The 72,089-nt window shown below is 36.7% G+C and overlaps 1 protein-coding gene across 1 annotated transcript; it reads left to right on the top strand.

Moving 5' to 3' along the window:
- Positions 1-41,875: 41,875 nt before the first annotated feature.
- LOC145107950 (putative GTP diphosphokinase RSH2, chloroplastic) lies at positions 41,876-45,564 on the top strand. The gene is made up of 6 exons (XM_079044915.1): positions 41,876-42,767; positions 42,852-43,037; positions 43,199-43,659; positions 43,753-43,911; positions 43,996-44,347; positions 44,982-45,564. Exons 1-6 carry the CDS (start codon positions 42,108-42,110, stop codon positions 45,300-45,302), a joined length of 2,139 nt encoding a protein of 712 aa, XP_078901041.1. The 5' UTR covers positions 41,876-42,107; the 3' UTR covers positions 45,303-45,564.
- Positions 45,565-72,089: the final 26,525 nt, after the last annotated feature.

Here is a 72,089-nt window from a genome sequence, read left to right as displayed (position 1 = left end):
AATGAATCTCAAAAGATCTAGGAGTTTCAAATCCAATTAAAACTTAATAATTTATTTCGTTTTTTCATGGTGGAAATTGGAGAATCGTCATTCACCTACCTTCAAATATTTTATAGCTTGAATTATGGCATCCCTCTTCCAAGTTATAAAATATTGTGTTGGGTCCTAGCCTTAATATTTCATATTGGGTGTTATATTAAGGACTTAAAATCAACTAACTTGAATATCTCCCATTGTAGATGTCTGGTTTAGACAACTGTGATCTTCCCAAATCTCATGGAAATCATACTTCTCTACCTCCACCTCCTCCAATTATTCTCCCTGACCCACAAGCTCGAAGACTTGAAAAATTCAAGGTCACTCAAGCCCTACTAGCAATGAAACATAAAGATGGAAGACATGTGTGCACTCATGTCTTAGGAATGAAGTCACACTTTGACAGGTTGAGAATGTTGGGTGTCGTTGTCCCAAGGAAGTTGGCTATTGACTGGGTTCTTCAGTCACTTCCAGAGTCATATAGTGAGTTCATTAAGAACTACTATGTGATAAATCACGACATGACCCTAATAGATCTATCTTATTTGCTTGTTGCTGCTGAGTTAGAAATGATGTGGCGCAATGGTCAAGCAAATATGGGTGGAATGTCTATTTCTCAAACTTCCATGGACATGGACAATGGTAACATTGGAAGTCCAGAAAAGCCTTTTCTTCCCAATGGAGAGGGATCGGCCTTGGTCAATCCGGTTGACCAAAAGGCAAAGGGAAAGGCTAAGTCTGTGATAATCTCGTGTACCATTCCCAAAGAGTCTATATGTTTTTATTGTCATGAGAAGGGACATTGGAAGCAAAGCTGCCCTGAATACCTAAAAGATCTGAAAGCAAGTAGAAACAAAAGGTTTGACTCTGCTTCAGGTAAGTCCACTATCTAACTCTGTTAAGTTCCTTATTGATGATTCTTAATACAAAATGTGACTCGGTTACATTTTGGTGTTTGGCAGGATCAAGCAAAGGAAAGGACACTTAAAGAAAGAGTATGTTGAATCTGATCGCGAAGATGGATTTCAATCGCATAGTTCGAAGATCGGATTCTTGAGCTGCTACATAAGAGTTATGATAGATTGCTAGAAGATATGTAATAGCATAGTTTTCATTTAAAGTTGCATTGTAAGGAAAAAGTTTTTCCGCATTTATAAATAAATAAAATTTTGTTTTATTTTATTATATCTCCTTGCAATGGCATTTTATGAAAAATTGATGTTTGTATGGTTCTAGAAATAATGGAAATGTGTATTTGATTCTTTCATTAGTGGTAGTGTCTAATAAGGAAAGATTCTCATCACCCAAGGTTTCAATTGGACTGAAACTTGGAATCATGCAGGTTGTATTGCATGATGAATGGGAATTTTCATTTTTGGAAAGTTAAGACTAATTCCCTGACCACATGTATATGTGAGACAGGTGAAAGACTAAAGGATCGGGTACACTGGGTGTGTGCAGGTCAAAGTCCACCACAAAGATCGATATGACTATTCGTCATGATTTACTAAAGTTTAGTAAAAATGGTTGTACCTACAAGTTTAAGTACAATTCTGAAACATTGGAAAAGGACGAATGGGAAGAATCAAATTGGGCAGAAAGATAAAATTTTCTCAAATCTGAAAAGATGGGAGAGTACTTTAGTATCTTGTTTTATGATCATCTTAATGATTAAGAAACCATGTCACAATTCATCCTCTAAGGACATCTTAGTGAATTTTATGGCTAAGAAGAGGATTCATGAATTGTTGGAATGGTTAAAATCAAGAAGATGAAGCATACTTCGTTCCAAAAACAAGTCTTAGAGTCATACTCCAAGATTGTAACTTGAGTGACACATCTTAAATAAGGTTTATAACACTTGTCAAATGTAAGAGTAAAATGTTTTCTACTCTTGTACATTTGAAATTGGTAAGTTGTGATGTTTTGGATAAAACAAAGACCAACTGACATCAATTGTGTGAAGTGTTTATCTTGATAAGAATCCGCACGGACTCTTGAATGTTTGTTTGGTTGTCAAGGAATGGTTCTCGACAAAGAGAAACTTACATGTCAAGAGGACAGTGGGAGTCTTAAAGGTCTTCAAAGTTTTAAGAGCTAATCAAGGATAAAACCTATAGTTTATCGCTAGCACACGACTTGAGGTTTGTAACCTATCGTGTTGACATAATTCTTGTTCCTGTGCCTATTCCGGTAAAGTTGAAAGCAATGGTGGGCCCTTGGGCGACCAAGAGGCAAGAAATCAAGATTGAACAAGTTCAATCCATATGATTTTGAGTTTGTCACTAACCTTGTCTTTTGATTACGGTTTTGACAAATTCATATGGATAGGAACGCATACATCATAAAATCTAAGTGTCATAAGGTTTCTTTCCGATTCATGGAAATGATGGTGAGGAAACGCTTTCACTAAGTAGATTTTAAGTAGATAGCAATTGTGTTGTTTGCATTCTCAAAGTCGTTAGTGGAGCATGTGTGGTTAACTGGCACACTAACATGGACTTATGAGAAATGGCAAACAAGTCTAAACATTTTGATTACGGCATCCCTCTTCATAATTGTTTAGACACATATGTGAGCTATCTAAAGAAAGATGTATGAGTCTGAGAAGCTTAGATAAAGTTTTGTCGAAGCATCTCGTATCAGAAGTCAGAACTTTGGTGATGAAAGTCAATAAAGTATTGATTTCTAGAAGTCGATTTCTGAGTACATGTCAAAGCTAGTGGGAGCATAATTGTTGTGCTAAATAATTATTATGCTAGTGGGAGCATAATCAATTATGATGAGTATTGTTAATTATAGAAAACAATATTTTCACTTGGAAAAAGGTTGTTTTGCTATAATTAAGGGAGAGGAGATTATACTTCATTTCAATCATAAAAAGTTTAGATTGAGATTTCAATCATCTTTAGTCAAGGATATATATATATATATATATATATATATATATATATATATATATATATATATATATATATATATATATATATATATATATATATGAATTTTATGTTGGAATGGTTCAACATAAGGAAATTCTATATATATATTGCGTTCTCAAATTCGATTATGATTACGACATCCCTTTTCATAGTCGGTTTTTGAAAACATGGCAAATAAAAAATAAAAAAAAATATTGTAGCAAAAGACTGATCTAGTATCAGGTCTTTATGTGAGACATCATGAATCGTGTCCCATATGCTTCGGGTATAGGATCGGTCACATGTGCTATAATATTCATCCTTTCTAAATTTTCCAAATGCTCAGAGCATTAAGAAGGGAAAAGTCTAGAATTGGATAAGACTAAAATGATTAAACAATTGTCGAGGACAATCTAAGGTTCACCAAAGATTGGTTGCTCAGGGACAGTTGGAAGTATAGTGTTAAATTTTGGAAGGACCATATGGATATATTCTGAAAAGAGGTAGCTCTTGTTCAGATATGATAATCAAAATGGGAATATGGAAATTTTCATATTGGGAGTTGGATATTAAGAATCTATGAGAAAGTTAGAAACTTTTATGCAAGAAGGATGTTCAAAGCAATGTAGTTTGAATATGAGACTTCGTTTCCATGGAATTTATCTCCTCTGAAATACTCTGTAATGACTGTTGACAAGGTTTTGTGACTTTTGTGCATAGTCATTGCAAGAGGATCAATGCATATAAGTTTGGAATCTAACAGATTACAGTAAATGACAAGAATTTGGTATTCTTTCATTTACGGTAAGGATTTGGGACTGTGAAATGAGCATCATTGGAATCATGTTCAATTGATCTACTTCACAAAGTAAAGATCATAGACAAACATAGTGTGCATACTTGGTGTATGGCATGACTATTGTTTAGAAAACATAGTGTACATGCTTGGTGCATGGGACAACTATTGTTTTAATTCAAGTGTTAAGTTGATAAATCGAAACAGAATAATGTGGAATCAATATGGTGATGAATAAAAGGTGTTTTATTTATATTCATAAGTGTTGAGACCATATTGGATTCAATTATTCTTGTGTTTCACTTTGCATGTTTTGACTTCCATAGTAACTAGGTTATTCTTTCCGAATGATTAAGTTATTCAAACCATCCACAGTCGGTCATATGTTGGAAGTAGATATGAATCAAGACTGTCATGAGTTGGTTGTAGAGGTCTAAGATGTTGGACATGGCTACAACACTCATGAGTGCTCATAAGTTATGAGAATTGGATTCAACCCACGCTCACTTGCATCACTTCATGGAATTTATCTCGAGTGATCGTGAGACGGTAATATCATATAAGTCTTCAAACCTAGAGATATGAGTTGTTACCTATGAGTTGGTTGTACATTGATTGCACGAAAACGCATCAGTAACTTGATGTTATAAAACGTGCCTTTGTGTATAATTCAACAAGTAGTAGAAACAAGTATATGAGTCGAAGTTTATCTGTTCCTTCTAGTCCTTGGAGGATTAGAAGCGACATCTGGGCCCCTCGATGATTTTGTTTTCACCTATGTACTGGGCCCGGTCAGAACTAAATTGATGTGTTCGATTAAGTTCTTTGTCAAACAAATCGGAAATCGGGAAACAAACTGCTGGACAATAAGTAAGACATTGTTCCATGTATTTGTCTGGCTGATATCATGAGAGCAGAGGATTATATGATCACTTATCTAAAATGGCGCTTCATAGTTCAACAGAGTTTTTGAGAGCTACGATTGTCGGTTGGTTCCTGAAGTCATATAGGCAAATATAGTTATTAGACTTATCCAAGTGGGAGACTGTTTGATAAGGTGTCTAAGTCCATAACTTATTTGGTATATACTTGACCCGACCCGGCATGGTCCATTTGGGTTGCACTTCACCCGAACTATTTATATGGATAATTTTATGAGAATAGTATATTTATGATTTATTAATATATTATAAGTTATAATATATTAATATGAAATTGTATTATTTAATTAGTATTGGTCTTAAATTAATTATGAATTAATTTAGTGATCAAATGGTGACTAATTAAACATGGGCTATTATATTTATATAGTGTGGGCTAACACTCATTATGGTAATGGGCTAAGCTTATATGGGAGTCCATGGATGATCCATGGAGCTTTTAACCCATGGATCCTTGGAAAGGAAAAGACATGGGTTATTAGGGTTTACCCTAATCATGTGCACTATATAAACAAGCTTATGATGCATGAAATGACACCCTAGTGTGTGTGAAGAAAGGTGGCCGATTTCTAGAGCATAGATATACTCTCTCATAAGTTTTCCAAGTTTGTGGTGATTTGTGATTTCCATTTGAGGCATTCACATTATTGGTGCTTGGCTCTCAAACTCCTAAGGAATCAATTCACAATCAAAGGTATGTAATTCATCTAGTTCTTTTATGTTTAAAAGTTCCCCATGCCATGCTAGATAAGTTATAAACCTTGGAAAACAAATTTTGCATGTATTTTAGACAAACATAGATCCAAGGTTTATTAGGGTTGCATGTACACTTAGGAAGTGTTAGAATGCTCAAAACCCAACAGGATCAACATAGGAATCTTCATAGAAGATCCTAACGGATGAGAAAATGAAGTCATCGTGTTCATGTTGAAATTCGCCATTAACGTACGGATGAGATCTTTCAGAAAAACTTGAAGAAACTTGAAATTGAATGACTGAATCGATCAGAAACTCAAAAACGATTACTCGATTACACAATTGAAACGTAGAATCAAACCGAAACTGTAGATCAGAGATGATTTTCTGAATCACACAGTGCGGAAACTTTTAAGACAAACTTGCGACTCAAAAACTAGAGATTCAATTGAAAATCAGATCCTTGAAGTAATGATTCCTGCTCTGATACCAATTGTAGTTGAATTAATCGAGTAAGAGAATCGAAATCAGAGTAAAGATGAACACGAGAAGTAAATAAGGTATGGTTTAAGCTCTCATTACTTCCAATGAACACGAGTACAAAACGTAAGCATAAATGGGAAAACTCTACTTACAACTCAATGTTCAGCTCGTATTTATAGGAGGCTGAAAGTACCAAAAATACTAAGGCTAGACATTAAAGTTTCGTAAAACAGATGCCTTAGTAAATACATAAGAAACATACGAAAATGACTATTACACAGATTTCGACATATTACAAGATATTTCGACTCTACACCTTGGCTTCTTTTCGAACTCATACATTTCATTGTAAGCAACACTAGCTTCGATATTTTCATAACTATGCAGCTTTCTTGGATCACCTTTGTTTAAAGTAGGAGGATCATTTTGACGAAGCCTCAAGATACTTTGAATTTGGAATTTTTTCTATATTTAAGCATCAATCTCAGCTTTTCTTTCTTCCTTTGATTTCTCTATAACAACCCTTTTTCCTCTATGTTGATTTGTTGTAGTTTGCTTAGGCTTTGAGGAACTCCCTTCACCTGTTGACCCAATTACAATGCCTTTAGCAATTGGCCTTGTAGTTGTTGTAGTTCCCATCACCGGTTCAGCCTTCGAAATTGTTGGTTTTGGTGTAGGAATATGAGTTGTAAAAACTTTACCAACAACCTTTGGTTCTTCATTCGTTTTCCCAGAAGCACCTTCTCCTTTACCTACAACTTTCCTTTCTCCCCCTTGTACCCCTGTGACAATAGGCGGGGCATTCGTTGGTAAGAAATTAATCAATTGAGACAATGGGGACAACTCCTTTTGAATTGCAGTCTCGAATGAACGAAACCTTTGAGTTAAAAACTCAGGAGTTAAGAGAGGTGAAGACCCAGAATTCAAAATAATCTCTTTTAATTCACGAAGCATAGAATCAAGTTTCCCAAAACTAGTAATATCACCAGTTGCTTTGTCATCAAACTTGGGAATAAGAGATTTATACCACTCTATGACTTTTGTTACAGCCCCTGCAACAATATCTACTTTCGAAAGTAGATAAGAGTAATTGGTATTCAGCTCTTTAATCTCCTTTGCCACATCAACGTTCAATTCCTCAAGCTTGCTATTCACCCATTCTCTAATAGTCTTGACATCCTGAATAAAGAGAACATGTCATTCCTTCGCAACCATCCTTAGCTCCTTGATTTCACTATTGAAAGTGTCAGATTGAGCTTTTACTAGGAGCTCATTTTTTTTATCCATGACATCCAGCTTTTGTTGAAGTCGAAGCTCCTGAGCTTTGAGCATGACATCGACTTCAATGCCAGATACAAAAAGTTTGTTGCCAGCATCTGCTTATGACTGTAATAAGGAGTTAGGCTTTCTGTTGAAAATCTTAAATTGTTTCCCCGACATAAGCATGTGATCTGGAATGTCTTCTTCTTCACGATAAAATTCTAAATCAGAAAATGATCCTCCAAACCCTCCATCAGCAGTGTGATCATCATTCATCGGTTTGGGTGGGTCAGTGGATTGAGACGGAAAAAGAGAAGTGATAGGATGATTCATGACTTGATCAAAAGTTGGTGAATGGGTGGATGTAGAAACAGTGGTGAAAAATGGTGGTAAAGAAGTATTGTAGTGATGGTAGAAGTTTCGGAAATACCTTGAGTGGACACTTGGTTTTCTTTGTTCGAGACTCCTTCACCCATATTGACATGTACATCCGTATCAGATACGTTTGTAGGGATGCCTGAGGTTCGAACCTCCTCACGAAATGACTTGGTTAAGGAAACCTCAAGTGGTATGACCGAAGTCTGCTCAGGAGTTGATAATTTTGTTGAGTCACCAAGAATAGTAGTTGTGTCCACTGTAGAAGTTTTCACATAGCTACTTGAAATTCCTATCTCCTCGAAATTCGATTTGACAGGAGATTTCTTCTTGGATGAAACATCACCCGCTGGTGTTTCAAGAACTTCTTCTTCTTCCATTGAGTCATCCTGAAGTATCAATTTTCTCTTCTTCGTCTTCTTTGAAATATGTTTTGCAACATCCTCAGCCCTTCGCTTCTTAGAGGATGGAGAAACAGGTACAGGGACTTCACGCAGAACAAGACCTTTTTGAGTTACATGAGGCTTTTTAACCATTGATGGTGAAAAGCTAGATGACCGTTCAGGAGAATTTCGTGAACTATGAACTTTCTTTTTGAGATGCTTGAACACACCGGTTTTCGAAGGAACGATTTCCTTTGTAGGCTCAACAGGCTTGTCTGATTTCTTCGAAACTTTGACACCCTCTCCAAACTTTTTCTTTAGGGACTTAGTTACTTGTACCTCTTGAATAGGTTTCGAAGGACTAGTTTCATCAACCTTCTTTGACTTTCATGATTTCTTCGAGGAACCTTCATCAGACCTTGGTAGTAAAACTCCAGTTTCATCATTAGGACTAATAGTCTGCAAATATGCCATCAACATAGGATTCGATGGATCAACCTTTTTGAGCATTCCATCAGGAATTCGAGCAACTGAAGGAAACACAGTAACATCATCTTCATTAGTCTTTGGGTAGTGATACTTTAAGAACAGCCTTTGGTTCATCAGCAGGCACCTCAATACTTTCCTTCTCATATGCATATCGAAGAATCAAACTCCAATACCTCGCACAAGAAACCCCAGCCACTGCATTAGTATTCTCCACACTTTTCAAGAACTCCTTCCACATTTGTGTTGCATAATCCACTGCTAGATCGTAGTATATTCCAGCCACCATAGCATCCACCTCCATTCTTCCTTTACCCAAGCCAACACTTCGACTAGTCAGACATCGAAGATAAAAACCAAAAAGAAAATTCCAGATACAAGGAACGCTTGACTTCTTGAACTCGCTTATCTTAGTAAGAGGGGGTTGATAACCCATCTCATTGAACATATGAAGCACCTGTTCATTAGTGACCTTGTAGAAAGGTGGAGAATTAGGGATTTCGAGAATCTTGGCAAATAGCTTATTGGTCAAACGAACCTTCTTGTCATTCACTATATTGAATGTCACAGTGTCCATTGTCATGATGTATGAGGCAGTGGAACCAGCAATTGAGAGCCAAGATATCGGAACTTCAAAAGAACTAAACATTGCAGTAGACAAAACTAAATGTTTCAACGCGACTATTAGCATCTTGAGTTCTTCTGGGTATACAGAAACATCACCATCAACTTGATAGTTGGTACTTTGAATCTTCATGATGGGTTGTGAAGATACGTCGTCAGTAGTGTTGGATTGAGGAGCAGCCATTACTAGGGGTTTTCTTGAAATCTTGAAGAACGAAGAGAAAAGAGGGCACAGATTTTCTTTGAGAATATTTGGTAAGCGTAAAATTGGAATGAAGACCCAATTGCCCTTTTTATATGTATCCCTAATTTGAATCCCAAACGGTTACCATTAATGAACATGACACATGGCCCTTGTAAATCGCATCATTAGCCGTCAAATATACCATGTCATAAAAGTGATGAGCACAGTTTCCTAGAAACGCGCACAATTACCAAACCGTTATATCAGAAGTCTCTTCGTGAGTACCAAGTAGATAAGGACCAAAAACCTTCGGAATGGAGGTTGGGCTCTTTCGCTTTTGGGTTTGAAAACGAAGTCATATGCCAGACTGTCGAAATCATCAGCCTGAGTTGGTAATACTCAGAACCTCAAGGATTTCGTGAGTGTTGTGTGCCAAGGAAAAAGATAAGAAGCAAAATAAGAAAAATTTGGATCTGTGATGTCAAAAATATAATTTCGAAATAAAAGCAGATAAACCCCGGGCAAAGATTGCTTTGCTAATCATCAAGAGATATGATCAACAGCTTGCGTGGGTTCCCGTGAATTACAATTGAATACTTATTGATAAGTATCGAAAGGATTCTTTTAACATGGCTTCAAAGGTGGCTTAAAATTTCGTTACAAAACACAACTAAACATAAGTGTGATAAGTTGTAAACGAAACTAACTGTTTGACCAGTGTAGTCAGTGACAACTAAGCTTTGAAAAATTTATCAAGTAACGAAGGTTGTGAATGATACTCAGACAAAAATCATATTCTTAAAACCAAAAATAAGTCCTAAATCTTGTTGGGTAACAAATGTCGTGGGTTTCGAACATTTGATCAAGATTACTACAAAGAAAGAACATGATTTTGAGTATCGAAAACAGGTACTGAAACACATGTTTCGTTAATTCTGGAACACAGTTCCCCGTCAATTCCTTAATTTGATTCGACATTTTGGGTTTCACTTTCATCACGGTCTCATGATGTTAGATCATTAACACGGAATTTTGATATGTCTAGATCATGGTTGGTTTTTACCAGAGATCTCTTGGACATATGTCTTTGTGTGTGAATGTGTAAGAATTTTGAGGTGAAAAAGATTGGGTAAAATAAATGAATGTACCTCTGCGAAGATTGGACCAAGCAGTAAACTCTTAACTCATATGAGAAGAGTAAGGTAGCTCATGAATGAATGAGAAGATAGCCTAATTGGGAAGGAATTCTCAGAAGAGAAAACCATTAAGGCTTCGAAGCTCATAGCATTATTGATGCTTTGGTCAACATACTGCAGCATGCTTCTAGGGACATCTAAACTATTACATAGTTTTCGAAAATATACCTTCCCAGGAAAAAGCAAGAACGTACCAAGAAAATTTTCATTCGTTATGATGTGGAGTAAAACCTTTGCTGCATCTACACAACTAGTGTAAAAATATACAAAAAAATATATTTTTGGATTTTTGTTTTTATAAAATGAAAATAACAAAAATAAAAAAACCTTTTTGATATTTTTTAATTTTTCAAAATGGAAAAATAAAACAAAAATATTTTTGGTATTGTGGATTTTTCGACATAACAGTAAAAACAGATAAAAACACAAATATTTTTGTTGTTTTTGATTTTTCGACATAAAAGTAACAAAAGATAAAACATAAATATTTTTGTTGTTTTTGATTTTTCGACATAAAAGTAACGAAAAAAAATTTAGTACCAAACTAACGAAATTTTGTGATTAAGCACATTGTACATGATGTCGAAATGGAAGCGTGTCGAAGCGTTGAATGTTAACAGTAACCTCTAAATGATGAAATGTCTCCTCTGAATGAACATTCAGCACCACTGAATCGACACTTTTGCACCATTTTCCCTTGTCATTCTTTCAAAAGTAATCCTAGAACAGAATTAGCTTCGATCAATCCCAATCCATTTAGTATTCTTACAAACAACTTTTCATCCAATGGCTTTGTAAAAATATCAGCAAGCTGATCAGTTGTTTTTACAAAGTGAACTTTGGTATTTCCATCTTCCACATGATTCTTGATAAAATGATAACGAAGTGCAATATGCTTTGTTTTCGAATGTTGTATTGGATTATGACAAATGCGTATAGCACTTTGTGAATCACAATACAATGGAATCTTCTTAAAGTTTATAGCATAATCTCGTAATTGACTTTGAATCCAAATTATTTGTAAAGTGCAAGCTGCAGCAGCAACAAATTATGTTTCTGTTGTGGAAATCGAAACAAATGTTTGTTTCTTCGACTGCCAGCTTACAAGCTTCCCATCTAAGAATTGACATCCACCACTTGTACTTTTTCGATCAAGACTACAACCTTCCATATCAGCATCAGAAAAAGCATGTATGAAAAAGCCAGTTTTCGAAGGATACCACAATCCTAACGAAATTGTTCCTTTGAGATATCGAAAAATATTCTTCACTGCTGTTAAGTGTGGTTCTCTGGGATCCGATTGACATCTGGCACAATTACAAACAGAAAACATAGTATCAAGTTGACTTGCCGTAAGGTAAAGTAACGAACCTATCATGCTTCTGTATAAAGTAATATCAACAGCAGGTTTATCTAATGAATGATTGAGCCTTGTTCCAACCGCCATTGATACTCGTAACTTTTTGCTATTCGTCATTCCAAATTTTTCAATCGGATTCTTTGTGTATTTTTCTTGATTGATAAAAATTCCTTCTCTGCTTTGATGAATATTTAATCCCAGAAAGTTGTTTATTTTTCCCATCATGCTCATCTCAAATTGGTTGTTCATCAAATTTTCGAATTCACTAGACAAAGCAGGGTCAGTAGAGCCAAAAATAATATCATCGACATAAATTTGAACAAGCATAAGACGATTGCCAACATTTTTTGAAATAAAGTGGGATCAACTGACCCTTGTTTAAATTTTGATTGTTTTAAAAAATTGGTAAGTGTTGCATATCAGGCTCTTGGTGCTTGTTTTAACCCATAAACAGCTTTATCTAACACATAAAAATGATCAGGATATTGAGAATCGATAAAACCTGGTGGTTGTTCGACATAAACTGTTTCTTCGAGAACTCCATTAAGAAATGCACACTTCACATCCATTTCATAAACATCAAAATCCTTGTGTGTTGCATAAGCTAAAAAGATTCGAACAGCCTCGAGTCTTGCGACAGGGGAAAAGGTTTCCACATAGTCGATACCTTCTTGTTGCGAATAACCTTTAACTACAAGCCTAGTCTTATTTCAAATAATATTTCCTTCTTTATCAGTTTTATTTTTGAAAATCCATTTTAATCCAATCAAAGATATATCATCTGGTTTTGGAACTAAACTCCAAACTTTATTTCTTTCAAATTCAACCAACTCAGATTGCATAGAAACAATCCAATTAGGATCGTCCATAGCAATCTTAACTGTTTTTGGTTCAATTTTAGAAATAAAGACATTGAACATGCAAAATTCTTGATGAGTATTAAGTACCTCATTTTTAGCACGAAGTTGAGCTCTTGTAAGAACTCCATCTTGAGGATCACCAAGAACTTGTTCCTTTGGATGATTTCTTGTCCATTTTTCCAATGGTGGATATGTTGGATCAAAATCCAATGGCGTATCTTCGAACATTTCATCATTCTCTGAACCTGCAACAAAAATATTATCATTTAAATCATTATTCGACATATTAAGCTCCCCCTCGACAATTTCATTTTCAGGTTGCTCCCCCTCAACAAAATCATTCATTCTCCTATTCTCCCCCTCGAAAGAATGTTCCCCCTCAACATGAGAATTCTATTGCAAGTTCTCCCCCTCTACTTGATCATTTTGCATACTTTCGCTATGTTCAGGAGAATGAGATGTCGAGTTTAAATCAACATCATCCTGAGTAACTGTCGAATCGTCAGAATGCTTTGATGATTCAGGAAGTTGATTATCCTCAACATTTACTTCAGCATCAGCAGCCCTATCTGGAACACCAAAACTTAGATCATAATCAAAATCAGACGAATTAGCACTTTCAGATTCGTCTTTTGATTCATTAATAATTGGTTTTTGTTTAAAACTCTTTTCAACGTGTTTAATATAATAATCATCGAAAGTTAGATTGAATGTCTCTTCAATTTTTCAAGTTCGTCTATTCAATACTCGATATGCAACCGAATTATGAGAATAACCCAAGAAAATTCCTTTGTCAGCTTTGGACTGAAATTTCGAAAGATTATCCTTGAGATTCATGATAAAACACCTGCAACCAAAAACATGAAAGAATTTGACATTAGGTTTTCGGTTATTGATAATTTCATAAGGAGTAATATTGAATCTCCAATGAATAAACGATCTATTTTGTGTAAAACATGCAGTAGAGACTGCTTCAACCAAAAGATATTGAGGAAGATTCGCATATGTGAGCATCGTTCTTGCTGCTTCACAAAGAGAACGATTTCGCCTTTCAACAACACCATTCTGTTGAGGTGTGTAGGGTGAAGTAAAATTATGAGAAATTCCTTTCTCAGTTAAAAATGAATCAAGAACATTGTTCTTCAATTCTGAACCATTATCACTCTTGATTTTTTGAACTTTCTTCTTCAAACTTATTTCGATTTTCTTTATAAAATCAATCATTACTTGAGCAACTTCAGATTTTAACTTGAGAAAATAAACCCAAGTAAATCGAGAAAAATCATCAACAATAACCAAAATGTACAGTTTCTTGTTGAGAGTTTCAACAGTCGATGGTCCACAAAGATCAATGTGAAGAAATTCCAATGGTTCAACAATATTCGAATCGATGACAATTGGATGTCCTTGTCAATGTTGTTTCCCTTGTTCGCAAGTTGCACATAAAGTATCATTATCAAATTTTAATACATGTAATCCTCAAACAATATCATTTACCACCAGTTTATTAAGATTTCGAAAGGTCTTCAACATAACTTGATAAGTGTTCCGCAACTGGTTGTGGGCACTGGGAATCAAGTGGTGTTTAATGAAGAAGGAAGTATTATTTGAATGTCAACACAAACGAAGTTTTACTTAAATCCTGCATTCTCCAAACTTCGAAAATCACGTAAATTTTCTTTCCTTCCAGTCATGTGATGAGAGCAACCACTATCGATATACCACTTTTCATCATATTGCTCGTCACATAAAACCTGCAATCAGTGAAAGAATTTAGGTACCCAAGGCTATTTGGGTCCTTTATGATTAGTTTGAAACACATTATGAAATGAAGAACCTAAAATCCAATTACGAACTTTAGATTTGACACTATCAATTAAGTCCACTTCATTTGGTAAAGGCTCAGAAATATAACATTTCGAAGGTTTAGGACTTTCACTGACTTTCACCTTTTTCTTCTTAGTTTGTGGCCTTGTTGCCTTATCTTTCGAAACAGGACGCCATGCCTTGACTGAAGATGTCGAATCTTTTGAAGATGAACTTACATTCGACATTTCATTCAAATATTTCTCATAAGCACTTTTGATATGTTGTTGAGAGAATTTTCCTGATTGATAAGATTTCCCTTTTCCTTCAAGCCAGTGATCTATGTTTTGCACATTTGATCGACCCTTGGTATACGAAACTTTGAAATCTTGTTTCGTAGGTGGATTAGGAAAATTTGGTTTTTGAGGTGTGAATTTGACATTTCTTTTTGAATGAAATTGATCAAACTTTTTAATTTCAACCTTTAACTCAAAACGTTGTTGTGTAGGACTTCGATGTTGAAAAAATGATGAGTTGTTCTTTGATTGAAATGATTTTGAACAACCATTATCGGAAAACCTTGTTTGATTAGTAGAAGGAAACTTCTTCAAAGATTGTGAGTTGTAAAACTTCTTTTCATGAGATGTTTGACTAAGATTTCGTGAAAAAAAACTTTGTTTCTTGATTTTTGATTTTCGAAAAATCATTCTGCGAAGTTCTTTCAGACACATTCTTTTTAGGTAGAGCGGGATTTTTCTTATTAACTGAACTTGATGAAGACTTTGTCTTAACCTTTTCAGACACAATCTTTTCAGTTGTTTTCTTTTTCAAATCGTTTTGTTTCTTTCGAGACTCAACAATTTGCCAAAAGACTTTCTTTCTTGCTTGTCTCTTTGAAATTCCATTTTCTTTTGAAAAATTGTCAATTTGATCTTTAAATTCTTGTGAATTTATTTTCACTGTGTGTGACACAACTTCAAATTGTTTTTGAACTTCTTTCGAAATTTTTTATTTTTCTACCCATGTTCACTATGGTTTTTATCTTTGAAACGTGTATGAATTCTTTGTTAGATTATTTTCGACTGTACTTTGATTAGAGAAAAAACTTCCATTCGATGATTTCTTATTATCTTCTTCTACCAATTTGTTAACCTTAGGTTTGATCTGATCGACATTCCCAGTTGTGACAAACACTTGGTTTGGAAAGATAAGATCATTTGTACACTTGTGAACTTTTTCTCTCATCACTTTGTCGAAATTTTCTGTTTCACCATACACCTGATCAACAATAACTCTTGGTATTTCATTTTCTTTCGAAACATCTTTTGTTGTGGTTGTTTCTTTCGAAATTTCGTCATCATCCTTCTCATCATCACTGTTTTCAGTTTGACTATCTTTGACATTTACATGATCGAAATCACAAACTTTCGAAGTTGAGGCTTGATCAGTGTCGGTCTTAACCATTGAATCATTATATTTTTCTATGCCTTTAGTCAAAGATGTGACATTAATGCCAGACAACTGAGAACAATCCATAGATTCTTCTTCCTCAATTTCACTAATTTCGCTAATATTATCAGAATTATCTTCGATATCAGCAAAATTAGATTGGGAATCAGATTTCGAATTCTTAGTTCTTTTCAAAATCTTTATTTGTTCATTCTTGGTTAAGGTTTCATTCACAATGTCAAATAATTCATTAGCATCCAAAAATTCATCTATTTTCACAATTCCATAAGCAAATCTATTATCAGGAACTTTATCAAACTCAGCTATTGTCTTTTCACAATCATAAGATACACAATCAATCTTTTCTCTTTCAAAAGCTAAGAATGGTAATAACTTCCTATGTTGCTCTTTGCTTATATCAGAAGAGTGATGTAAAGCAGTTAACTTTGCATATAGTCTCTTAGCTGAATTACAATATATGTTTCTTTGACCTAATAACATGTGAACATCATTATTCAAATTGTCCCTATCACACATGAGATTAGTTATTTGTAACTCTAGATATTGTACTTTCATTTTCCTCGAATCCAACTGCTTCTGTGTCTCTAGTAATTGAGTACTAGATTTCTTAGCCTCATTACTAGCAGAGATAACCAAATTATCAAAATAAGCAACAGTGTCATCAAAAGCAATTAATTCAGAATCATAAGCATTCAAAGGAATATTAAAAGATTGAAGTATAGAACGTACCTTCGTAGTCATTGGTGATTTGTCTCCACTTTTTGTCAAAAAGCAACGACCAGTAACATTCTCTTCATCTTCTTCCTCAAACTTCACCAACATCACTCCATGCGTAGGATTACGCATCTCTTCATCATCTGAACCTGAGGACCAAATCGGATAAGTCCCATCTTCATCCCCTTCTCCTCTCGCCACCAATGACAGACCTTTCACTTTTTCTCCCACCTCTTCCAGACGTTCGACATAATACACTTCGTCTTTGATCTTATTCTTTTTTTCCTCTTTCTTTCGAAGCATACAATCACTTGCCATGTGATTTGCGTCATGAGAATAGTGACAGTCGACACTAGAATCACCTTTCAGCTTCTTTTCAGTTTTCGAATCTTCAGACTTTGATTCTTTCTTTTCGAACTTCTTCTCCTCATTCACTTTTCCAACAAAATTCACTTTCGCCTCACCAGTCCTTACTTTCGAACCAAATGGCTTTTTATAAAATTTCTTCACTTTGTTGTTGGAGTAAAAAGCAATGGCTTCCTCATTTGAGTTAACAATCAAGCCTTCATTATCAGAACTCTCTTTTTCAGTAGCTTCTTTCTCAGATACTTTCGAGACTAAAACAAGTGGTCCTCCCAAGCTTATCTTCGATTCTTCAACCATTTCAATAACTTCTGGCTCATGAGTTTTCAGCAAATTGTACAGATCATTCAGAGTTGATGTATCGAAACTCTGTTGAGTCTTCACCATTAGACTCACATTTCGCCATTCTTTCCTTACTCCCATAACAAAAGTGAGATTAAACTCCATGGTTGACCTGGTTATTCCATTGCGATTGCATTTGTAGATTAGTTCATTCAAGCGATCGTAATAAAGTTCGATAGATTCACCTTCCTTTTGCTTGAACTCTTTCAATTCCACCAAACAATGCTTCACATAATTGATTTTCATCTTTTCACTCCCTTGAAACTTCTCTTTGAGAGTATTCTAGATCTCTTTTGCAGATTTACAACTACGAACGTAGTTAAAAACAACAGGAGGAAGAGCACCACGAAGCTCTCTCATACATCTTTGAGTTGAAGCAGATGAACCAATAGCTTGAACATTCACTGGAGGAAGAACATCTCCAGAAATACAATCCCAAAGCTCCTCATCGAGTCCATTTAAGTAGTCTTCCATGCGATTAGCCTACTGATCATAATACTCTGGAATGAGCATAGGAATCTTTGTTGAAGATCCTAGCAGATGAGAAAAAGACATTATCATGTTCATATTGATATTCGCCATTGATGTACGGATGAATTCTTAGAAAAACTTCAGAAATTTGAGAATTAATTGATGAATTGATCAGAAAAAGCAAGCAGAACACTCGATTAAACAAACTAGTTGCAGAATCGAATTACAACTGAAGATCAGAGATGATTTTCAGTATCAAAAGTGTGGAAGCTCTTGAATCCAAGACAAGACTCAAAAAACGATTGATACAAGATGAAAATCAGATCATTGCAGTATGATTCCTGCTCTGATACCAAATGTAGTAGCTATTTAATCGAGTAATGAAACGAGATCAGAGTTGAAATGAATTAAGAACACAGAGAGTAAATAGAAACTTGTTTCAGCTCATATTATGCTTTCTCAATACAAAGTGTTTTAGACAGAAGTGTAGAAAAATTTGTATCTAACTATTGTATCCATCCCTATTTATAGGAGAATAGAAATCATACAAAAAAAAACAAAAGGCTAAACATTACAGTTTCGAAACTACTATGCCTTTGTAATAACCTTATATCACTTATTGAATACTACATAACCTTCGACACCTTACAACATACTTCGACTCTTACAGTTTAATGGGTGTCCACTCTCACCCACCGCTTCCTTGACTGGTGGAGGGTCGTTAGTCGAACAGGCAGGATAGTATATTAATTCTCATTAAAAGTATAATGAAAATACCAAGTAACTAAACACTTATAAATTCCCAATCTTAGTTACTTAGGAAAAATGTGAATTTGGTGCTAACCCACGAAATTGCACTTTGCACCTTGTTAAGTCGTTAGTGGAGCGTGTGTGGTTAACCGGCACACTAATCTGGGACTGACAGTGTGTGACAAAGGGTAGCTAGATGTTAATCATAGATCAATGGAGTGTGTGTGGTTAACCAGCACATTGATTAGGTGATCTGTAACATTAAGAGTACCAAGCTAATTTTCATGGTTATCCACACCTTTTTTGTGATCCTCGGCATCCCAGTCACAAACTTGAAGGGCACAATCGAGATTTAAACATGCAATTGAAAAGTTCAATGAATCTCAAAGAATCTAGGAATAACTTATTTAAAACTTAATAATCAATTTCGTTTTTCATGGTGGAAATTGGTAAATCATCATTTACCTACCTTTAAATATTTTACAATTGGATTATGTCATCCCTCTTCCAAATTGTAGAATATTGTGTTGGGTCCTAGCCTTAATATTTCTTGTTGGGTGTTATATTAAGGACTTAAATCAACTAACTTGAATTTCTCCCTTATAGATGTCTAGTTCTGACAACTATGGTCTTCTTCATCCTTTTGGAAAAAGATTTCTTCATAAAGATGATATCTCACAAGACGACCAAGGTGAAAGATTAATCCCTTCTTCGTGCTGTAGTGGAACTTCACTTCCTCCACCTCCTCCAATAATTCTCCCTGACCCACAAGTTCAAAGACTTGAAAAGTTCAAGGTCACTCAAGCCCTATTGGCTAGCAAACACCAAGATGGAAGGTCTGTGTGTGCACATGTCTTGGAGATGAAGTCACACATTGACATGCTGGGAATGTTAGGAGTCGTTGTGTCAAGGAAGTTAGCTGTTGACTTGGTTCTTCAGTCACTTCCTGAGTCGTATAGTTAGTTTGTTAAAGACTACTATATGACAGGACGCGACATGTCCCTTATCGATCTTGCCTATTTGCTTGTTGCTGCTGAATCATCAATGATTTGGCGCACTGGTAAAGCAACTTTGATTGGAAGATCTACTTCCCAAACTTCCATGGACATTGGCAATGGAAACATTGGAAGTCCATAAAATATTTCTCTTTCAAAGGGAAAGGGAAAGGCTAAGTCTGTGATTGTTCTGTGTACCATTCCCAAAGAGTCCATATGTTTCTATTTCCAAGAGAAGGGGCACTGGTTGTGAAGCTGCCATATTTACCTAAAAGATCGTAAAGATGGTAAAGTCAAAAAGTTTGACTCTACTTCAGGTAAAATCCACTGTCTAACTCTATTAAGTTCCTATTTGGAGATTCTTAATACATGATGTAATGTAATTACATTTTGATGTTTTGTAGAATCGAAGAAATGAAAGGACACTTAAAGGAAAAGTAAGCTGATTTTGATCGTGAAGAGATGGATTTCGATCGCATGGTTCGATGATCAGAATTTTGAGTTGCTGCTTAAGAGTTATGATAGATTTCTTAAGAATAGATAACAACATAGTTTTCATATGTATTTGCATTGTAAGGATAAGTTTTCCGCAATTTTATAAATAAGAAATCAATTTTGATTTTATTTTATTTTAAGTTTCCTTACAATGGCATTTGTGAAAATTGTTGCTTATATGTTTCCATTGATAGCAATATTGGAAAATGGATTTCATTCTTTCGTTTGTGGTAGTGTCATAATTTACCAAATAAGGAAAGATTTTCATCACCCAAGTTTCAGTTGGATAGAAACTTGGAATCATGCAACTTGTATTGTGTGATGAATGAGAACTTCATCTTTGAGAAATTAAGACTAATTCCTTGTTCACATGTATATGTGAGTCAAGTGAAGGACTAGGGGATCGGGTACACCTGGTTGTGCTCTGGTCAGGGCCACCACAAAGAGCGATAAGACTATTCGTTATGATTTACTAAAGTTTAGTAAATATGGTTATACTTACAAGATTAAGTGTAATTCTGAACCATTGGAAAAGTTTCAATGTATAGCAAAACGAATAAGAAGAATCAAATTAGGCAGAAAGATAACAGTTTCTCCAATCTGAAAAGAAGGGACAGTACTTGAGTATCTTGTTTTATGATTATATTAGTGATTATGAAACCATATCACAATTGATCCTCTAAATGCACTTGTAAGGCTAAGAAGAGGAATCGTGAATTGTTGAAATGGTTAAATCAAAAGGTGAATCATACTTCGTTCCAAAATCAAGTCTTAGAGCCATACTCCAAGATTGTAACTTGAGTGACATAATCTTAAGAAAGGTTTATAACACTTATAGAATGTAGAGTAAAATGTTTCTTACTCTTGTACATTTGAAATTGGTAAGTTGTGATGTCTTGGATAAGACAAAGACCAACTAAGACCAATTGTGTGAAGTGTTTTGTCTTGATAAGAAACCGCACTAACTCTTGAATATTTGTTTGTCAAGTAATGTTTCTTGTCAAAGAGAATCTTATATGTCAAGAGGTCAGTGGGAGTCTTAAAGATCTTAAAGAGTTTCAAGATCGAATCAAGAGTAAACCAATTGTTTATCACTAGCACACAACTTGAGGTTTATAACCTATCGTGTTGTCATATTCTTGTTTATGTGCCCATTCCAGTTAAAGTTGACTATGCATGTGAGTTCTATGAGTACTCAGTTGTTTATATAACAACTTGGAAGCAATGGTAGGCCCTTGTGCTGCCAGGTGGCAAGAAATTAAGATTGAACAAGTTCAGTCCATATGACTTTGGATTTGTCACTAACCATGTCTTGTGATTATGGTTATGACAAATTCACATGGATAGGAACACATATACCATAAACTCTAAGTGTCATAAGGTTTCTCTCCAATTCATGAAAATGATTGTGAGGAAACGCTTTCACTAAGTAGATTTTCAATAGTTAGCAATTGTGATATTTGCATTCTCGAATTCGATTATGATTACGGCATCCCTCTTCATAGTTCGAGTTGTGAGAAGTGGCAAAAGGTATAAGCATTTCAGACTTATGGCTGTAAGTTCTAAAATTGTTTAGATACACATGTGAGCTATATAAGGAAAGGTGTATGAATTTGAGAAGCCTAGATAAGGACTTATTGAAGCATCTCGTATCAGAAATCTGAACTTTGGTAAGAAAGTCAATAAGTATTGATTTCTAGAAGTCCACCTGATTTCTGGGTACATGTCAAATCTAGTGGGAGCATACGTGTTATGCTAATAAGAATATAATTATCATGCTAGTGGGAGCACAACTATTACATTAAGTGTTGCGAGTTAGCAATGTTAATTATAGAAAACAAAAGTTTCAATTCGCAAAGTTGCAGGGTTTAAAAAGTTGTTTTGCTATAATTAAGGGAGAGGAATTCATACTTCATTTCAAATCTAAAAGCTTAGATTAAGATTTTAATCGAATTTAGTCATGGACATATGTGAATGTTATGTTGAAATGATTCAACATAAGGAAATTCTATATGTGGAAATATTATAGCGAAAGACTGATAAAGTATCACGTCTTTATGTAAGACATTATGTATCGTATCCCATATGCTTCGGGTATGGGATCGATTACATATGCTATTATATTAATCTGTTCTAATTTTCTAAATTCCTAGGGCATTAAGAGGGAAAAGGGACTAGAACGAGATATGACTAAAATGGTTAAGAAATTGTCGAGGACAATATGAGGTTTACCAAAGATTGGTTGCTTATGGACAGTTGGAAGTATATTGTAAATTTTGGAAGGACCATGTTGACATACTCTGAGAAGTGGTAACTCTTGTTCAAAAGTGCTAGTCATATGGAATTATGGAAATGTTCCATAAGTGGAAGTTAATCATAAAATTTGTGTAAGATTAGAAACCTTAATGCAAGAAGGATGTTCAAAGGAATGTACTTTGAATATGAGACTTCGCTTCCATGGAATTGGTCCAGTAACCAATGTCCAAAGGGAATACTTTGTAATATCATTGGCATAGTCTTTGTGACCTTTGTGCATTGACATTACAAAAGGATTATTGCATTTAAGTTTCGAATCTAACAAATTATAGTAAATGGCAAGAATTTGGTATTCTTACACTTACTATAAGGATTTGGATTGAGAAATGAGTATCATTGGAAATGGTTACAATTGATCTATTCCACAAAGTAAGGACCATAGGTAAACATAGTGTGCATGCTTGGAGCATGGGATAACTATTGTTCTAATTCAAGTATTAAGTTGATTAATCGAAACATTATACAATTAATAATGTGTAATCAATATGGTGATTAAATAAAAGGTGTTTTATTTATATTCATAAGTTTTGAGACCATATTGGATTCGATTATTCTTGTGTTTCACTTTGCATGTTTTGACTTCCAGAATAATAAGATTATTCAAACTATCCACAGTCGATCATACTTTGGAAGTAGGTATTGAGGCAAGACTGTCATGAATTCGTTTCTAGATTGTCTAAAGTGTCTTAGACGTAGCACAAGTTTGCTGCACTGTTCATGAGTACTTCTGTAATAAGATTCGAGTATTGGATTAAACCCACGCTCATCTGAATCACTTCATGGATTTTATCACGAGTGATTGTGAGACGATAATATCTTATATTCTTCAAACCAAGACATGTGAGTTGTAGTTTACAAGTCGGTTGCACATTGACATATGTAAATGCACCAGTAACGTGGTGTTATAAAACTTATTGTTGTGTGTGATTTGATGAGTAAGTACAAGCGAGCATTTGAGTCGAATTTTATCCATTTCTTTTACCCAAAGTGGGATAAAAGCAATATCTGTGGGCCCCTCGATGATTTAGTGATGACAAACCTATGCGCTTGGCCAAGCCTGGACTGATTTGATTTGTTCAATTAGTCATTCGTCATAAATCGAAAATCGTGAAACAACATATGGACAGAGAAAATGATTATAATACATGTATCAGTCCATATGATATCTTGTAGAATGGAGGAATATATGATACCTTCTCTAATGGACGCGTCATTGACTAGGTCAGAGTTGGACAGCGAATTTTAAGAGCTACGATTGCTAGTCGGGATTTTGGAGTCGTACTTGCAATAATAGTTATTTGACTTATCCAAGTGGGAGACTGTTGGATTAGGTGTCTAAGCCCATAAATATACTTGGTATGTACTTGACCCGAGAGTAGTATGGTCCATTTGGGTTGCCTTCACCAGAGCAATTTGATAGGATGGCTTTTTGAGAAGAGGTTATTTATGATTTATTAATATATTACAAGTATAAAATATTAATACGAAATCATATTATTTAATTAGTATTGATCAAGAAAATTTGGAATTAATTTTGTGATAAAAAGAGACTAATTAAATTAGCGGGGACTGATTATGTAAATCAGTGATATATATATATATATATATATATATATATATATATATATATATATATATATATATTGTTTAGGCTATTGATCCATGATGGGATTTAGTTTATGTAAGTATCCATGAAGAGTTAGCCCGCATGAAATATGGATCATAACCAAAGTGTATGGATTAGGGTTTATCCATGACTCTTGGATTCCTACACTATATATATGACACCCCTTTGCCCTTAAATTGGTTGAACATGTAATCTTGGAGAAGCACAGCCGAATTTTAGTGCTCCATACTCTCTCTCAAAAGTCCTCCATTTGTTCATGGTGTTTGTGAACCATTTAAGGTGTCACATTTTAGGTGCTATGTTCTTAAAGGCCAAAACTACAAGCTACAACAAGAGGTAATTCTATAACTCATTTCGATGTCGTTTATGTCAATTATATGCTAGTTGTAGGCTTAATGCTTTGGAAACAATATTGCATGTATAATTAGAGAAAACATAGATCCAAAGCATTTAGGGTTGTATGTGCACCATAGGATGTTGTAGTATACAAAACCCAACAGAGTTAAGACCGTTTTAGAAGCTAAATATTGTAGTTCTGAATGTTTGCAGGGTTCCTTAATATTAAAGGTGCAAACTTTATGGTGCTTATGGTCTCATGCATGTATTAAGTCATTTATTAAGCTCTTTTGAGCTCTAGAGCCTCATTAAGCCATGCATGCATGTAATGTTGGCAACTTTATGGGATAAACCATCTTAAGGAAGTCAGATCTGAGTTTGGGTTGAAGTCTTAATCATTTAAGAGCTAGAAAATGGAAGTTGGCCAAATAGGGGAGTACGTTGGGCGTACAAGCATGTACGCTTAGCGTACAATCCCTAAAGTCAGCAAACTACGCGTGCGAGTTGAGTACGCCCCACGTACTCAGCAGGTTGGGCTTCAGACTCTTAGGCTTTCGGTTTGGGCCATGTTTAGGCTTAGATGTGTAGGGCCTTGTTGGATCATCAGGCTTGTAGGCTGATCCTTATTTTGGGTTCGCTTGGAAAAGGCCTACATAGGGATTTGGTCCAAATTTGGAAATTAGGCCATGATTGGGCCTTTGGTGATTAATTTTGAATTGGGCCTTTTGGATGGTAGGTTTGGGCCTTAGTCTTGGAGCAAGCTAGGTAAAGGGTAAAATGGACCTTTACCGTAATTTTGACTGATGATTATGGACTGGAATACAATTAATTGGATGTTATTGGTGTTGATAGCTCGGGGATTTGTCGGACAAGTAGCCAAAGATCTATCAGTGTGATTCAGCAGCTCGAGGGGAGTTTCCTCACCATGTTTAGCGGGTCGAAGGCATCAATGCCAGCCCATGATTTGTATGATAGGATGCTAGATGTCTGCGTGACTCTTACATGTGTTATGTACTCACATGCTTACCGGGCGGGGCCCGATGACCATTCTGTATGTTATGTATCTTTTTGATTATTGCATGTGTTATGTGTTTATATGTTTATATGTTTTATATGTATACTGGGCGGGGCCCGATGACTGACAGATCTGTATACCGAGCGGGGCTTGATAAAGAGCGGGGCCCATTATATGTTTATTTATGTATGTATGGTATGTGATATTTGGGGAACTCACTAAGCATTGTGCTTACGGTTTTCAATTTATTTTTCAGGTACTTATGGTTCCAAATGGAAGAGCTGGGGATGATTGTAGAGCACACACCACTCGATTCCGCATTTTATGATTTACTTTGATATTGATGATCTATCGACACATTTTGATAAATCTAGTTTTATGACAATGATATGGTTTGATGTTTTATTAATCTAAAAATGAAAAATTTTATGGTCTTATTTTTAGGACGTTACACATTCTGTAAAATCTGATGGTACCATTTTCTAACCACAACAATTTCTAAAATCAAATGTACCATCAAAAGCAGAAAGCACATAACGAGTTGGTAATAACATTGTTGTTAACAAATCTTCAAAAGATTCAAAACAAAATTTGAGTGGAAAGTATAAAAGGTTGAAAATGCTTCTGTAACTTCTGTCAACACTGTGATTCCGACCTCTTAGAAAACTGTTGCTCCGAGAAAAGCAATGTCCAAACAACCTTTAGCGGAATATGATTTCTGGATTAATGAAAAGACACTGACATTATTCTTATTTCCCAAAGTTACTCGGAATACACCGTTTGAGACACCAGTTGTTCTAAAGTCACAATCTAAGTCCAAATCCCGTGCCAAAGTCCCTAAACCTAACTTGGAGTCTAAAAACTCCAAAACTCACTGATTTTGCAGGTTCCTTGTGCTTCAGGACAAGATACAATATGGTATATTGATAGTGCTTGTTTCATGCACATGAAAGGGCAGAAAGACTTTCTGCGTGATCTCAAACTTGCTCCAAACGCTAGCTATGTAATATATGGCAACAACTCTAATTCTCGGATACGAGGTTATGGCATCCTCACCAACGGCAACTTCTCTGTCTTAATTGTAGCATATGTAGTTGACCTGAAACACAACCTGATTAGTGTGGCTCAACTCACTGACTCCAATCGAAGTGTTGAGTTTTGAAAAAGGCATAGCTACGTCATGACAGAAGATCGGAAAAAAATTCTAATCAAATCTAATCGCAACAAAAACATGTATCCATTAGACATCAACATGATCATTGGCAAGCCTCAACTCTGTCTTCTCTCAAAGGTTGTTCCTGACGTTAGTTGGTGATGGCATCAAACGCTTGCTCATCTAAACTTCAGATATATGAATGATCTTGTTTCCGATGAAATGGTCCGAGGTTTGCCACTCCTCAAGTTCGAAAATGATCATTTATGTGTTGCATGTGAATGTGGGAAGCAATCCAAGAAAGGTCATCCCGTTATTATTGAAAAGTAAATTTCGGAACCATTAGAACTTCTGCATATCGATCTTTGTGGACCCTCCACCGAGGAAAGTTTGCATCACAAAAAGTACATTATTGTGATTGTTGATGATTACACATGGTTCACCTGGGTCTTCTTCCTTAGGCTAAAATCTGAAACAGCCTCGAAACTTATTGATTTCATCAAAGGAATTGAAGTTCTTGTCAAACTTCCTGTAAGAAGAATGCAAAGTGAAAATGGCTTGGAATTCACCAATGTCACCATTGAGAAATTCCTCTCCGACAAAGGCATCAACCATAATTTCTCTGCTCCCTACACTCCTCAATAAAACGGTGTGGTTGAAAGAAGAAACAGAACTCTTGTTGAAGCAGCTCGATCAATGCTCAACTTTGCTAATCTACCTCTCTATATCTAGGCTGAACATGTGTCCACCACTTGTTTTACTCAAAGCCACAACATAATTAATCGATGACTCAACATGACACCGTATGAATCCATGAATGGTCGCAAGTCGAGTATCTCGTTCCTACATGTTTTCGGTTGTAGGTGCTTTATCAAAAACAACCATGATCAACTCACCAAGTTTCAACCCAAATCCAATAAAGCAATATTCTTGGGATACTCAGCAAAATCCAAAGCCTACAGAGTTCTGAATCGTCAAACTCGTGTACTTTGTAGAAAGATTTGATGTCACTATTGATGACAACTATGTTTGGAATTCTAGCCCAACTCATGTCACAACCTACATCATGGAGTCTGATACTCCATATCCACGGTCTCCAAATTCCCAAATCATCCGTGAAGTTGACTTCGAAAGCTTGTTTGGACCTTTAGAAATTGCTCTTGATTCGAAATCTCGATCAAGACCGTCCTCATCAACTACAACTCCAATCTCTCAAAATGTTTCTGGTCTGACACCTACTTTTCCTCCATTTGATTTCGAACCGTTTCAACCTTCTTAGGTTCACTGGGAGAATGGTCATCCTTCCCTCGAATCAAATGTGGATGGAATTCAAGATGCAACAGATCAATTCGCTGAATTTGATCCTACTCCAAACAACAACGAAGACGATGCTCATTTCTTTGATTTTCCGCTTGAAGAGAATGTAAACCTATCTAGTTTAGAAGTTCAGGGGGAGCGACACAACTCCATTGTTGATGTTGGATCATCCACTTCACAAGAGCTTCCGAGATTAACATCTGGACAAAGGATCATCCTCCAAATCAGGTCATTGGAAATCTCAACATTGGTGTTCAAACTCGGTCTACTACAAACATCCAAAACGAATTTCATTTTTCGGAATTTATCTCAATGGTTGAACCAAAATCCATCAAGGATGCATTAGAACATGCTGACTGGGTTACAGCCATGCAAGAAAAATTAGGAGAATTTGATAGAAATGAAGTGTGGACTCTCGTCCCTCCTCCTCAGGATCACCCTATTGTTGGCACAAGATGGGTCTTCCAAAACAAGCTAGATGATTCCGGATTTATAATCAGAAACAAAGCAAGATTGGTGGCCAAAGAATTCACTCAAATCGAAGGACTTGATTACGACGAGACTTACGCTCCTGTTGCTCGTCTTTAAGCCATCAGAATTTTTCTTGCTTATGCAGCTCACAAAGGCTTTAAGGTCTACCAAATGGATGTTAAAAGTGCTCTTCTCAATGGTGAACTAGATACTGAAGTGCATCTCCAACAGCCGCCCGATTTTGTCAATCTTTCTTAAACGAACTATTGCTACAAACTCCGAAAAGTTGTTTATGGCCTTAAGCAAGCTCCACGCACCTTGTACGAGACTCTCACCGATTTTATCAAGCGTTTCAGCTTTCAAAGAGGAATTCTCGATCCTATCCTATTCCGAAGATCAAATTGAAACAATCTCATGTTAGTCCAAATCTATGTTTACGACATCATTTTTGGATCCACGGATTCAACGATGGTTGCTGATTTTGCAAAGTTAATGGTTAGTCTATTCCAAATGAGCATGAAACATGAATTAAGTTTATTCCTCAGACTCCAAGTAAAGAAAACCAATAGGGGAATATTTATGCACCACTAGAAGTACATTTCCGAGCTTCTAAAAATATACTTGATGGACACTTGTACCTCTGCAAAGGTTCCTATGGGTTTCAGATACAAGATCTTCTCGGACCCATCAGGTGTTGTTGTCAATAAAAAGAAGTACAGGGGAATGATTGGATCGCTACTCTATCTTACAGCAAGTCATCCGGACATCATGTTCTCAACATGCATGTGTGCCAGATTTCAGGTCAATCCGAAGATGTATCAGCTTCTGGCGGTCAAGAAAATATTCTGATACCTCAAGGGAACAAAGAGTCTCGAAATTTGGTATCCGAAAAATGAAAGTTTCCTTCTTTAGGCATACTCCGATCCAAACTATGGAGGTCTTCAACTGGATAGAAAAAGAAACTCAGGAGGTTGTCAATTTTGGGTGGAAGCTTGGTTAGCTGGTCATCTAAGAAACAAAATTGCATTGCTCTCTCAACAGCCGAAGCGGAGTACATTGCTGCTGCTAGTTGCACTTCACAAGTTCATTGGATGAAATCTCAGCTTTTGGACTTTTGTTATCGATTTAAACAAATTCCAATCTATTGTGATTCTCAAAGTGTCATTGCGATTTCTCATAATCCAATTTAGCACTCCATGACGAAGCACATTGATATTCGGTACCATTTCATTAAAGATCATGTTTTAAAAGGAAACATCGAACTTATTTTTGTTCCATCTGACGATGAAATTGATGATGTCTTTACTAAGGCATTAGACGAAACCAAATTTAATGGGTTTCTGAACAAAATGGGTATGATGATGCCTGATCCTCTGTTCTTCCTAGAGGCTTGTACTCTCTGATGGAAACATCAAAAAAGTGAAATGATTCCGAAGTCAAAATCTTTTCATCTCGGAAAAATATAGGATCATTTTACGTTTCTTTTTGTCTAACCTCTTATACTAGTTTTAAGTTGTACAACTTTCCTCATCTCTTGAAGATTATGACCAATATAGTTACATTGGTGTGTGTGTGTATTGATCTCAACTCGGAATTTATCTCAAATGAAGTGTTATGAAGTTCACCTCGGAATTCAAGTCCGAAATGATAATGTGCATTCACTTATTACCCTTGTCCGAGCTCTGCTCCTTCATGTCTCAGAATCTCAATCTGTTTAAAATTGTCCTCTAAGATCTTCATCCATTTTACCTCTGATATCCAGTCTAAGATTGTGCCATCTTGAACTCTATATCATGTACTAATGATGTGTTCATATTCTCTTCAAAATATCTTATGATATCTCATCTCAGAACTTTCTAATTTTGAGAATCTCTATTGCAAAAGAAGTTCAAAGGTTTTCGTTCAAGTATTTTAATTCCAAAAAGTTTTTCTTAATTGAATTAACGGTAATTTTTTTAATGATTATCCTTAACTCCTCAATAAACGTGCTTTTACACACGTCTCAATAAAGTGCACATCATCTCAAACTGGAATGACGGTTTTCTATTCTCGCACGTATGGCCATCTCATCTTTCGCTCTTGTAGTTTTTAAGCATGCAAATTTTGGCAAAACATTAAACGCAACCCATTTTTCCATGGGGTGTCATCATTACTTTTTTTTCAACCGGACCCGAAAATCCAACCTATAAAAGGTTTTCAAACGCCAATTGTTCATTTTTTACACTTTATCCATCTTCTTCTCCAATATTCTCTTTGCAACTGCTCTTCAAGCTCTCATATCTACAACAATGGCTTCCACTCAAAACATCCCTAAAATCTCAAAGCCTGCCACAAAGAAGAAATTATTGAAGGGTTCAGCCTCATCTTCATCCACTAAACCGATCTTACGTGAAACAACCCAACTATTTTCACTTGATCCTATGGAATACTATGAATCCATCTGAGTGATGATCGAGTTCATCTCCCATCACCCCATTGCCATTCCACTGGCCAAAACTCCAAACCCTCAAATCCCATTACGCATCCTTCATACAACCTTAAAGAGAATCAAAATCCAAGATGGTGTTCTGGAGACTAAAATCATAGGGCATAGGATCGTTCCTATAACCAAGCAGATCCTCCTAAAAGCTAGTCGCGTTCCTAAAAACCCCAAGGGTTTTCAAGTTCAAGAACCCACGTCTGAAGAGTTTCAGACTTTTCTGAATGAAATTGGGTCGTGTGGTGAGTTCAAGGCGAAGAAATTCAAGAAATAGGTAGTTCCGGGACTTTGTACCGTGTTGATGCACCTCATTCTTCGAGGTTTATAAGGGAAAGATGGCGGAAAGGACACGATGAACAAGGATTGGTTATACGTCATCTACAACATCTACTCCGGAAGGTACAACGCAGTCGATTTGACCGAAGTTCTATGGCAAGACTTTCGGAAGTAAAGCCAAATGAGATTTCTAGTCTGAGATTCTGGGCTCGCTCACTTCAACAACTCTACAAGGAAAGAAGAGAGCCAATTCCTATTAACACCAAACCAAAAGAGGTATTTATTTCCTTCAAAGCTATTAAAACGTATAGGCTTCCGAACCAGTCCACTTTCGGACCTATTCGTAGGTTGCCACAACATATGTTAGCAGTTCTTCCATTCGATTCACTTTTTCTCAAAACTCTTTTGGAGACTTCGACTGTGTTTGTCCCAACACAGTCTGCCCCGGTCTCGGATGAACATCAACCCTCAAATGTGAACAAAACCCACCTCCATTGGTGGTAAAAAGAAAAAGATGGCTAAAAGAAAAACTCCCCCTTCCAAAGCTCCAAGCCAAAAGAAAACCAAAGTTAGTGGTTTCTCTCAAAAGGAATCACACAATGACATTCCGTCTGACTATGGACGTCCGATAACCCCACCTGGCAACTCTTCCGAAGTACCCTTCGGAGTTTCAAAATCATCTGCACACACTCACGGGGAGTCTTCACATAATCCACCCCCATCTTCCCAAAAAGATGGTGCAGGTGTTGACCAAATTTCCTTGCAGTCCCCTGGAACAAAACACCATGTCTCTTTGTACATTACTATTCTTTCTATACATGCACGATCTGGAGCACTGCCTCGGATTCCAAGCTTTCAGAAGTTGGAGTAGTCTCTCTAACTTCTAGAGCCCCAACTGGTCTGATACTTGGTTCAGGTAAAGGACGACCAGGTTCTGCAGATGATAAATGGAATGAGTTTGTTAACAGGAAACATACTAGACATCCGGAGTTGACATGATCTCAAGTTGAATTCACTCTCATCTTCATGCATAAAAGAGCCATTCAGAGCAATTTGCTGTTCACAGCTCCCACCGATGAAGAAACATACCAAGAGCTTACCTCTTCGGATCAAGCCCAGACCGCTCCCACAGGAGAAGCTCATGACAAAACAATCATCCCAGATGATTCTCCAAAGTCACCATATGATGATGCCTTCCAGCCACCCTTGGATGAAGAACACTCAATAGAGTTTATGTTCGACGATGATAGCGCTTTCATTGGCGCTCTTCCAATCTTCTCCAATTTCAAGTATTTACAAAATCCATCTTCTTCAAAGCCCGTTTATGACTTCGGACTATCGTCATCCTCCTTGGGACATGTCGACAAAGAAATTTAGGTTAATGACCATGTCCAAGCAACTCAAGGAGGTGAAACTGAAACAAATCCTCCTCAAGTCAATCAAACAGAAACTAATCCCTCTCATTTTGAACCTCAAGGCAATAAAGGTGGTGATGATGATAAGTCTGAGAGTTCCACTTCGGACACTGGCTCATCGGATGAGAACATTGTTGATCCATTTTCCCTCCTAGAACTCCGAGACAATGTAGCGATAACTGTCTCCAAGGTTGATTCCCTTGACAAAACTGTGGCCTAAATAGACTAGAAGCTTGATGAAAAAGTCTCCAGCCTCGACTTAAAGCTCAATGTCATTCTCAAATCTCTTTTCGAGATTAAACAAGTTGGCCCTCAGAACCTGAAAGAGCAGAACAACTTGATTAGCTCATATCTCTAAGATTCGAGCACACCCTGGAAGAAGTAGAATAGAAATACAACGACCGCCTGGATCACCACATCTCCACCACCACTATCATGCTGAAGATCCACAACGACATGATCAAAGCAACCAACGAGCTGATCTAGAAAACTCATGTGCATCATGAAAAACAGATCCAACGGTTGGAGAAGGAGATAAAGAAGAAGGATGAACTCAACCTAATCATGCAATAGGTCTTAATCAATTTGATCCAAGCTTGTTGGAACATCGTTGACGTTCCGAACAAAAAGTTCGATGAAATGCTCTCCATCTTGGGCACCTTGTTTGATCATTTGAAAGCTCAATCCCCCACTTCTGAAGCATACAATGCTCTCTCTAAGAAAATCAATATGAGCTTTCAGAGATAATTCGAAAGATTATCTGAAGTCCAAGCCACTGCTAGACTTGCCTCGGATGTTGGGCCTTTCAAAGCAAGAGGGGGAGAAGGATTTATCCGCAGGGGTCATCCAATCCAATGGAAATCTACCTCGGAGGTCACTCTCTGAGATGAATCTAACGATGAAGACTTAATTCAGGTTGTATCCATGGACCTTCCTGCTAATGATGTAGAAGAAGAAGAAGAAGATGACAACCAAATCGTGAACACCATTGTAGGACTTCAAGCTCCTCAGAGTTCACTCTCAGGTTGAGGCTATGAAAGAAGAGCACCAAAAGAGTGAGTGTATAGTGGGTCAGGTGGCTTTCTTTGATTATGATTGTTGGGAATTATTGACCCTTCATCAGAGGGTGTGGGTTCCCTATTAGGGTGGTGCGCGTCAGGTTTTGATGGAGGAGGCGTACAAGTCGAGATTCTCTATTCATCCTGAAGTGACAAAGATGTATAAAGATCTCCGGGTTGACTATAGGTGGCCATGTATGACACAATATGTGGCATGGTATGTGGAGAGGTGCTTGACTTGTAGGAAAGTCAAGGTGGAGCATCAGCAACCTCACAGCAAAATGGAGCCATTGGAAGTCCCCATTTGAAAATAGGAAGAGATTACGATGGACTTTATCACCAAATTTCCTCGGATGACGTGCGGAGTGGATTCGATATGGGTCATCATGGACCGATTGACCAAGAGCATGCATTTTATTCCAATACATGAGAGTATTTCGGCGGAGAAGCTGGCCGATATCTACATTCGGGAAATGGTGGCACGCCATGGGGTGCCGGTTTTTGTGGTCTTTGATAGGGACGTTCGGTTTACTTCCAGGTTATGTAAGAGATTCCATGAGGATTTGGGTACTCGTCTGCACTTCAGCACGACTTTCCACCTGCAGACTGATGGTTAGAGTGAGCGGACTATCCATACATTGGAGGAAATGTTGCGGGCATGTGTACTGAATTTTCGCAGTAGTTGGGGTGAGGTCGGTCAGCGGTTCATGGGGAGTACAAAAGTGGTGCTCAAAAAGATAGAATTAATTCAGTAGGTTTGCAGCAGACTTTAGGTAGTAGAGAGCCGACAGAAGAGTTACGTAGATAGACGCCGATCAGACTTGGAGTTTCAGGTTGGGGACATGGTACTCCTAAAGGTGTCACATTGGAAAGTTGTCATCCGATTCAGGAAGCAGGGTAAGCTAGGCCCTAGGTATATTGGTCCTTTCAGGGTGATACCTCGTGTGGGGAGGGTTGCATATCGTTTGGATTTGTTAGAGGAGCTTAGTCAGATCCATGGTACTTTTCATGTCTCTCAGCTGCGGAAATGTTTGGTTGATGATTCGGCAGTGGCTCCATTGGAGGATATTCAGGTCGATGGTCACCTGAATTATATAGAGAGACCAGTGGTGATCCTTGACAGGAGGACAAAGACTCTGCAAAACAAGGTTGTGGATCTCTTGAAGGTGTAGTGGCAGCACCAGAAGGGTTTAGAGTGGACGTGGGAGCCTGAGGACGAGATGAAGGAGCACCACCCAGAGTTATTAGAGGTGGCAGATGATAGCTTCATTTTATTACTTCTTTTCGTAGTTTATTTTAGTTCATTCCATTTCATTCTAGTTAAACTGTAACACCGTAAATTTTCAAACAAAAATTTTCATTTAAAAACCCAATTATCTCATTTCAAAATCATAAAAATTCCACAAACATCAAATTGTCAAAACACATGTCCCAAAACAGTTTATAACACATATCCAGGATCCTCCAAAAACGTATCTCCAACTCGGGTGTGTGTACAATCAAGTCGGTGCCTTCCCATGATCCTGAGAGGTACCTGAAACACATAACACATAACACGGTAAGCACGAAGCTTAGTGAGTTCCCCAAAATACCACACACACACATCACATTAGCCACTCGAGTAAAAGACCATTTTACCCCTCAATGGCCTTAATAGTCCAAAATTTGACCAAACCCTAAAAGTCAACCAAAACTCAACGCCAGCGAGTACGATGCGCGTACAAGATCTCTACGTTGGGCGTACTCCAATGCCACGCATGCATCGGGGATTCTCAACCCTACGTTGCGCGTACTGGGATTACGCTCGGCGTACGCCCCAATTTTTCTCTTTCTACTCTTTTGGTCTTAATCAGTTAAGACCTTGGCTCATATCACACATCTGGACTCCCTAAAGGCTCTTACTCCATAAAGTCAGTGACTTTAAGCCTTTGCATGGCTGATAAAGAAGCAAACACCCAAAACTCTCATTCTCTTATCTCAAAATGCTCATATCTCATGCATGCGTTGATTCAAACGTCCAAGTCTCGATTTTTATGACACTATACCCCTAAAGACACTCAAAGGAGCTGCTCATAATCTCCGGAGCTCATTTTCTCATAAAGCATGCAACTTTGGGACCAAAACCCTAAAATGGTCTAACATGATGCACAAAACAAAAGAGTGAGAAAGCTTTGAGCTTTATACCTCCAAATGAAGCTCCCAACACACATATGCTCAGATCTATAGCCTGGGCTCCCACTCCTTATTCTTCAAAGCTCCTTCTTTACTCCAAGAACACACAAAATCACTTAAATGCTCTCAAATGGACACACACAAGCTCAAGAACGAGGATTAGGGTTTGGGAGGGTTGGTTGTCTGAGAATGGTAGCCAAGAATGAGGCCATCGTATCCTTTATATAGGGTCACAACCCAAATTAGGGTTTTCACTCTGGTCCTAGTACGCCCGGCGTACTAGGTGGCTTTCGCGTCAAAAACACGCATATGAGTACGGTGAGCGTACACTCGCGTACGCCCCGGGTACTCATTTACCACCTTTTCTCAATAAGGGCTAAACTTGACAATTCACCAAAGAATAAGGGCTTATAAGGTATACCTGGTCTTGGGATGTTACACTTATCCCCCACTAGAATCAGACTTCGCCCTTGAAGTCGGGCTCTAAAAATAACTCTGGATACTACCCGCGTATCTCGGACTTCGGCTCCCAAGTGCACTCGGACCCCTTCCGATGTTGCCACTGGACCTGAACCAGAGGCACCTCCTTGTTCCTTAGAACCTTCACCTTCCGATCCAAAACCGCAATCGGTCTCTCAATATAGTTCAGGCTTGCATCAACTTGAATGTCCTCTAATGGTACCACTGCCGTCTCATCGGCTACACACTTCCTCAGCTGGGACACGTGGAAGGTGTTATGAATCCGCTCAACTCTGCTGGTAGCTCTAACCGGTAGGCTACCCTACCTACTCTGGCGATCACTCTGAAAGGACCAATGTATCGGGGGCCCAGCTTGCCCCGTTTCCTGAATCGGCTCACCCCTTTCCATGGGGATACCTTCAGGAGGACAAAATCTCCAACCTGGAACTCTAGCTCGGATCGTCGCCGATTCGTGTAACTCTTTTGGAGACTCTAGGCTGTCAGTAACCTCTGTCTGACCTGCTGAATCTGCTCGGTCATCTTCAGCACTATCTCAGTGCCACCCATCACTCGCTGCCCTACCTCTCCCCAACAAATGGGAGTCCGACACCTCCTCCCATATAGAAGCTCAAAGGGAGGCATACCAATACTCGAATGACGGTTGTTGTTGTAAGAAAAATCAGCCAAGGGCAAATAAGTATCCCAACTTCCCCCGAAGTCCATAACACATGCACGCAACATGTCCTCAAGCGTCTGAATCATCCGCTCGCTCTGCCTGTCTGTCTACGGATGGTATGCGGTATTGAAATGTAATCGGGTACCCAACTCCTCATGAAATTTCTTCCAGAACCTGGAAGTAAAGCGCACGTCTCGATCTGACACTATCGAGGTCAGCACTCCATGCCGAGCTACCACCTCTCTCACATAAATCTCGGCCAGTCTCTCTGCAGAAGATCTCTCACTGATAGCGAGGAAGTGAGAACTCTTCGTCAGTCGGTCCAGAATCACCCATATCGCGTCAACCCCACGCACAGCTCTCGGTAATTTGGTGATAAAGTCCATAGAAATCTGTTCACACTTCCACTGGAGAATCTCTAAACGCTGCAAAGGACCATGTGGACGCTGGTGCTCCGCTTAACCCGGCGACAGGTCAAGCACCTCTCTACAACCCATGCCACGTCCCTCTTCATACAGGGCCACCAACAGTCTCTCTTCAGGTCCAAATACATATTAGTGGCCCCTGGGTGGATCGATAATCTCGATCTATGTGCCTCCTCCAACAATACATGGCGAGCTCTACCTGTATAGGGAACCCCAAATCCACCCATGGAATGTCATAAGCCCACGACTGTTCGCCACAAACTCGGAAACCTGCCCAATCACACACTCTCTCTTGCAGTTCTCCGGTCTCACAGCCTCCATCTGTGCCTCTCGGATGGTATCTAAGACTGGAGTCATCACAGTCATCCTCATACACACATCCCGGATCGGAGCGCTCTCGGCTCTACGACTCAAGGCATCGGCTACAACATTAGCCTTTCCTGGTTGATATAAGATCTCATAGTTGTAGTCCTTCACTACATCCAACCATCTCCTTTGTCTCATATTCAGGTTGGGCTGATCCATCAGGTATTTCAGGCTCTTATGGTCCGTGTATATGGTACATCGGACACCATAAATATAGTGGCACCAAATCTTGAGGGCAAACACCACCGCCCCTAACTCTAAATCATGGGTGGGATACCTCGTCTCATGGGGCTTCAGCTGCCTCGACGCATATGCTATCACGTGACCCCTCTGCATCAACATTGCACCCATCCCTGAAATAGACGCATCACAATAGACTACGAAGTCCTCCACTCCCTCCGGAATGGCTAACATCGGAGCTTCGCACAATCTCTGGAGAAGAGTCCCGAATGATGCCTGCTGCTCAGGCCCCCCAAACAAAAGTAACGCCCTTCCGGGTCAAATCTGGTGAGAGGAACTGCAATCTTGGAGAAATCCTTGATAAATCTCCGATAATAGCCGACCAATCCTAAAAAACTCATGATCTCAGATGGGGATCTCGGCGCTTCCCATCGCATAACTGCCTCAATCTTGGCCGGATCGACCAATATCCCATTCTGATTAACGAGGTGTCCCAGGAACTGGACCTCTCGTAAGCAGAAATCACACTCGGAGAATTTGGCATACAGCCTCTCCGACCTCAATACCCCAAGAACCTCTCGCAGATGCTCCTCATGTTGCTCTCTGGACCTCGAATACACCAAGATGTCATCGATGAACACGATCACCGGCCTTTCCAACATAGGCCTGCACAACCGGTTCATGAGATCCATGAACGCGGCTAGTGTGTTGGTGAGCCCAAAAGGCATCACCACAAACTCGTAATGCCCATATCGAGTTCTAAAGTCCGTCTTCTGAATATCCTCCTCGCATACTCTCATCTGGTGATATCCAGATCTCAAATCAATTTGGAAAACCAAGATGCCCCCTGCAACTGATCGAATAAATTGTCGATCCTCGGAAGTGGATAACGGTTCTTGACCGTCAGCTTGTTCAACTCCCAGTAATCAATACACATCTCGTGTGAATCATCCTTTTTCTTGACAAAAAGGATCGGCGCTCCCCACGGTGAGCTACTCGGTCTAATAAAACCCTTCCCCAGCAGCTCCTGGAGCTGTGAGGATAACTCCTACATCTCTGGTGGCGCAAGGCGATAAGGTGCCTTGGCAATAGGCGCCGCGCCCAGAACTAAATCAATCCGGAACTCCACCTGCCTCTCGGAAGGCACACCCGACAACTCCTCGGGAAAAACATCAGGAAACTCGCACACTATCGGAACCTCGGCAATAGAACTTGGCCTCTCTGTGGCAACTCGTGTATCCATCACATACGCCAGAAACCCCATACAACCCTGCTGTAGACTCTGCCTTGCCCTGGCAGCAGAGCAGAAAGCTGACCCAGATTTGGTACCCTCGCCATACACTGTAAGCACTCCCCCACTAGGGTCTTGTATAGTCACCAACTGACGCTCGCAGTCGATCACTGCTCCAAAACGGCTCAACCAATCCATGCCCTCTCGTGAAACATCCATGTAATCTCAGTCACCGACTCTGTCTTCTGCTTGAGAGACAGAAACTCATGGGCCAACCATTCCCTCTCCACCGGGGGAACATACTCATCTCGAAACATCAATGCAAACCTCTCCCAAGTCACTGCAGTATGCTCTGTAGGAGTAAAACTGGCTGTCACAAAATCCCACCAGTCCTTCGCTCCGAAGCGAAGCTGGTTCAACGCGAACCGAACCCTCAAATGCTCTGGGCAAGAACATGTGTAAAAACATCCCTCAATATCAGAGATCCGCCTCATAGCAACAATCGGATCCTGCGTCCCATCAAACTCAGGTGGCTTCGTGTTGCTGAACTCCCAAAACAATAACGAGTCACCTCCTGTGGCCTGGAAGCAGCGACAGCTGCGGTGGCTGCAGCAGCAGCCGCCTCAGTAACAGCAGCATATCGCTCATCATATGTCTCGATCAGGGTGGTCTTAATAGACCCAAACATCTCAGGAATCGCCTCTCGAATGGCTGCAGCCACCTCATCATGAATCATCCTGCGAATCTCATCATCGCTAGTCCCACTACTCTCGGGGTTGTGGCGTGTACCCACCATGATGTCTCTGAAACATAACACAAAAATCATCAGTGACTCGCTCGAGCATACTCACACTCGACCACTCATCCCTACTTGTTCCTTAGCATCCGAAGGATTCTTAATTGGATTGCATAAAGATATGGTGCTTTCAGTAGTACGGGCCCAATACTACCTTCCACACCTAACCTGTAGTCACCCCAAGTCCTCCTCCTAGGATTATAACTCACAAGTACTCTATCTCTCACAACTATCAGACTACTCTCTCAGTAGGCTACTCGCATGCTCATCTAAGTATCTCTCCTAGATTACCGCTCAACTCAGAACTCAGCACATACTCAGGGAAAATAACAGATAACGCTGATCAATAGCATCTCCTAGGCTAAGGCATCACAAATCAGGCAACTCTAGCCCTAGAATATGAAATACCTAGCCTATTCTCTAGCATGCGTTTCTAATATCTCATAAATATCTCATAGCACAAATAAGTAAGGGTATTTTAGGAAATCACCGTTCAGGCTATGTCTGATTGTACACACTGCTCCAACTCGTTTTCTCTTAAAACTCTTTCTCGTTTCAGAAAAACCATTTCTTTTGAAAAAATGTTCTCAAATCCTCAGTTTGAGTCCAAACACACCCGGGGGTGCATCAGAATCCCTCAAACCAAGGCTCTGATACCAACTTGGAACACCGTAAATTTTCAAACAAAATTTTTCATTTAAAAACCCAATTATCTCATTTCAAAATCACAACATTCCACAAACATCAAATTGTCAAAACACATGTCCCAAAACTGTTTATAACACAAATCCAGGATCCTCCAAAAACGTATCTCCAACTCGGGTGTGTATACAATCAAGTCGGTACCTTCCCGTGCTACTGAGAGGTACCTGAAACACATAACACATAACACGGTAAGCACGAAGCTTAGTGAGTTCCCAAAAATACCACACATACATCACATTAGCGACTTGAGGCTAACTCAATACGACCCTCCGGTCAATGTGTCTCAGTGGAGACCCTCTGGTCCCACAACTTGGGTGGACCCTCCGGTCCTAACTCAATAAGCTCATAACAATAATACTCAACATAAATCACAAAGACATAATCCAGAATATCACAATACACAGGTAAGCACATAAAACACCTCCGTCACACAAAGATACCACCCGTGGTAAGTATAGTGAGAAGACTCACCTCGCAAGAAATCGGATAATCTCGAACTCAAATCACCGGTCTAGCCTCCGCCTAACACATACGACAATTATCGCTAATTAATCACGGCTCTCAAGAAGCTAAACAAACCCTTCTACAAACTCACAGAAGGGTAAAAGACCATTTTACCCCTCAATGGCCTTAATAGTCCACAAATTGACCAAACCCTAAAAGTCAACCAAAAGTCAACGCCAGCGAGAACGCTGCGTGTACAATATCTCTACACTGGGCGTACTCCGATGCCACGCATGCATCGGGGATTCTCAACCCTACGCTTCGCGTACTTGGATTACGCTCGGCGTACGCCCCCGTTTTGCACTTTCTACTCTTTTGGTCTTAATCAATTAAGACCTTCGCTCATATCACAGATATGGACTCCCTAAAGGCTCTTACTCCATAAAGTCAGTGACTTTAAGCCTTTGCATGGCTGATAAAGTCACAAACACCCAAAACTCTCATTATCTTATCTCAAAATGCTCATATCTCATGCATTGGTTGATTCAAACGTCCAAGTCTCGATTTTCATGACACTACTCGATTAAGCTCACTAGCTTTATGAGCCGATTGTTTTACTACTCGAGTTCGACTCGATAAGGTACTCGAGTAACTCGATCTCGAGCTCGACTCAATTAAAATCGAATCGATTTCAAATATTTTCCAAATTGGATTAAGTATTTCATGAATTGTCTGGTCTCATTACTAGTAGTAGCTAACCAGCTATTGGGTTTTGGGTATTCTAGACAGATATATTGCAAAACTGCTTCTAGAAACAATATTGTTAGATTCCGTTATTTTTGGTACGTCTCAAGGGTATTTTCGTAATTTCAGCCACGTTCCTTCGCCTTGCCGCTAAGCAACATGTTTTTCTTTTTTATTGATTATAAATCAAAAGATCGCCTATTCTAAATAGGAAAAGAAGAAGAACCCCTTTCTTCCTTTCTTTGACCTTCTTCATATCAACAAATTCGTCGACTTCCCAATTAATTTGCATAAATTTTTATATAAATACCATAATTGATCTTCAATATCCATTTGTTTTCTCCTGATTTCATTCATTTCAGTGAAGAATTTACTTTTTTTTTTCTTTTATCAAGAACCTAGGTTTTAGATTTTACGAAATTGATCTGTTTTGTCAATCATGGCGGTTCCGACAATAGCACTGTACGCAAGTCCTCCAAGTAGTGTGTGCTCAACGCCGTATCCATGTCAGATCAATTCACATGGATCCTATGAGTTTGATTTAAACAGCCGTTCGTCGTCGTCGTCGACGGCCACCGTTTCGTCATCGCAAAAGTCAATCATTGGCGGACTTTCTTCGCTTTTCTCTTCTTCATCGAGCTTTTCCTCCGGTGGAGCGGAAGATTTGACGTCGTTGAGATGTGGGGAAGAGTTGAGCAATTCCTTTTCGTATTCACCTTTTGGATCGTGTTTGAAACGGGATCATCTTCATCAGAGTCCGGTGTCGGTTATTCAAGGGCCGGGTTCGTTAAGCAGTACTCCGTCGATGAGATTTTCACCGGAAAGAGACGGTTCCTTTCGTGGTGGGACCAAGCGCTTGTTCAAAGGGTTTGTTACACACGCTTTAGGCTCGTATGTCGATTATTCGTCGAGTTTTCGAATGCATGATAATTTGGCTGAAGAACTAACATTTATCATGGATGATAATAACTTGAAGGCACCAAATCCCGATCCTTACGCTAAAGATATGCTCTTGGCTGCGCAGTTAAAACACAATATATTCAACGACGAATTGGTAATCAAAGCTTTTTATGAAGCTGCTAAAGCGCATAAAGGACAGGTATTAACAAATGTTCTTCTGTACTTCATTTCAAATTCTTTGGATTTCTTTCTATCTATTAAAGTTGCCATATTGATCTCGTAGATGAGAGCGAGTGGGGATCCTTATTTACAACATTGTGTCGAAACTGCTGGTTTGCTTGCCACCATTGGTGCCAATGCTATGGTGGTCGCTGCAGGGCTTCTACATGACACACTTGATGATTCTTTTATGACCTATGACTATATTCTTCAAACTTTTGGAGCTGGGCTTGCTGATCTTGTTGAAGGGGTATGACTCTACATAATGCAATCTCTATCTATTATCTGTTATATGCATTTTATGTAGAGTTTAGTCTTTATGCACATTTTATGAAGGGATAGATTTAAGAAAGTTTATGGGTAAATCTTACTCAGATTTTTGAAAGACTTAAATTATTTTCATATTTACAGGTGTCCAAGTTGAGTCAATTGAGTAAGCTTGCTCGTGAAAGCAATACAGCAACTAAAACCATTGAAGCAGATCGTATGCACACCATGTTTCTTGCAATGGCTGATGCAAGAGCAGTTCTCATTAAATTAGCTGATAGGTTGCACAATATGATGACACTGGATGCATTGCCTTTATGTAAGCAATACAGATTTGCAAAAGAGACTATGGAGATATTTGCTCCTCTTGCAAACCGTTTGGGAATCGTTAGATGGAAAGAACAGTTGGAGAATCTCTGCTTCAAATATATAAACCCTGAACAATACAAAGATCTATCTTCACAACTTCTAAAGTCCTTCAATGAGGCAATGGTCTCTTCTGCTGCTGAAAAACTTGAAAAAGCTCTTAAAGATGAGTCCATTTCTTACCATGTTCTTTATGGCAGACATAAAAGCTTGTACAGTGTTCATTGCAAAATGCTAAAGTATGTTCCCTTCTCTCCTATCACCATATTCTGGTAAAGTATGCATATCATTAAATGTTATCTAACATTTTTTAAGTATAATTTTTGGTGTAGAAAAAAGCTGAGTATGGATGAAATCCATGACATTCATGGGTTAAGATTGATTGTGGAGAATGTAGAGGATTGCTATAAAACATTACAGCTTGTTCACAACTTATGGTCTGAAGTTCCTGGAAAGTTCAAAGACTATATAGATCACCCAAAGTGTAATGGGTATGTTAATGGAATTACTAAATACAACATAGTGTAAAGAGCTGTTTAAATTTTTTTATTCTAATTACAAACTTTATATTGTAGGTATCGATCTTTGCACACAGTAGTGGTGGGGGAAGGATTAGTTCCACTTGAAGTTCAAATCAGAACAAAAGAGATGCATTCACAAGCCGAGTTTGGATTTGCAGCTCACTGGAGATACAAAGAAGGCGATTGCATGCATTCTTCCTTTGTTTTACAGATGGTGGAATGGGCACGTTGGGTTGTGACATGGCACTGTGAGACAATGATGAAAGATCAATCATGCATTGGTTACACAGAAGCCATGAAACCACCTTGTAAATTCCCTTTCCATTCTGAAGATTGCCCGCATTCATATAAACCCTCGTGTGGATCTGATGGACCCGTATTTGTAATCGTGATTGAGAGCGATAAGGTCAGTAATCAAGAATCTAAAACAATCTCTTGTTTTTACTTTTTAGACGGACACAATATGACAGAACAGGTTGTACTGCGTCTAACACGCATTGGACTGTGACCGGTACCGATGTCAATGGGACAAAAAATTGAAATTCTTTGTCCTATCCAAAAAGGAGGAACAAGATGGGACAGGGACTCGCTCTCGATCTCTTGTATATGCAAAAGACGTAAATGCCCTCCTCATCCTCATCATCAAAAATAGCTATAGAAAACTTGTCTAGTTTAGTCGAGTCCAGTCCCCTTCTATCAAACGCAGCCGTAAAGCTGCGTTTGTTACCTGGACCTGGACATGAAGTGGCTGGACAAGCTTTCTAGGGCTATTTTCGATGATGAGGACGAGGAGGGCATTTACGTCTTTTGCATATACAAGAGATCGAGAGCGAGTCCCTATCCCACCTTGTTCCTTCTTTTTGGGTAGGACAAAGAATTTCAATTTTTTTGTCCCATTGGCATCGGTCCCGGTCACAGTCGAATGCGTGTCAGACGCAGTACAACCTGTTCTGTCATATCGTGTCCTGCCCTATATAATGACTTGAACTTGTAACATGGTGAAAGTGGGGAAGTATTTATCTTGTGAACATTGTTTACAGATGTCGGTGCAAGAATTTTGTGCGAATTCAACGGTGAAGGATCTTCTTGCTAGGGCTGGACACGGAAGCTACACGTGGACACCGTATGGATTCTCTGTGAAGCAAGAGTTGATGCCAAAGCTGAACCATGAGCCAGTGAGTGATCCTAGCTGCAAGCTGAAAATGGGGGACGTGGTGGAACTAACTCCAAAGATACCAGACAAGTCATTAACAGAGTACAGAGAAGAAATTCAACGTATGTATGAGAGTGGAATTTCTGTAACAAGCTCGAGGTCGAAGAGGCCAACTGCTGGTAATGTGGTTAATGGGTGGAGAAGTTAATATTATGTTGTTGTAAATGTAAATATATTTAGGGTCAGTCTTTGTATAAAAACAGGTGGTGTTTATGTTTGTGAAGGAAGTAGGTTGAAAGCAGTGTTATGTTCTTGATAGCTAGTTCTTATATGTAATAGCTAGCAGATCTCAACATTTTATTTTCTTCCCCACTTCCGCTTTCTCTTGGGAATGTGTTTTGGTAACATCTGTAAATCTGGGAAAGGCAAAGGTATTTGACTATTTTAGAATAAATTAATCTATTGGATGATATTGTAGGTGCAAAGTTCAAACCCCAGATTACAAAGTGCATAGAATTTACTTAGACGAAAGTGAAATTCAATTTTGTGTTGAAATACCCCTTGTATGGTTAAAATTTGTGACAATTTTTTTCTTCTTCAAAATCAAGCATGGTTTGCTGAAAATATAGGTCCCAATGTCATAAAAACCTTAAACCGCTAACCTAGTATCATAGGCGGCTAATTGGCCAACCCCTAACTACTAGACCGATATATAGGCCCTAATGTCATCAAAATCAAAGTTTAAGGTGAACTTTAAAAAAAATGAAGGGTGTAACAATCTTAACTTCATTGACATAATTTTTTTAGCAAAGCCACTAATCTAGTATCATAGGCGACTGAACGGCCACCCCTAACTACTAGACTGACATGTTATAATAATTCAATAAATACCTAGCCAAGTATGAAAAACAGATAAAGTATTGACTAGGAATGAGCAATGAGTCTGATTGATCCAGACTGAACCGGTCCAAAGGCTGAAAATACAAAACCCGAAATTCTTGAAAATCTTTGAACAAAAACCAGACCATTTTATGGTGTGTCGGTCCGGGGTCCGGGTTCCGGGTATGCTGGTTCCGAATCCCGTACCGAGTTTTTGGTTTTTGGACCAAATTCACATAGTTTAAAAATCGTCCAAAATACATTGAATTAGTAACTAGCTAATAAATTGTTATGCTAATAAAAACTAGTAATTGTTGTTATTATCATATCTAATTGAATGATTGAAATTATTCAATAAGCATAAAAAGACAAACATTTGAACATATGAAACAAAAAAAACAAAACCCACATCAAACATATACATATGTACGAAACCTTTGAATCTTGTTCCACGAATGTTTGTTTGTTGGAATCCATGTTTCTTTTGTGTTTTATTTTTCTTTTTTAAAGTTCTTTCTTTTCTTTTTCTCTCGTCTATTTTAAAAACCCATGGCTCAGGTGTGAATGTATAGTTTGTCTACAATTCTACTAAGAGAGAGTACAGTAAACAAACACAGTTGTGATCCGCCGCGATCCTTTATAAAAATAGCTTATTTGATATTCAAATTTAAATATACAATAATTCATAAGAAGATTAGTAGAGTTTTTTTTTTTTTTTTTTTTTTTTGTACTCGTAGTCTGCGATCGAACAGGAGAAGCGAGCTGAACCCTAAAACGATCGACAAAGTTAATGGAGTAGGGATTAGGTGTCGTACGTCGATAAAAAACTAACTTTTCGTTTCCGGTCCGGTCTGGGTAAAAACGCTTATTCCGGACACGATCTAGTCAAAACCCGGAAACAAATTTTTGTTAAAAATTAAAACCAAAAACCGGGTCTTAAATGTATTTACATTTCGGGTCGGCTCCGGCCCCAATTTTTTTCTGGTCCGGTTTGGTTCAACGGGCCATATGCTCATCCCTAGATCTGACAATACCATACCATAATCAACGTCATAACGTGACCTTCTAAATGACCACAACTGCATCAAACTTCCTCACCTCAAAGTTGACATGAATACATGACAAAATACATAGTTTAGGCTTTGAGAGCCTAGTGAGTACTACCCGGCTTCAACATCATATGGTTCAAGGAACTTTCATTTCCTTGAATCAATACACAACCCCCAAAACAATTTTTAATACTATATGTTTTAAGCAATGTTGTAAAAATCGTTCGATGGTAGCTCGACGGTCGACTGGTGTTAAGGGATTAATAGGTTTTGGCGGAGATTAATAGGAGATTAATCGGGGACCATAGATTATTAATAAAATATTAAAATTAATTAAATATTAATATATCTTAAGAAAAAAAAGTACTTCAAAATTAGAAAATAAGAAAAACTATAATTTGGAAATACGAAAATATGAACATTTTGGTATAAAATTCGAAATTTTGAAAATTTGAAAATTTTGGTGTAAAAAAAAAGTTGGTTTTTTAAATTTTTTTTTAAATTTTTTTACATTTTTTTGACTTTTTTTTGACTTTTTTGACTTTTGTTGACTTTTGTTAACCGATTAATCCCGCCAAGGCCGATTAATCCCGCCAAACCCGATTAATCCTAAATTTCCGATTAATGGTCTAATCCTCATCGGTTGGAGAACGTCAAACGATTAATCCACGATTAATCGCCGATTAATCCCGATTTCTGCAACCATGGTTTTAAGTATGGAAAGAGAACCATTTAAAGTAAGATAGCAATTGCACAAAGTCTTAGAAGTAATGTATACATATCGTTATTCGTCTTTGAAACATCGACTTATGCCTACATAATGGAAGTACGCTTCCTAAACATTACATATGTGGACTATCGTCTTACGTCTTCTAATGCAACGTCGTACATCTTAAAGCAATTATCTTACATACTAACAAATATCTTAAAGAATATTCAATACCGAGGCTCATGATTCTCACTTAAGTTATCTCACATCCAACCTCACGTGAATTTGTCCAAGTAACTGAGGCATGTTTGCCAAACATCACTTATATGGACCGTCTTAATTAGGATGTTGTGCCCATTACACAAGATCCACATGTTAGCCTATATATTATTAGCCCACTTGTTTATGGGCCCTTTAGCCTTTAGCCCATTAGGGTTTTGTCTAGCTAGTATTTATATCCGCTTTATTCTTTGTAGTCTTTATGCTTTTCATTGAAAACCCTTGTAATTTCTCTTTATTATAATCATATGACAATGTTATCATGGTATCAGAGTGGAGGTTTGATACGTTGTTAAGAGACTTTGTAGCCGAGGTTTGATTCGTCATTGCCGTTGATTTGTTGTTGCTGTTGATTTGTTGTCGCTGTTGATTCGTTGTCCGATTGATTGCTTCCGCTGGTTTGTTACTTCTTTCATTCTCAGATTGCTATACTATTATTGTGGTTATTTATTCATTGTCAACATGACTGGAAAGGATGATTCCCTTCAGTCAATCAGTACTCGTCTAGATGGAAAGAATTATACGTATTGGAGTTACGTTATGAAGAACTTCCTTCGTGGGAAGAATATGTGGGGCTATGTCCCTGGGACTAAAGCCAAACCCTCAATGCCTCAAACTGAGAATTTTGATTTGTTGCTTGATGCTTGGGAGACTGATAACTCCAAGGTCATTACTTGGATTAATAACTCTGTTACTCAGTCCATTGGTATGCAGTTAGCTAAATATGACACAACAAAGGAAGTTTGGAATCACTTGGAGAGACTATATACTCAGTCCAACTTTGCTAAACAATACCAGTTAGAATATGATATTCGTGCCCTTCAACAAAATGACCAGAGCATTCAAGATTTCTATGCTTCTATGTCTGATATGTGGGATCAATTGGCTCTTACTGATCTAAAGAGTTAAAAGATTTTGAGCCTTACATTGCTAGGAGGGAAGAACAACCCTTGGTCCAGTTCTTGATGGCCTTGCGTTCTGATTTTGAAGGTCTATGTGGAACAATTCTTCATCGCTCTCCTCTTCCCTCAGTTGATTCTGTTGTCCATGAGTTAATTGCAGAAGAGACTTATATCAAGTCTCATGCGGATAAAGGGTTTAAAGAAACCTCTATTCTTACTCCCGCTCCTGCTGTGCTCGTTGTTTCCTCTAATCAGTCTCGACAAACTTCGAGGGTTGCTTATGATGAGTGTGCATTCTGCAAACAGAAAAATCATTGGAAAGCTCAGTGTCCATTGTTAGTCAACAAGGGTAAATCTGGTCAACCTCAGTTGGTACAACAAAATAGGTCTGGTCAACAAGAGTTTCAGCCACGTTCCTCTGGTACTCCTCCATGGACCCCTCGTCCTCCACAGTTTGCTGCAACTGCTGCTATACCACCAGTTGATACAGATTCTGTTGGAAAAATGCCACCATCTGCATTGGAGAGAGTTTCAGACAATATTTGGCCTCTAATCCCACTGCCATGTCTACATCTATGTCTCATTCTGGTCCTACTTCATCTGGTACATCAGGTATTCCCTCATCTTTGTGGATTTTAGATTCTGGTGCAACCCATCATATGACTCCTCATTTGTCATCATTTACTTCTTTGTCGCAAGTGTCATCTATTTCTTTTAAGTCTACTAGTGATAAATCTATGCTAGTTGAGGGTGTTGGGTCTGTCTCTATTTCTCATATCACTCTCCCCGATGTTTATTACATTCCCAAACTTACTTTGAATCTTGCCTCTGTCAGTCAGTTATGTAAGTCTGGTAATTGGGTGTTCTTTTCTGATTCTGTCTGTGCTATACAGGATCAACACACCCAGAAGGTGATTGGGATTGGCCGTAGGGTGGGGGAACTGTATGTCTTGGAGGTTCTCAAAGTATCTGCTGTTTCTGCCTCCAACATTGATTTATCTTCTTTTCGTTTGAGTCCTTTGTCGTCTGAGTTTTATCTTTGGCATTCTCGTTTGGGACATGTGTTTGTATCACGTTTGAGTTTTTTAGCATCTAGTGGTGTTTTGGGTCATTTAGACACTTGTGATATTTCTGATTGTAGTGGTTGTAAACTGGAAAAATTCTCTACTTTACCTTTCAATAAAAGTATGTCTTGTTCTACTGCTCCTTTTGACATTATTCATTCTGATGTATGGGGTCCTGCACCAGTATCCACAAAGGGTGAGTCAACCTATTATGTATCTTTTATAGATGATTATACTCGATATACATGGGTTTATCTTATGAAATGCAGATCTGATTTCTTTGATATTTACAGTAGTTTTAGTGCTCTTGTTAGAACTCAACATTCGGCTGTGATTAAGTGCTTCAGGTGTGACTTAGGGGGTGAATATACCTCTAATGATTTTACTCAGTTACTTGCTTCTGATGGTACCATACACCAGTCCTCGTATACTGACACACCTCAGCAAAACGGTGCGGCAGAACGAAAACACCGGCATATTGTTGAGACTGCCTGCTCATTGCTCTTATTTGCATAGGTTGTGACACCCCCATTTTCACGTCCAGAAAAAGACCGATTTTGTTTATGCTTTATAAAAATCAGAGTACTCCTTTTAATAAAAATGTTGCGGAATTTGTGCCCAGTAAAACATGATAAATACGTTATCAAAACATTTTTGAAGAAATGTATTTTTATTAATTTTAAAAAATTTGGGATGTCATTGTCAATACAGAAACATAAGCATAAACAAAACTTACATTCATTTACACTAGTGATCTACACATCTTTAATCCCTCAGTGTAATGTAACTTCGTATCGGCACCTGTGATTCAAATAAGCTTGAGTGGGTCAGGTTGGGAAACCTGGTGAGTACATAGGGTTTTCAACCCACAATAATATAATTATTATGTTTAATCATCAAACCATTAACCCAATTACCCATCCCCACTATCTTCTTTATTCTTAAGGGTCTACCCTAAGAATTATTTATCCTACATTCCTTCAATCTAAAATCCATTGCTTCCAGGGTTTATACGACAGGTACTAAGTCCATAGCTGCCAATGCTTGTTCGTAAAACACTAATTCCATAGCTGCTAAAGTTCATTCATCAGGTACTAAATCCATAGCTACCAGTGTTTATCTAATAGGTACTAAGTCCATAGCTACCAACGTTTATCTAACAGGTACTAAGTCCATAGCTACCAGTGTTTATCCAATAGGTACTAAGTCCATGGTTGCCAATGTTATTTATTAGGCACTAAGTCTATAGCTGCCAATGTTTACTCATACCATCTTTCATCTCTCATCGTTCATCTACCCATGTTTTACCCAACATATTGGTAGATATACAATACATATATAGTTTAAATCATTTAAAACATGTATAAAATCATTCATCCAGCATAGAAAGTGTCACACCCCCGAACCAAACGGCGGAAACGTCCGGGGGCTCGTGTGACTAACAATTGAATTATCATCACAATGAATATACATGAAACATAACACATTCATCACCAACATTACATATAACAACCATCATTGTTCACATCAAGTACATTGTTATAAATTACATAAGTTCAAAGTATTAATAGTACGATGAGTGATGTTACACAAAATAAAACCATACATACTTGAAAAATCTTCCTGCTTAACGATTACCTGAGAACACAAGTTATTTTGAAAACGGTCAACATATATAATGTTGGTGAGTTCATAAGTATGTTTGAATAAAAGTCTTTGTATCTTTTGTAAAAGCCCAGAAAATCCGATATTTTCTGTAAAATGTCTGAAAATGATGTGGTAATCAAGTATAGATGCATGTGTGAATTTCGTGGTAGTAACATATATGAATGTGGTTTAGATTTCTTTGTATTGTAAGTAAGTGATAATTGAATATTAATATTTCCCCAGAAAATCCGATATTTTCTGATTTATAATAATGTCGAGGTTCTTGTATCGTTTAATAAGTTGTTTTGTATTGACACACCCGAAGGGTTAATCTTCGAAATGTTAAATTGGTATTGGATCTCTATATGAGCCGTTATAACCATACATGATAAAGACTAGGTTGTCTGTCTTGGCATTTTTCCAAATGTCGGTATTGCTCAAGGTTTTGTCGCCCTAGACTGGCCTAGTCTAGCTGTAGTGAACAGCTAAGGCGTGGGGGGTCACACCGTATAGATCTATACACAAACTCTCGCTCTTCCTCCAGGAGACTCTGGTTATAACTATAAGCTACGATTGCACACTCAAAGGTACCAACCGACACGTCTCACTAGATTCTCAACCTTTCGTACTATGTTTAATGTTTACGTGTATGCTGTATGTTGTCAAATCCAAAGGTACATATATAAGTATACGAAGTTCAATAATTATGTAAAGGTATAGTTACGATCTGCTAAGCATTTGAATTTCAGACCAAGCCTAATTAGCATGTAAAAGGACCACAAAGGCCCAATAACATGAAAGAGGGTATTTTGGGCCCAATAGGCATGTAAATGGACCACCAAGGCCCAACAAACATGTGACCCATAGCTTAGGCCCAAATTAACATGTACATGGGTCGCAAGGCCCAATAAAAATGTCATGGAAGATAGGCACAATATACATTTGAATGGGCCCTTAAGGCCCATTGGCCATGTAATGTGAATATTAGGCCCAATAAACTTGTTATCGATGTATTTCGTCCATTCGTTATTGTTTCATTGTTTATTTTAGCTCGCGGTTTACCAAATTGATTATAAAAAGTCCTCTTTTTTGTAAAAACGACGTTCTTGGCCATTAAGCCTCAAATTTTCAATTAAAGCCCAAAGTTTTGTAAAAATAACACTTTAGTCCATAATTTATAAAAATTGGTAATTTTGTCCCAAAGGTTTAGAAATTCACGGATTTAATCCAAAAATTTATATTTTTACATTTATGGCCCAGTTTTGCAGAAAAATGCATTTCCAGCCCCTTGTTTATAAGAAATGACACTTTCGGCCCATTTTTGATAAAAGTTACATTTTTGGTCCAATTTAGAAATAAATGTTATCTTCACCCCTAAATTTGGTTTATTTACATTTATGACTCAAACTTTGCTCAAATAACATTTTTAGTCCCAATACTTTCATTTTTCACAAATTTGGGCCCAAAACCGTGAGGCCCCAATGTTTGGCCCATTAAGCTAAAATTTACATTTTTTCCCCTTTGGAAAACATGTTTATCATAAAAATACATTTTTATACAAGTAGGACCTGTTTTATCCTTATAAAAACATAAATGTCGCTTTTTACCCTTTTCTTTTGTTTTCTTGACAATTTTGACCCTTAACAAGGTTTTTGCCTTAGATTTTTATATCATAAACATATAACACTTTTAACTTGATAAGATGATGTATAAGGTGTCTTAGTTCATGGATCTTAACTCAATGTTACTTAAGATGTCGAGATTTGTTAAGATCTAACATATTTTACAAAAGAAACTAAGAAATCACACAAGACATGCATATAACACATAGATCTACATATTTTACTTGTATTCTCCCCCAAAAATCATGTAAAAAATGAAAACAAGGGGGTATGAACTCACCTTTGCTTTGATGTTTCGGTTTTGAAAAAGAGATGAAGAGATTTTTAGTCCTAGCCACACCTTGAAGTAGTTTTCGAGCTTATGAAGTTTCTAAGTGTGATCATGGAATAAAGCTATGTAAGAAGAATTTTTTCATGTTAAAATGAAAGGAGATGTTTGTGTTTGATAATAACTTACCAAAGATTGGAAATACTTGATGAAGATCCTTAGAACTTCTAGCAAAATTTCGAGATCTTGGAGGAAGAAGGATGATCTTTGAGAGTGTTTGGAGAGTGTTTGAAAATGAAGTATGTGTGTGTGATTGTGGTCTTTGCTCTCGGTCGATGTAATAAGAAATATGAGAAACAAATGCCTTGTTACATGGTGAATACACCAAAGTCAACCCCCATTTCATTTCTTTTTTTTACTCATGGGCGGAGAATTACATTAAGAAGGAGGAGATGAATCATTTTGGCCCAATCTTGATCCTTACTAGAAATCATGAGGCCCATAGAGAAGTTTTTGGCCCATTGGGGCTTTAGGGTAGTTCACAGCCCAAATGGCATAAAAGAATGAATTTATGGCTTACTAGGTTTAATTGGATTAATTATGGCCCAATAAGGCCCATTAGGGTTAGAATGAATCATTCTAGGCCCAAATGGTCCAAAATGTTATAGATTTGTGAATTGGGTCCATTTAGAATCCAAATAGGGTTTCCAAGCCCAAAATAGTTGAATGGAATACTTATTGGTCCATTAGGCCCAATAAGGAAATCCTAGTCCAATATAGACTTAAACAGGGATTCCTAGGGTTTTCAGACTCTTTGTTGAACATGAAAGGTGAATTTAAAAGAGAACTGAGTGATATTTACATAAAGTATATGTTTTACAATGGTTGAATGATTATACATGAATAGAATTTCCTAGCTAAAATCTTAGTTGTGACAGAAAGCAAGTATTCAAATAATATGCACACATAGCACGTAATTTATATAAAATACTTCATATCTATGTGTAAGATCAAAGTAACTATGCACTCACTTGTTAAAGTGATGATTCCAAACTCGGGCAGCGCTTCGCTTCTAACGATTCTATTTTCCTTCGACGAAACCTAGCATTATTATCGCTAAGTTTTAGTGTAATCTTTATTGCGACTAATTATTAGTCTAGATTCATCATTAACTCAAAGTCTACTTTCACGATATATCAAGTAAGGAATGACCAGGTAGGATCATATTAGAGGTAGGGTCCGTTTGGTATACGAAGTATACTCTTTGGAAATCCCACTTTAAACACCCTCACTAAATCACAGCCTAGACATCATCCCCGTAAGTAGATCAATCAGTATAACGACTTGGAATCACTGATAAATCTTGTTTATAAGTTCATAATAACGATAATGAACTTAAACATAAGTTATACTTAAAGTAGGGTAAGCATAACTCACTTACAACGAGTTTTTCTCAAAACCGGGATTTGCTGAAGCAGCGTTTCTGAGCCGAAAAGCTCTTTTCTCAGAGCCTCCGGGAGCCTCGGGGCTTCCTTCGGGTGCTAGGGGGTTTTCCTAGGCTTTAGGGGGCTTAAGGAGAGCTAGAGAGAGGTTCTAGAGAGAGAAAGAAGGCTTGAGAGGTGTGAAGAAATGGCAATGCCCGACACCTCTATTTATAGGCTGCCAGGCTGATGGTCTCGCCGAGTTGGGTCACTGACTCGCCGAGTCAGTGCCATGTGTCATCATATGATGCCTTGCCTTGGAGAGAAAGCAACGGCTATGATCGCGCCACGCCACCTAAACTCGCACAACAGCCTCCCGACTTAGAAAAATCATAACTCTTGCATACGAGCTCCGTTTTCAACGCTCTTTATATCCACGCGTAGGTAAAAACTAGATCTACAACTTTTTGGCGTTCTTTTTATGGAAACTCTTGGTTTAAAATATTCTAAAACTTTTGTTTAGATTGCTAAGGCTAAAAATTCATCTATCGTAAATTCATAATTTACGTCTCCCGGTGCCGTGCCGGTTTGCCGCGAAACTTCGACGGGCCATAACTTCTTCGTTATAACTCAGATTTCGGCGTTCTTTATATGTACGGAACCTTTGTAACATATACTACAACTTGGTTAAGATTGATCCTTCTAAATAATCTTCCATCAAAAACTCATTTTTGACGCTCATTGTCTCTAAATTGACTAGCCCGAATCTGCGGGCATTACACAGGTCCCTAGTGCTTTTTGGGGAGAAGCAGTCCTAACTGTTATGTATGTGATTAATTGTATCCCTACTTCATTGAATTCAGGAATGTCTCCTTTTGAGAAGCTATATGGCCATCTACCAGACTACTCTTCTTTACGAGTTTTTGGATGTACTTGTTTTGTTCTTCGTCCTCATGTTGAGATGAACAAGTTGGGGCCGAAATCTGCTATTTGTGTATTTTTGGGGTATGGTATTGGACAGAAAGGATACCGTTGCTATGATCCTGTGAGTCAGAATTTATATGTTTCCCAGCATGTCACTTTTTTGGAACATATTCCTTTCTACTCGATTCCTGCTACAGCCCACAATGTAACGAAGTCAGATCTTCTGCATATTGATCCTTTTAATGAAGAGATAGAGGCTCGAGATCCATCTACGCCACCTGATTCTTCAGCTCATGACACACCCACTTCTTCAGAGAGTTCCTCGACTCTCCCTGTTCCTGAGCCTGCTCCTCCAATTGTTGAAATTGAGGATCCACCTCCACCACCACCCATCAGGAGATCTACTCGTCTTGTCAAGTCCACCAAGCTTCCAGATTTTACTTACTCTACATATTCATAACCATTTGCTTCATTTATAGCGAGTATCCATCATCTGTCTGAACCTGAATCATATAGAGAAGCTGTTTTAGATCCTCTTTGGCAGAAGGCTATGGCAGAGGAACTCACTCCTCTTCATCAGACTCATACATGGGATTTGGTTTCCCTTCCTCCTGGAAAACATACGATAGGTTGTCGTTGGGTGTACAAGATAAAAACAAAAGTTGATGGGTCTGTAAAGCGGTACAGGGCTAGACTTATAGCAAAAGGGTATTCCCAACAGTATGGTTTTGACTACGAGGAGACATTTGCCCCAGTTGAAAAGATGACGACGGTCCATACTATGATTGCAGTTGCATCCATTCGACAATGGAAGATCTTTCAAATGGATTTCAAGAATGCTTTTTTGAATGGTGACCTCCATGAAGAGGTTTATATTACTCCTCCCCCAGGAATTCAGCACCGGCCGGGTGAGGTTTGTCGGCTTCGCAAAGCTTTGTATGGTCTCAAGCAAGCCCCTCGTGCTTGGTTTGAGAAATTATCTACAATAATTACCTCTCTTGGATTTGTCCAGAGTAATCACAACTCTGCTTTGTTTGTTAGATGCTCGAGTGCAGGACGGATTCTTCTGTCCTTATATGTGGATGACATGATTATTACGGGTGATGACCATGGTGGTATTGAGTCTTTGAAGCATGATCTAGCTCATCAATTTGCTATGAAGTATTTGGGCTTGCTGCGTTATTTCTTGGGTATTGAGGTAGCTCAGTCTAACAAAGGGTATCTTCTTTCTCAGACTAAATATATATCTGACTTGTTTACACGGGCGGGCCTCTCTGACAATCGAACTGTTGATACTCCTTTTGAAACCAATGCACGATACTCTTCTACTGATGGTGCTCCTTTGTTCGATCCGAACCTTTATCGCACTGTTGTGGGAAGTTTGGTCTATCTCACAGTTACTCGTCCAGATATTGCTCATGTTGTTCATGTTGTCAGTCAGTTTGTTACTGCCCCTACCTCTGTTTATTGGGGAGCTGTTCTCCGTATTCTCAGATATCCTCATGGTACTGATTTTTAGACCCTCTTGTTTCCCTCGACGTCTTCTCTTGAGTTACGTGCCTATAGTGATGCTGATTGGGATGGTGATCGCCATGATCGTCAGTCCACCACTGGATTTTGCGTATTTCTTGGAGAGTCTCTCATTTCATGGAAGAGCAAGAAACAGAACGTTGTCTCCAGATCTTCCACGGAGGCTGAATATCATGCTATGGCTGTAACTACATGTGAGATTATCTGGTTACGGTGGCTGCTTGCAGATATGGGTGTTCATATTTCTTCATCTACCCCCTTGCATTGTGATAACAAAAGAGCGATAAAAATTGCAAAGAATTCTGTTTTTCATGAGCGGATGAGATTGATTGTCATTTTACCCGTCATCACCTGCAACTTGGGACCATATCGCTTCTGTTTGCTTCATCAACTTTGCAGCTTGCAGATATTTTTACTAAGGCTCTATCGGCTTCTCGGTTGCGGTTCTTATGTGACAAACTCTCAATGCTTATTACTGCGGCATTGTGAGTTTGAGGGGGGATGTTAGCCTATATATTATTAGTCCGCTTGTTTATGGGCCCTTTAGCCTTTATCCCATTAGGGTTTTGTCTAGCTAGTATTTTTATCCGCTTTATTCTTTGTAGTCTTTATGATTTTCATTGAGAAACCTTGTAATTTCTCTTTATTATAATCAGATGACAATGTTATCACCACATGCAAGGTAACTAGCATCACATGCAACTATGACATGCCCAACATCTTTATGGCTTTACATCTATGATACTTGGGCCGTCTTTGGGTCATTTAAGTCTAACCCCCTTCTTAAAGCATGTACAAGTTCATGTATAAATATCAAGTACCCTTTCAAAATAAACATCTTTAAAAAATGTATTTTCATGAATCCATAACAAATACATATAAAATGACATATAACACATAAAATTATGCAAACATCTTTAAAGGATTTAAAACATCATTAAAATATCTAGAAATATGAGTGAATATATTTTCTAATATTGAAAATATCATAAAAATGAATTAAGGGAGAGAATCCTCAAATATAATATTAATTAAGAAATATAAATTTTGAATTTAATTTATTTTTGTTATAGGATCTATTAGATCTTTTAATACATGTGGGCATGTACTAAAGTATATACTCATCTCGATGTTGACTGCACTAACTCCTCATAATAATGTCACATCTAGAAATCTTCAATCCTAGACGCCCTCCTCGTTCATCAAAACGTCATATCGTGTCGATTACATAAATAATTCAAACTTCTTAGGCCTTCCCGTATACATGCAACGAGGCCGGTCGTGGTTGAGTTGGCCACGAACAACGGTCGTACACATCACCCCGTTGTTTCGTGGTCGGCCGTTTCAGTGATGCCTTGTGTTCGGAATAATGAATGCAAACGCCCAATAGGACCACAACCCATTTTGACCAGATGTTTATAGCTGTTCAACAGCTAGTTTTATTTTTAAAAAAATTAAACAAAAATTTAACCAATTTATTTACCTATAAATACCACACTTTTATCCCTTATTTCTTTTACACCATTCTTTTCTTTCTCTGTACACAAAATACATACTACATCTTCACAACCAAAAACCATGGATCTCAACCAAAATACCCCTCCAAACTATAGAAATCGCAATCCCGATAACCCTTTGCGTTAGATACAACCCCTCGCCATTTTCCCGACTATGGAATCACCTCAAGGTGGTTTTGTAAATTTGCTTCAAATCGGTTCCCCTGTCCAACAAACACCACTTTCCCAACAAAATATCAACCTTTTCCGACCTTCCAACAACAACAATACCAACAAATCCAACAACAATACCAACAATTCAAACAACTACAAAAACTCCAACAACAAGCGTCACAACCACAACAACCACCAATTTCACAACCACAACTTTCGCCGGATTTTGTTTCGGAAACGCAACATTCACCACTACCTCAACCAAAAAAGAAAAAAGAAAAAAAAAACAGGTCGACCCACCACCACCCAAGAAAGGGTCCCATGGACAATAGATGAAGAAGAAAAGTTAGCGGAGGCATGGGTGTTGGCTTCCCAAGACCCAATTGTAGGAGATAGTCAACCTTACATATGTTTTTGGAAGAAAGTTCGAGCCATTTTCTACGAATTAATGGAAAGTGAAACTCGAAATGCCGATCAACTTACGTCGAAATGGCGCGATATTCGACTAAAATGCACCGAATTTGGAGGAATCTATAACAACCTCCTAAACATATGCAAAAGCGACTCGAATGATTTTGATGTTTTCAAGGCAGCCATGGATCAATTTGAAAAAACAACTCCAACACGCAAAGTTTTTTCGTATATGAAACCATGGCTAAAATTGAAAGATGTTCCAAAATGGAAATAGCAAACGGAAGGAACTTCACAATCTTCCGGTTCAAAGCGTTCGAGAAACCCCGATGGAACTTCCCAACAATCGGACGACCGAACACACATCGACATCAACGGTGATCCGCTAGATCTTGAAAACGAGCAACCTCTTCGTCGGCCCATTGGAAGAAATAAAGTAAAAAAACCAGCTTCAACAGCTTCGAGCTCTATTGTTATGGATCTTTTTGGCGATAAATTTGATCGATATGTGCAACTTCAAGAAACAAAGGTTGAGGTGATGACTCAGATGGAGAAAAAAATGATTGAAGCACAAACATCATTTCAAGAGACACAAGCGACGATCCAAACAAAAACCGATATGGAAATCTTGAAAATGAAAGCGGACGACCTCGAGGGCGAAGACTTGGAGCTTTTTCTCGCGATAAAAGAGTCGGTTCGAGCCCGACGTAGGCGTATGAGGTAGTTTATTTTATTTATGCTTGATATTTTTAGGTTTTTTTAATGTTTTTTTCTTAATTTTTTTTATTTTAAGTAATGCAATTTTTATTTTTAATGTAATTTTTATTTTTTATATTTCAAGTTTTTATTTAATGTAATTTGGTATTTTAATTTAATGGAAAACTAGCACTAAAAAAAGGATTTTATTGTATTTTTGAATTAAAAAAATTAAAAAATTAAGGTGAAGTGGTGTATTAGTGGTATGTATTCAATGTTAGTGGTGAGGGAATGTGGTGCTGCTGTGACACCCACCACATATGTGGTATGTGGTGGGTATAACGGATGATCTTATACACAACTAATTTCCTGCTGGAATTTTAATTTATAGGGAGAATTTCGTCTATATCCTAATAAACTTTCATAATTATACTTATATTCTTCTAAACTTCAAATTATACGTATATATTTATAAAACCTATAAACTCACACACACACACACACACACACACACATATATATATATATATATATATATATATATATATATATATATATATATATATATATATATATATATATATATATATATATATATGATGTAGGACGTAGGAAGCTACCCTGTTTTTATGAAGAATCGGAGCTTCGAGATACTATACGAGAATCATTTGAGATATATATATATATATATATATATATATATATATATATATATATATATATATATATATATATATATATATATAGAGAGAGAGAGAGAGAGAGAGAGATAGAGAGAGAGAGAATAGGGAAATATTTGGGGAAAAGCTTTATTGAATCGATAACTATTTTCACGCAGCTGTACATTCTATTTATACCCTCAAGACATTACTAACAACTTTCATCTATATTGACATTTACATTTATGCCCCTTTTGTAACTAACTTTATAAAAACTAGCCCTGTATCATACTTTCCCCCTAAAACATTTGACTTGCCCACAAGTCATGCAGATGCTATAAAAATGTCAGGAAATTTATTTTGTATATGATCTGCAAATTCCCAAGATGCTTCACTCGAAGGGAAATCATTCCACTGTATAAGGTATTGTACTAGTACCTTGTTTTGTCTTTTCACAATTCATCTATCAAGAATTTTACTTGGATTGATATGTATATCTGTGTTTTGTCCTTTCCACCATGCTGGAATATGAGGAAGGTCAGGTAAACTTCCTTTAAATGTTTTCAGTTGAGACACATGAAACACATTATGTGTTTTTGCAGATTCAAGTAGTTGTAATCTATATGCGACTTTCCTGATTTTTGACACAACTTGGAAGGGTCCAAAATACTTAGGACTTATCTTAAGATTGCTCCGAGATTGCATCAAAATTTTCCTGTAATTTTGCAATTTAAGACATACCCAATTGCCCTCTTGAAACTGTCTCTTAGATCTTTTCTTGTCAGCTAAAACCTTCATTTTGTTTTGAGCAAATTGTAACTGCTTTTTTAAATTGCTAATCATGTTTTCTCTTATTTGAAGTGATCTATCAACAGCTTCATTGTTGGTTTTCCCGGGAAGATAGGGTAGATGCAATGGTGGTGGTTGATTATAAACAACTTCATATGGAGTAAGTTTGATAGCTGTATGATAAGTAGTATTGTACCACCATTCAGCCAATGGCAACCAAAATGACCAATCTTTCAGATTTAACCCACACATACATCTAAAGTATTTTTCAAGACATCTATTCACCACCTCAGTTTGACCATCTGAGGGTGATAAGATGATGAAAATTTCAATTGAGTACCATGTAGTTGAAAGAGAGCTGTCCAGAATTGACTAAGGAAAATAGGATCTCTATCACTTACAATCATTTTTGGCCATCCATGTAATTTGAACACATTATCCACAAATGTTTGGGCAACCTCCACAGCTGAAAACAGATGAGATAAAGCCATGAAGTGAGCATATTTGCTCAATCTATCAACAACAACATATATAACTTCTTTCCCTTGAGATTTAGGAAGTCCAGTTATGAAATACATAGAGATATAAACCCATACAGCTGTAGGTGTAGGTAGTGTTTGTAATAAACCTGGATATGCACAAGAATCATATTTGTTGGCCTGACATGTTGTATAATTACATACAAATCTGCTCACATCTTTATGTAAACCTTTCCAAGTAAATGAGGTTTTTACTCTTTTAATAGTTGCATCTCTGCCTGAATGTCCACCTTCAGGTGAAGAGTGAAGCCATAACAAAATTTTCTGTTTTGTTCCTTCCTCCTTGCCAACAACTATCTTCTGTTTCTTGTTTATAAGCCCATCTTGGATTATGTAATTAGGAGTGCCTTGAGAAACTCCTTGTTGCAACAATGAATGAAGAAATTCATCATTCTTGTAACTCTCTTTTATCATCTCTATTAAATCTGATTCCACTGTAGTGAGGGCTAAACAAAAAATTTCACTTCCTTCTACTCTTGATAAAGCATCGGCTACTAGATTTTCACTTCCCGATTTGTATTGTATTTCATAATCAAACCCCATGAGTTTTGAAAGCCAAAATTGCTGGAATGGAGTAGAAATCTTTTGTTGAAGCAACCACTTTAGACTTTTTTGATCAGTTCTGATAATCAAGTGTTGTCGAGTCAAATATTGTTCCCATTTTTGAACTGCAAAGATAATGGCTAATAACTCTTTTTCATATACACATAGTTTCTGCCATTTTGCACCTAAAGCTCTACTAATAAAAGCTAAAGGTTGTCCTTTTTGCATTAAAACCACACTAATTCCGTGGTTTGATGCATCAGTCTCTACCACAAATACTTGTGAGAAGTCTGGCACGGATAGAAAATGGGCTGAACTTAAAGCTTCCTTTAATGCTTCTAGGACAGACTGAGGTTCCTTTCCCCATTTAAATTCTCCTTTCTTCAACAGTTGAGTTAATGGTTTGCTTATCAAGGCATAATTCCGAATAAACTTTCTATAATAACCTGTCATGCCCAAGAAACTTCTTAACTCTTTCATAGTTTTTGGAATTGGCCACTTTACTACTACTTCTATTTTCTTTGGATCTGTCTCTACACCTTCACCTAATATGAAATGCCCCAAATACTCAACTTTTGATATAGCAAAAACACATTTGCTCGCTTTGGCATATAGTTGATGTTGTTGCATTAGATGAAATACATCATTTAAGTGCTCCCAATGTTGAGTTAATGATGGGCTGTACACCAATATATCGTCAAAAAATACCAATACACATTTTCTGAGTAAAGGTTTAAAAATATTATTCATCCAACTTTGAAATGATGTTGGTGCATTTGTAAGTCCAAAGGGCATTACTAGAAACTCGTAATGCCCTTCATGGGTCTTGAATGCAGTCTTGTAAACATCTTCATAAGCTACCCGTAATTGATGATAACCCGCTCTTAAATCTCGTTTACTAAAAACCTTAGAACTAACCAATTCGTCAATTAATTCATCCACCCAAGGGATAGGAAATTTGTCTTTAATGGTCTTCTTGTTAAGATCACGGTAATCAACACATAGCCTCCATCTACCATCTTTTTTGCCTACTAATACAACAGGATATGAAAACGGGCTTGAACTTTGCTGAATAATACCTTTATCTAGCATTTGTTGAATTAACTTTTCAATAACATCTCTTTGTTTCATAGCATATCTGTAAGATCTGATGTTGACAACTTTTACTCTCGTTTCTAATGGAATTCGATGATCAAAAACTCCTATTTTCGGTGGCAAACCTTGTGGTTCTTCAAAGATTTGTTTAAATCTTTGTAATAACTATTGAAGTTTTTCATTACTTGACTGATTCCAACACTATTACATGTTCCTGACATTAGATTGATGTTATCTTTTGCTGGATTTTCCAATTGCAACAGATAGAATTAGATACCATTGCAGCTTAAGTGTTTTTTAGCAGAGGTTCCACTCACTACCTTCAATGCTTTTGGTGGCATACCCCTCAAGACATGCTTCTGTCCTTGGTATATGAATTCCATTACCAATTTAATGAAATCCCAACTAACAGTGCCTAGAGTTCTTAGCCACTGAATACCTAAAACCATATCACATCTTCCCAAAGAAAGAATTAACGTATCAATCTTGAAATGTGTGTTTTGGAGCCTTATTGTAAAATCTTTAGCAACTGATTGACATGGTAAATGAATGTCTCCTGGTACTCCAACAGATTGAGTATTAATTTGTTCCAACTTGCATCCCAATTTTTGAGCTATCTCTTTCTCAAGAAAATTATGGGTGCTGCCCAAATCCAAGAGAATATTCAAAGCTTTTTTCCCATAATATCTTGTTACTCGCATTGTTTGATATCCTTGCTTCCCATATAAAGCATTGACTGAAATTCATGGTTCTATTGGCTCAATATTATAGACTATTTCTTCCTCATTCGTGCTTTGCCCTAACTCATCCACTGCTTCTTCTACTAAGTCTTCAAAGCCTTGTACTTCTATGGTAAAAAGTTGGGTTTGTTTCAATTGGCATTTATGATTCTTGTCATAAGGAGCATCACAAAAATAACATATTCCATTTGCTTGTTTCTCAGCCCTTTCAGTAACATATATATATATATATATATATATATATATATATGGTTCGAGAATTGTTGTTAACATTTCTGGTTGGATTGGGTAAAAGAGGCGTATTTGAGGTATTTTTGGGTATGTTTGTTTTTGTGGTGAATTGGGAATTTATCGGATTATAGCTAGATAATGGTTTGATGGTTTGGAAACTATTTCTAGCTATAGTTTTGGTAACTGATAAGGTTTGTTCTTGGCATCTTGCTAGTTCAATGGCACGAATCAAAGATTGTGGTTTTAAAGCCTTTACAAATGGTTTTACTATAGGTTTAAGACCTCCAATAAAACTATCCAAGAAGTATTGTTGATTTAATAAGGGATTTCGATTTAACATCAAAGCCCTTAGTCTTTCAAAACTGTCAAGATAATCTTCCAATGTTCCTTCTTGCTGCAACTTGTTAAATTCTTCTACTACTGAACTTTCAATATCTTCATAAAATCTAGCACATAAATCTTTTTTTAATTCATCCCAATTCACATCACCTCTAACAATAATGTAACTGTTATACCAAGATTCTGCTCTCTCATTCATATACATGCTAGCCAAATCAACTATTTGTGAATCTGGAATCTTACAAAGATTAAAGTATTTTGTGCACTTTTCTAACCAATCTCTAGGTTGACGACCATTAAATGTTGGAAATTCCAATTTAGGCGTGAAATTAAAGGTTCTCGGAGACTGGTTGTTGAGAATACCTGATTGATTAGAAGTTCTCGTAATTACAGATCTGTTCCCGATTTCACTAGGTTGTCTTTCTTGATTCTTCATGAATTGAAAGATTTCCGCCATTTGAGATCTATGTTCAGCGATTTCAAACTTCTGTACTGCCATTTGTTCTTGCAGAAAGATCCTCTGTTCCACTAATTGTTGTTCTAAAGCTTTCATTCGATCGTCCATTGCTTCTTGTTGTTGATGGACTACCGTTGCGTTTTTACCTCGAGCCAGATTGTCAAGTAGATTTACAGGATCAAAGAAACAATCTCTGATACCATTGATGTAGGACACATGAAGCTACCATGTTTTTATGAAGAATCGGAGCTTCGAGATACTACACGAGAATCATTTGAGATAGATAGATAGAGAGAGTGAGTGAGAGAGAGATAGATAGATAGATAGAGAAGAGGGAAATATTTGGGGAAAAGCTTTATTGAATAGATAACTATTTTCACGCAACTGTACATTCTATTTATACCCTCAAGACATTACTAACAACTTTCATCTATATTGACATTTACATTTATGCCCCTCTTGTAACTAACTTTATAACAACTAGCCCTGTATCAATATATATATATATATATATATATATATATATATATATATATATATAGAGAGAGAGAGAGAGAGAGAAAAAGAGAGACAGAGAGAGAGAGAGAGGGGAAGGATTATTTGAGAACTTATAGTTTCCCGAGAACCTGAGAACTAAAAGTTGAGCGTTAGATCGAAATTTTGAATGGCTTGGATTGATCATGGCATAATTGTAATTATCAGTTGTTTTAATGACATCAAAGACATTTTATAAATAATGATAGGGGCATATCGGGAATTAAAAATATCATTTCCTAACAATTAATAATTAGTTCAGTTAATATACAAAATTACAAATACACACATTATTTCTCTCTCTATTCATCATCAGATCTCTCTCTCTCTCTCTCTCTTTCTCTTTTTTTTTCTCTCTCTCTCTCTCTCTCTCTCTCTCTCTCTCTCTCTCTCCCCTACATCTGATGATCGCCATCGCAGACCAAACCTTGGTGTCCTCTGTCGATTGAAGATCTGAACGGAGAAGTTTATCTCCATTCAATCGACGACGATAGAAGTCTCACCATATCTAGATTCAGATCTAGATTCTGGACAATCGTGTCTACGATCTCAAATTCAAATCGAAGTGGAAAACCAACACCTCAACTATCGTTGTTGGCCTATAATCGATAATTGCAATGCCTTCATCTACTATACGATTTGGAGTCATGAATTTATCAATCTTCAAAACCGATGTGGAAAGCACTAAAGTCAAATCGGACGGACAAGAGTCGTAACCATGGCATGTCGAAAGCCTGTCCAGGCTTTCCTCAATAACCTTCTACTTCCTCTTATTTTCCGTATATCCTTCTGCTCCGAATGGACCAAACCAGACCAGAGAGCCTAGTGAAGGTTTTTTTTGCTGCTTTCTATTCAATCTGAAAAGCTAAAGGTTTTCTTGCGGTAATCTACACTTTCTCATATGCATACTGAATCACAAATGTTAACAAGTAATCAAACGATGCAAATATCCTGCAATAACGAAAGAGTTAACCGATTTCTTCATCCAGTTGTTAAATTGATATCTTCAAAACCCATACATGTCAACGATGCTCTGTTACAAAGTATTTCAATCAATGAAAGTAATTACCAACAAATCACCTTTATCCCTTAATTTTCTAAAGATGCAATAATCACAAGTCAAGAAAATGGATATATCGAATGTGTATTCTGGTAAAAAAAGAGGGAGAAGAAAAATGCACCAAAGGTGCTTGATGAAATGCATGAAAGAAAAATACTGCAAATATTGAAGTACAACATCACCTGCTCGTTTCTGTTGACTTTCTATGCTTCACCTCCGGTAATCTACACTTTATCACTTGTTATTTCCATTTTACCCTTAAGTTTAAGATAGTCACACCCTTAAGTTTTGCTTAATATTAAACTGATTATATGATAATGTCTCCATTCATTTACTTGATTGGGGTGACATAAGTAAAGTGATTGTTGAATCTTTAATTTTCAGAGTACATCAGCAAACAAAGCAAAGGAGGATCTTGTTGCAGTTACAGGTGTTGTGAAGGTCTGCCAACATTCAATGTTTTGTTGAATTATTTATGTAAATCACATATGCATTACATGTGATTCACATGTAAATCACATGTAATTCACATATGATTCACTTGTGATTCACATGTAAATCACAAGTGAATTACATGTGATTCACATGTAAATAACATGTAATTCACACATGTAATTCACATATGATTCATTTTTGATTCATATATAAATTACAAGTGAATCACATATGAATTACATGTGATTCATATGTAAATCACATGTAATTCACATATCAATTACATGTGATTCACATGTAAATCACAAGTGAATAACATATGAATTACATGTGATTCATATGTAAATCACATATGAATTACATCTATATGCACACATGCATTTTGTGTGAGTGTTCTTCGTTAATTATTTTTTTAAAATTTTCTTGTGAATTTCACATTTGAATATTAAAAGATACAATAACATGTGGATATCTCATTATATAATCATATGTGAATATTACATAATATATCACATTGAATCTTACATGATATATACATGTGCATTTTTGTTAGTGTTCTTGCATTAATCATTTAAATTTTTTTTTTGGAGATTTTGAAGAATTTGTGGAAAATATTGAAAATGTGAAAATGATAAATTGAAGAAAATATGAAAATCTTGATATGAAGAAATGATAACACTATGATCTTGTAGTTTTTTTTATATATATTTTATTTTGTATAGAATAAAATACTTGTAGTATTATGTTTATAGATTGATTAATAAAAATGAGATTTTTTATAATTATTTATGAATATTTTAGTATAAGAAATATGCATATATGCATCTAAAACGTTGATTTTTTTGTTAAAAAAATTAGAGTTTTTTTTTTTTTTTTTTTTTTTTTTTTTTTTTTTTTTGTTTTTTAAATTTACTGATTTTTAAAAATTACTTTATAAAAAATGCAGTTTTTTTGGAAAAAATTACAGTTATTTTTTTAAAATTTTTTTTAGTTTTTTTGAAAAAAAAATGCCGTTTTAAAAAAAATATATATTTTGATTTTTTTTTTTAAATTCATGTCTTCTGAAATTTTTTTTTAAAATCTCCATTTAAAAAAAATCGAAAATTATTTTTTTTTTAAATCTAAAATTTTATTTTCATATGTCATGTTTTAGAAATTTTTATTAATATTTCCAATAACAAAAAAAATTAAACATTAAATGAGATGGGTAAGATGACGATCATGTTTTTAATGAGTTAATTTTGATCTAACGCTCCACCTTTAGTTGTCAAGTTCTCGGGAAATTATGAGTTCTCAACGGATCTCACCTATATATATATATATATATATATATATATATATATATATATATATATATATATATATATATATATATATATACTAGTGGGGTACCCGCGCGATGCCGCGGCTGCAAATATTTTTCTTTCAACAATTAGTTTCGGGTGACAATTAGTTTTCTTACGGCATGCTATTTCGCAAATAGTTTCTTTGAAGAAAATAATTTTACTTTCAGCAGGTAGTGAATACTTTTCTTTAACAAATACTTTATTATCGACAATTAGTTTCGTTTTGCAAAACATGTCATAGTTTGTAGTATATCTAAGTATAACAATCCAAAACCAAGTCGAAATCAAATTAAAGGAACCATTGTTAAAATAGGTGGTTAGAGTTTCGTTTTTGGATATAAACTTGAATTTTTTTTGAATTATGACCATCCATCCAAATATTATTTTTAATATATGAATAAACCAAAATATTTTCTTTCAAACAGTTTATAAATTACGTAACCAGTAACAATATTATTACGATTCAAAGTTCAAAACATCTTTTACGTAATAGAGATTGTTGATTTATCAAAGTTAGTAAAAATTCTACATAAAATCAAAGTGTATAGAAACATATAACAAATTGTTGAAAACATAGTAATAATTTTAATATAGAAAAACTACCTAAGGTAAAAAAAAACGTTTTGAAACATTGTTTCATTATTTCTATCACCTAACCCAAACCAATTATGATTTGATGCTGAGATTTTAAAAAAAAAAATTTATATACAATACAAATCAATTTATTATCTCTGCAAAAGTTCAATTAAAAACATAATATGGATTGGAGTTTAAAAAAAGTGCCAATATGAATATTTCTACTACTTTTGACTTGTCTTTCTAAAATATATCATTACTTGTCCTCTCTATTTAAAAAAACACCAAAATAAAAATATTTTCATGCTTTTAATCAACTATTTATAAAACCGATATTTTATTTTCAATAACGAAAATAAAAAATAATTATCAATTAAGATATTGTCTTAATGATTAAGGTAATGTTTTAAACCAAAAGTTAAGAAAATTATATTTATGCTATGATTTTTTGGTAATGAACTAAGTAAATTCGACAGTAAAATTTAAGGTGGTTATTTGTTGCTTATGGTGACAAAATCACAAACTAAAAATTAACATAAATTCGCATATTATAATATAATAAGCGACTTACTTTATAAACTTATAAAATGAATAACATAACAAAATAATGAAATTAATAGCATTCTTTTAGGAAAAATGATTAGATGATTAGATCACACTATATTGCGATTATTGCAAATATTTATATCATAAATATCAACAAAATGACATAATAGTACTATTATTAAAGAAAAATAAAGGAAAAATAAATATTTTTATATTTCAAATTAATATTAATTTTTTTATTTCAAAATAAAAATAAAAATATTTTTTTGTTTCAAAATCTGACATATATATTTGCATAGAGCCAAGAGTTTTTTATATTTATCTTCCCAACATACTCTTCAGTTTTCATTTGATTTTCCCAATACATTTTACATCATATTAACAACTAGATCACTTACCCTATTTTACTTAATCTTTAACCTTTTATAATATTCAAACAAACATAATATGAAATATATAAATTATATAAAAAATGTTATACGATGAAACTATTGATTTTCTAATATAAATATAAAATCACCAATATGATGTTAGTAAATTTTTGTTGTCACGTGGTTGATAGTTTAAAATTTTACAATTCTCATACTATATGAAAAAAATATGTTGCTTGAGGGTGTGGCTTTTCACGGCCTCTTGTTTTTGTCTAATGATGAATTAAATTTTTATAGTATATTTTTAGTTTTCAAAAACAAATTATAAATTCAGTTTACAATCCCCATACTTTATGAAATAAATTTGCTACTGAGGGTGTGACTTTTCACTGACTCTTGTCATTTTGCATTTATAGAATTAAACTTCATTTGTTTTTGTCTAACGATGAATTATATTTGTATAATATATTTTCGGTTTTAAAAAACAACGTATATAAGTATAGAAGGCTTAAATATACGATTAGGACCTTGGGCCAAACAATAATATACATTAATATGTTTAATAACACATGCAACAAAAAAAAAGAATATAAATATTAAAAAAGGAATACGATTAGAACAAACAAAACAAACTAAAAATATATTATTCAAATTTTTACATAAAATCAAAAGTGTTATTACTAAAAATTTATGCTAATAAAACAATAGTATAGTACATAAATATACTTGAAAATTGTTCGTCTGCCTTTTCTTTCTTTGTCAGTAGCACTTGATTACTCATGGTTTACAAATAGTTCCTTCTTCCTTTTTATCGGTTCTCAAAAGAAAATTAATGAAATCTTTTTTTAAGTTTTAGTCAACTAATAATAAAATGAATTATTGAAGAAATCATTCTTTTTTTCATATGTTACAGTTTCTAGGTAGTCATCAAAAAATGCATCACCAATTTCTTAATCTGACATTTCAGTTATTACTTTCCCGTTTTCTTCTGTTCTTTTTATCAAAAACAAAAACAATATTTACACAAATACATTTCTTATGTACACAGAGAAAAATAAACAATAAACATAAAGATCTACAACATAAACACATAGACATGAAAGATCTGCAACATATATACGACCATACACCAGATAGTTCAACAACACACGCTTCTACATAATACAGATCTACATTATACAACCATAGATCTGAAAATGTAACCTGATCGGTGTTGATCGGTGCTCGATGGTAGTAAGGGGAGATAGAAAATAACTGAAACCTAATGATGGCTTATGACAAAGTAGGTGCAGCAGAGGCTTCACTTTTTGCATATTTTGTCGCGTTTTGTTGAAGAAGAAGGCTATGAATCGGTGATGATGTGGTGCAGAAAAGTTCTTAATGATATGGTACGTAGAGAAAAATACGGTGTAGGGAAGGAAGGAAATGTTGCTACGACATTGATGGCTGGTGTTGGTGAGCACCGCTAATGACAGCAACACGGAATGATGGTGCAAATGAGAGGAATCAGGGTTTTAGAGGTTGAGAGAGATTGTTAGGGTTAAAAGAAGGTTGTATGTATTTATATGTTGATTTCTTATTTGACTTATTTCTGATTGGTTTATTTTTTTTCATATGGATTACCAACATGTCTTAAATCTAACCATTCAAATTTTATTCAATGG

The sequence above is a fragment of the Lactuca virosa genome, chromosome 4, assembly GCF_052849685.1.
Source record: "Lactuca virosa cultivar CGN04683 chromosome 4, Lactuca_virosa_CGN04683_v6, whole genome shotgun sequence".
In the NCBI taxonomy this organism is placed as follows: Eukaryota; Viridiplantae; Streptophyta; class Magnoliopsida; order Asterales; family Asteraceae; genus Lactuca; species Lactuca virosa.
This window is presented reverse-complemented; position numbering and strand designations above follow the sequence as displayed.

Coding starts and splice junctions, on each gene's coding strand:
- LOC145107950 (XM_079044915.1), top strand. CDS start 42,108: ATGGCGGTTCCGACAATAGCACTGTACGCAAGTCCTCCAAGTAGTGTG. Junction 43,660..43,752: donor GTTCATTGCAAAATGCTAAA/GTATGTTCCCTT, acceptor TTTTTGGTGTAG/AAAAAAGCTGAGTATGGATG. Junction 44,348..44,981: donor TCGTGATTGAGAGCGATAAG/GTCAGTAATCAA, acceptor CATTGTTTACAG/ATGTCGGTGCAAGAATTTTG.